Source organism: Erythranthe guttata, chromosome 3 (genome assembly GCF_056151865.1).
Source record: "Erythranthe guttata isolate IM_541 chromosome 3, IM_541, whole genome shotgun sequence".
In the NCBI taxonomy this organism is placed as follows: Eukaryota; Viridiplantae; Streptophyta; class Magnoliopsida; order Lamiales; family Phrymaceae; genus Erythranthe; species Erythranthe guttata.
The window spans coordinates 3,471,710-3,530,119 of record NC_142535.1 but is presented as its reverse complement, the minus strand read 5'-3'; the positions used below and the strand labels follow the sequence as shown (position 1 = coordinate 3,530,119).

The 58,410-nt window shown below is 33.2% G+C and overlaps 2 protein-coding genes, 1 long non-coding RNA gene and 1 other non-coding gene across 4 annotated transcripts; 2 read left to right on the top strand and 2 right to left on the bottom strand.

The window, feature by feature from the left end:
* The first annotated feature begins 17,227 nt into the window (after nt 1-17,227).
* Nucleotides 17,228-17,301, top strand: TRNAN-GUU (transfer RNA asparagine (anticodon GUU)). Its single transcript has one exon. It is a non-coding gene; the product is annotated as a tRNA-Asn (tRNA).
* A 10,187-nt stretch (nt 17,302-27,488) lies between these two features.
* Nucleotides 27,489-34,835, top strand: LOC105973948 (uncharacterized). The gene is made up of 14 exons (XM_088815420.1): nt 27,489-27,592; nt 27,787-27,934; nt 29,520-29,593; nt 30,218-30,301; nt 31,074-31,154; nt 31,391-31,471; nt 31,709-31,801; nt 33,012-33,191; nt 33,310-33,377; nt 33,494-33,545; nt 33,840-33,893; nt 34,002-34,094; nt 34,207-34,273; nt 34,430-34,835. The coding sequence occupies exons 2-14, from the start codon at nt 27,787-27,789 to the stop codon at nt 34,519-34,521; spliced, it is 1,167 nt and encodes a 388-aa protein (XP_088671546.1). The 5' UTR covers nt 27,489-27,592; the 3' UTR covers nt 34,522-34,835.
* Nucleotides 34,836-41,672: 6,837 nt separating this feature from the next.
* LOC105973929 (ethylene-responsive transcription factor RAP2-13) lies at nt 41,673-42,969 on the bottom strand. The gene has a single exon (XM_012998971.2). The coding sequence runs from the start codon at nt 42,926-42,928 to the stop codon at nt 41,969-41,971; it is 960 nt and encodes a 319-aa protein (XP_012854425.2). The 5' UTR covers nt 42,929-42,969; the 3' UTR covers nt 41,673-41,968.
* Nucleotides 42,970-53,393: 10,424 nt separating this feature from the next.
* Nucleotides 53,394-54,502, bottom strand: LOC105973930 (uncharacterized). The gene is made up of 2 exons (XR_001174296.2): nt 53,988-54,502; nt 53,394-53,666 (listed from the first exon to the last, which is right to left on the bottom strand). It is a non-coding gene; the product is annotated as an uncharacterized LOC105973930 (long non-coding RNA).
* Between the last annotated feature and the right edge of the window lie 3,908 nt (nt 54,503-58,410).

The window sequence follows — 58,410 nt, the reverse complement described above, 5'->3', positions numbered from 1 at the left end:
TATATATTATTTAAAGGTGTATTTTTCGGAAGAAAAATTGGAAATTTTCGGAATTAAATCGGATTGGAAATCGGAAATTCCAATTTTGTTTTATATAACTCCAATTTCAATCCAAAAAAATCGGAATTTCGGAAGTCGGAATGAAAAAAGTTGTTCCAAAATCGGAACTTTTCAGATCGGAACCGGCGGAAGGTGGAAATTCCGTTCCAACTTGCACCCCTAAGCATGGTACTAGAATCATGCCAAATAAAAGGTCTTGAGTTCGAATCCCGCCGCCACCCATTTCAAGTATATCAAATGTAACGGCTTCAACTGTCATTCAGCTGATGAAGGTAAATGTTGGTTTTAAAAGTACAATGTATTGAATAGGTTGATGGTTCCTAATATCATCAAACATCGTTTGACTAATAACCATCGGTAAACCAATTATATTAATAATTTTTTTTTTAAATAGATTTTTAATTGGGCGAAAGGCAAAAAGGCCCATCACATGGGACTTAAATGCATTTTGGTCCACAAAAAAAACAGTCTCTCAATTAAACTCATCCCCATGTCTTTAGTCTAAAATACCCTCAATAATATAATTCTTATCAATTCCACCCATTATGCTCTAACTTCCTTAATATTACACATTAACCCCGGATTTAAACAAATATATCACATTAACCCCCAAATTTTTTTTTTTTCAGAAAATAATTTTTTTTCTGAAATATTTTTTTTCCGGCCAGATTCCGACCAGTTTCTGGCGTTGACCGCCGGAGACCGCCGGTCTCCGGCGTTGACGGTTTTTTTTTTTTTTTAAACTTTCTTTTTTCCTGAAATTTTTTTCCGGCCGGTCAACCACCGTTGACCGCCAGCCGGCGTTGACTTTTTTTTTTTTTTTTTTGAATTGTTTTTTCTTAAAAAAAATATTTTAATTAATATTACTGTTTTGGCTACTAAATTACTGTCTTAGACAGTAATATTACTGTTTGGGACAATAATATTATGAATATTATTTTCCCGAACAATAATATTGTTAATATTATTGTCTAAGACAGTTAAATTACCGTTGAAGACAGTAATTTAGCATCCAAGGCAGTAATATTAATTAAAATAGTTTTTTTTTAGAAAAAAAAAAAAAGTCAATTAACAGTTAAATTACTGTCTTCGACAGTTGAATAACTGCTGGAGACAGTAATTTAGCAACGAATACAATAATATTAATTAATTATTTTTTTAAGAATAAAAAAAGCAATTAACAGTTAAATTACTGTCAAAATTGAAAATATGGTTAAAATTGAAAATATGGTTAAAATTGGTTAATTGATGAAATTGGGCTAAATTGGGGTGTAAATCATGAAATTGGAGTTCAATTGGATTTCAATGAATTGGGGGTAATTTTGGTATATCTAAAAGAATTTTCCTTATTTGCAAATAAGTTTGAATGGGCTGGATTTATTTGAAAGACAAAAAAATTGGATATCCCTCTTTTAATTAAGTGCCCTTGTCATGGGCTTATTTCCCATTACCCCTTTTATATTTCAGTATAATGGATGTGGACTGGGTGTGGTTGTTTGTAAGTGGATAAGCTCCACCCTAAAAAAATGGAATTATTTCAACGAAGTCAAATATGAAATTTGCATGCATCAACAACAAATTATCAAAATATTTAGTATTTTAAATTAAAACACAAAAACTCAATAACGAATAAAAAGTTGACACACAGTTTCCACTAGTTTCTTTTTTCCCAAGCCGTGGACAAACAAAAAGTCCACAGAGCCAATGGCGGAACTTAAGAGGGGCAGGGGGGGGCTGTTGCCCCCCCCAAGAAAAAAAAAAAAAAAAAATTTTTTTTTTGCTATTTTGGCATAATATTTTTTGAATATTAAATTTGCCCTCCCAAAGATTTTGTAAATATGTGTCTTTACACTAAATTTTTTTGTTTATTCTCCATAATTTTATATAAATTATAGCTATATATCATATTTAATATAGAAATATAAAATAAAATGGTTAAAACTTGTACTATTTTAAATAAAATTTATGAATATATTTATTTATCGATCTTTGATTTTTTATATTAATGTCTCTAAAAAATAATACGAGACGGTGCCATGAATCCCATTAAGTGCAATATATTATTAGAATAATTTAGATGTTTTTTCATGCTTGAAATATGATGTATATATATATATATATATATATATATATATATATATATATATATATATATATATTATTTTAATTAAAAATTCGCAGTATAAACCTATTTTTTAGTTAGTCCCCCTACTTTCTAATCCTGGCTCCGCCCCTGCACAGAGCCCCACTAATTTCATTTCGCTCCGATTCTTTATTCCAAAATTTGGATTGTTTTGTTAAGTGAATTAGGTGACGAATATCTCCATCAATCGACCCATTTCGAAACCAAATATTCGATTACCAGCTGCTAACCAATCAATAAAGTTTTGGTCGCCAATAGTTTTCAAAGTTTAGCAAAATTGGTTTGTCTAATGGAGATTGTTGTTAGGCTGGTAATCAACAGATCTAACTCAGTCGTAGCAGCCCCTGATTTTACTATATTATAATAAAATAAATTTTATTTGTATATTCTTTCTATATTCGGCATGATCAAACTTAAAACTTGATATTTTAAGTAAATTCCAACCTAAAGTAGAAAAGTGTAATCAAAACAAAAATGCTAAATAGTAAACACTAGTAACTTTGTTAATATGGGCCCACTCAGATAGTGGGCCCAGTCGAAATAAGATATCAGTCATTTGGGCCCACTAAGTATGGCCGGACCAAAATATCGACCCACTTATATAAAAAAAAAAATCATTTTTCCCCTTTGCCCATAAAATCTATATATTTTAATAATCTATCATTTTCGGGGCTCTTTGAGAAAACCCCCTCATTATTTTTTTTAATTGAGGGAGGTCCAAAATATTTTAGTCCATTTGAGAAAAGTCCACACCCATTTTCAGCCATTATGCTTTCCAGCTTTGTCCCCACCCGCCACATCATCACTGGGTCACGCTCAGCAATTTTTTTTTTTTTTTTTTTTTTTTTTTTTTCCGTTTTTTTTCTTAATCGACTATGAAGCATAGTCGATTAAGCCTTAATCGACTATGCTTCATAGTCGATTAAGGAAATTATTTAATTATTTAATTTTTTTTTTTGTTTTTTTAATTTTTTTTTTCTATATCAGGTGTATTAATCGACTATGATGAAGCATAGTCGATTAAGAATCTGCTACTAAACATAACAAATTACAACTGCGAAAAAATGCAAAATCAACTATATTTTAGAAAGAAAAAAAAATATACAAACGTTATAAATGATTTATACAATTGAAACAATAAACAAGAAATCCAAAAAAAATAAAAAAAACTGGAGTCGATCAACCTTAATCGAATACCAGAACATAGTCGATTAGCTTAATCGACTATGAACATGTACATAGTCGATTAAGGTTTCAGCCACAAATAAACCCAAAATCGGCCTCCACATCGTCCCCACACCACCCAGAGCTTCTGCCATGGCCGAACCCGTCATATTTTGAGCATGTTCAGCTCCACCAATTAAGAAAACTAATTTAATTTAATTTAATCCCAATCCTAAATTAACTTAATCCCAAAAGCAACACCAGAATAGAGAATATAACTGATTATATTCATTCTTTATTACTACTTTAATTTTCTGTGTTCGTTTTCATTTCTATTTGCTAGAGAGAGAAAGTTAGAGAGAGAGAGAGAGAGAGAGAGAGAGATTGATGTATAGAAATGGCGGGTTACGAACATCAGCAAGGCTCCGGCGGCGGTGGTAATTCTTCTCGCTACGTTCATCAGCTTCTCACACCACCGACGGACCTCCACTTGCAGCAGAGGCCGCCGCCGTTGCCTTCTTCTCGTCTTGAAATTCATCACGAGCCGTCTGCTAATTCCAAGGACGACGACGCCGCCGCTACCACCAGCTCCGGGGGTACTCCCTCCGCCAACCGCCGCCCGCGCGGTCGTCCTCCGGGATCCAAGAACAAGCCCAAGCCCCCAATTATCGTCACGCGCGACAGCCCCAACACGCTCCGATCCCACGTCCTCGAAATCTCACTCCAGCTGACGCGTGCGCGGAGACGACGGCGGCGGCGGCGGCGGCGGCATAATCCTCCTTACTCTCCTGTTGAGCTTTCTCCTGTTGAGATTTCTCACTAATTTGTGTGTGTGTGTGTGTGTGTGTTTTTATGTGTGCGAGAGAAAGAGGGGAGAGAGAGAGAGAGAAAGAGAGAGAAGAGATAAGAGTGAGAAAGGGTGGTTTGGGAATTATTAAATAATATTTGGGTAGAATATTAGGTAAGGGGGTTTTCTCTAATTATTTTTGGGAGGGGGGTTTTTCTTAACTCATTTACCTAGATGAGGGGGGTATTGCTAATTATCCCATCATTTTCACTATCTACGTGGATTTTATTACAACTTACAAGGCTCGTTTGAGTGGTGAAGTGGAGGTATATTCTATGCTACATTCCATCAAATAGTTTTTAGAAAATAATTAGTTATTATAAAAAATACAAATTTATGATTTTATGTGTTCTTCATTAGCCTACTTTTCTTTAATAAACACACAACCGACTATATAGCTGCATTGAGTATACCACCACTCTCGTGCAATAGTTCATAAACCAAACGAAACACGTATGAACCACATTATACTAATCATGTGTGACGAGTTTGACTTTAGAGACTGCTAGTAACAAGATGCAAATTTAGGTAATTTACTTGCTATAACCACTGAATCATCATCTGCGGGCAATCCTTAGCTTACAGTTAAATAACAGCTAAGTTCCAAAACGAGAAAATAAATAAACATTACACGGTAGTTTGTGAAAAGAATAAGTTGAATTCAAAAAACAAATACGAAGCAATACTACATCGAAACATCATGAAAAGAAAATATAAATTATAACATTATACAATAAATGTGATTTATGTTTATTTAGTCGAGCGGAAAGAATATGAAATTTATATTTGTTAAAATAGATCGAGTTTGCTCATGATTGTTAGATATGGAAATGCAATAAAAATTTCAAATTATACTCTGCATTACCCCAATTCAAAATTTCCGCGATTTTTTAACAAGATTTTCATTCTAATTTTCGAAATATCAATTCTTGTTTTCATTTTTTCTAAGAACGGGACTGGAATTAGTTTTTAACCTCCAAATGAAATTGGTTTTTTTTGGCGAAACTATTAATTTCAATTTGATTTGTTCGATTTCCACCCGTGATTATTGAAGTTCCTTTTATGGATTTTTTAAAGCTTTTGCACCCCCTTCCTAAATGCTACTTTTGGCTAAGAGACATAAGACAATTTGCAACTAATTTTCTTTTTAATATCATTTGATGTTTGCATTATTGAGATGCTTTACAAATGGTAGGAATATTTGGGCTATAGCTAAATTGTCCACATAATTATTTCCAAAAATGTAAAGTAGGCATATCATATATGCTATGTTATAAAGTCACAATTACTTGAAGACAAGTTGTTAAGGTACAAGGATAATATCTAGGAACAAAATAATTGGAATTGATTTCATATCAATCATCTACCATTAAGCAATCTTAATGATTTGATTCCAATTTGTATCTAGTATTAATTTGAACTAATTTTTTTTTTTTAATAGGAACATGTAGTGCACTGAATAAACACACACTCTCGTATAACCATGCAAGAGATGTAAACCACATTAAACTGCTAACCACGTGTGACAGCTCAATTTAGCGACCGTTGACAGGGAATTCAAGTTTGGGTCAATTGACACAAACTCACTTGCTCCAACCGTTAGAACTAGTATGTGAATTATTATCTCACATTTTATAGTACTTATATTTGCACGAAATGACTTAAGTTTAATGGAATAATCAAAATTGCTTTAAAATCTAGCTAGTACAATGACTCAAAAATTAGTTCAGAACATTATTCGATAATTAAAAGAACATTTTTTTGTTTTCGATAAAAGAATCCGCTGCAGTTACATATGTGCATTGGTAAACCTCGCTTTCGATAATTAAAAAAAAATGCAATACGGAATTATCGACACGCCTTAAGTAAATTTATTATTTCTTTTCTTTTTTTAAGTTATTGTTTAATGTTTTCTTTTTTTCCTGCAAGATAATGTTGTGAAATAAGGTTCCAAAGAAAATATTTGGGTGCAATATGGGAAGCTATTACTTTGCAAGATTTTTAAGTACATATATATAATTAATATATTAGTCAAATGGATATGTTAGCCTTTTGACACCTCGAAATTCCACAGCTCTTCAGTTCTTTATGAGCCTTCTCAAACTAATGAATAAAAGGTTGGGGCCAGACAACAACATAAAAGGTCTTACATTTGAGTTATAAATAATAGTATATATATATATATATTTTTTTTTTTTCAAGTCTTTAATATCGTATACTTATGAGTGTTCATTCCCTATAACAGAAACAAACAATTAAAGATAAATAAACTACTCCCTCTGTCCCATATTATATATCATTTTGGAGAGTTTTTTTGGTCCCAAATTATTTGTCATTTTAGATTTTCCATGAAGCATTAATTGCATTATTTTCAATTTTACCCTTAATCACTTATAATTAATTAGTTGACAATCAATTAATATTGAGGATATTTTAATAATTTTATCTGTTTTTTACTATAATCTATGTACATTTATTGATTTTCTTAATATGTGCAAAATAACCCAAAACGACATTTAAATTGGGACGGAGGGAGTAACAAACAAGCAAAAATACCCTTAATTAAATCAAATCAAATCCCAAAAAATCTCTCTATCAAAACAAATTCCCAAACATCTATTTTCCAAATATTAACTAAAAGAAATAAATTAATTCATAACAAAAATATACAAATACAAACTCATACTCTAAAAACGTCACCGCAGCCCCACCACCGCCTATGATCCGGGAACTGCGACTATAGGAAGAATAGGATAGGAGAAAGAGAGAAATAATAATACGTAATAGAAACCCCCATTGTGTTATGGGTTGATTTACATGGCATATATATAGAGAAATAATACGAGGTAATAGAGTTGAATTGCAAACAACAAAATACCTATGATTTCGCCAAATGCAAACAGCAAACTGAAAAACCAAAATTCATAATTTGTATTACTAAATTACAAACAAAAAATTAACTATGACTTCGCCAAATGCAAACAGCAAACTGAAAAAAAACATTCAGCAAAACTTGCATTATTGAATTGCAAGCAATAAACTACATATGACTTGGCCAAATGCAAACAACAAACATAATAATAAAAAAAAAAAAAAAAAAAAAAAAAAAAAAAAAAAACCAACATCATTAAAAACATCAACCAAAAAATTATTTATAGAACAATTTGCAAACAACAAAAATATTAAACAAAATGTTTGTAAAATGTAACTTAAGACATACCTTGCCAATTTTAAACCAGAGGAATCGAATCTCAACATCAATCGCAATTGTTCAAACAACAAACGAAATTAAACCAACTGCAAACGGAAATTGCTAACAACAAACGATGGGAGGTTCTACATACGGAAAACACAATGCGAATTTGGCTAGGATTTTGGATTTTTGATTTTTTTTTTTTGAGGGGATGTTTGTCGTCCTCTTTAATTCTTTCACAAAGAAATCCTCTCATAATCTAAAAAGATCCTTGTTTTTTTCATCTCTATAATATTTCTTCATTAAAAAAAAAAAGAGAAAAAAAAAAGAAAAAAAAAAAAGAGAAGCACGAGAGAGAGAGGCGTGAGAATTGAGATGCAGAAGGAGAGAGAGATGAGGAATTATATAGGGGGAAGTAACGTGAGATTGGAGAAAGAGGATATGTAAGGTTTGTTTTCTTATTAATTGAGGGTGTTATGGTCTATATACTAATTATTTTAATTTATTTATATTAATTTATTGGGTCAAATGACCTATGCCTATATTCATCTAACAACTAAGATCTCTAGCCATAGAAGTCCAAAATAAGGGGTGTCTAGCAAATTTCCCCAAATAATAAAATTGAGTGAGTTTAATACAAACATATGATAATACAATGTAAAAGAAAAAGTTTGACGGCGTGCTTTAGTCCACCCCTGCCAAAGGGTGTACTCGTTCTTATTTATAGGAGCTTTGACAACCACAATTGACTAAAGTTTGCAGCTATATGAAAGACTAATTTTACTTGTGCAAGGCTATAATTAACTTTTTTAATGTATAAATACTATAATACTCTTACTTGTTAAAGAAAAATAAAAAGTTTCAAATGTGCAATACCAAAAACTCAAAAACACAAAAAACCCTATCACAAAATCACAAGACCAACTCTCATCTTCTCTATCTTTCAAAACCCACAAAACCTTTCTCATTCATGCTCCATAAATCCACAAAACCTAAACATTCAAAATCATCAAATCTAAACTAATCTTACAAAGAAGGCAAGTATACAGTCAAAAGACAAAAAAGTAGAAGATTCTACGGTAAAAGTACCCAAGAAGGTCTGCATTTATGTGTTTTTTAGCTAGAATATCGTTTTTCCAAAAAAAAATCCCGTGCAGACACGGTCGAATTTATAGGTAGAAATCGACACTGAGATGTCGATTTTGGAGTATAAAATTCGACATTTCACAATATCGAATTTGTGCTATGGATTCGACATCTCAATGTCGATTTTTACCTATGAAATTCGACATACTTTTGAGGTCGAATTTGAGTTTTTTTTTTTCGACGCTGAAGTGTCGATTTGTAGCATAGTTTTTCGATACATTGGTGTCGATTTTTACCAATTTTAATTTTTTTTTTCTCTCTTTTTTTGAAGGTTAAAGAAAATGAGGAATTAGCAATTGACTACTTTGGCGGCGGCAACGGTTGGCGAGGAGCTTGTGGCGACGGAGCTTGGGCACCGCTGCTGTCTCGACGGGAAGGGTTTCACGGGGTGTTGGGTTGTTTCTTTCTTTAATAATTATATGTTTTTTTTTTTTTGCATTATTTGTTATTTGGTCTTGCATGAGCAAACAATAGCTAATTTAATTTAGGGTAAATTACACACACCCCCCCTGAGGTAAGCTTAAATAACTGTAAGGTCCCTGTGGTATCGATAATTACACTCAGCCCCCTGAAACGTAGTCAGAAACTCTAATGGGATAATGAATTGGATACGTTATTCCGATAGGGTTTTAACGGACTATTGGTTTCAGAAAGTGGTGGAGACAACAAAGAGCTATGGGTGATTTAAGAAATTTTCGGGAATGTTCGGGGAGCCATGTCACCCCATAGCTCTTTGTTGTCTTCACCACTTTCTGAAACCAATAGTCCGTTAGAACCCTATCGGAATAACGTATCCAATTCATTATCCCGTTAGAGTTTCTGACTACGTTTCAGGGGGCTAAGTGTAATTATCGATACCACAGGGACCTTACAGTTATTTAAGCTTACCTCAGGGGGGTGTGTGTAATTTACCCTTTAATTTATGTGTATATTTGTCATTTCATCTTAATATAATAGAATCTGTTGAAATCTTTCTTTAATTTGGTCTTGCACAAGTGAAATAAGTATTGCATATAGCCGCAACCTTGATTAAATTGGGTACATTCTACTTTTTAGTTTCACGGGAAAATTCGTTGGTTAATAAATCTATTGATATAAGTACGGCTCGGATTGGATAGGTTGGGTCGATCGATTACCAACCTAAAAACCGACCCATCCAACAAACCAATTTTGCTCAAATTTGAAAACTGTTGCCGATCCAACCTTTGTGGGTCGGTTGATGGTTGTAAACCAAACATTTGTTCCAGGATGGGTTATAGGCGCCACCTAGTTCACTTAAAAAAATTCAAATTTTGAAGTAACATGTGCACATTCTGCGTAATGCCACTGAACGATCATCATTTATTAGTTCAAAATAATTAATAGCAATTTGATAAAAAATAATATTAAAAAATTCAAAGTAATTAAGAAAACACACCCTTAATTTTATAATTTTTAATAAAATTTTATTAATTTAGTTGGTTGACCGGTAATTATCGATCAACCAACTTTTTGATAATATTAGAAACTACCAACCGATCCATTATAGATGGGTTGGTTGGAATTTTTTACCCAATCTAAAAATTTATTATCCGCCTAAAAATATGGTCAGTAATGGATCGATTGGTGGATAAAATCAAATCAGTTCCAACCCGTGTTCTAAAAATCGGCCGAGGGGGCCGATTAATCGGTCTCCGAGGCGGAGGCGGTCCAAAACCTTTACGATTTTAGTGTAAAAGTTTGAAAAATCGGTTTTTTGCCGGTGAGGCGGTTTTAGGCGGTCTGAGGTGGTTCGAGGCGGTCAAACCTTTAAGGGGGGTCAAACTCGGTGACAAAAATCGGCCAAAAATCGATTTTATTTTTTTAATTCAAAATAAAAGTTGGGATTTTAATAAAAGAAAATATGAGTTTATGCCTTATTTTGTTTATGTTAATTATTATTGTTAAAGAACTAATGATGTATGGCACAAATGTTAAAGAATAAATGTAAATTAAAAAAAAATGCTTTTTTATTTATATTTTATAAGGATATTTATGTATTATGATCTTATAATTATTAAACTTTTATTATGTTATTAAGAGTATATACATGATGGAGATACAACTATGTTTAAATATATTTTTATATATGTTTCGAGTATTTATAAATAATATCTAGAGATATATTATATTAAATTTTAAAAACCGATTTATTTTCGTTTTATCACCGATTAATCACCGCCGCACCGATTAATCATGAATCGGTCCCAGACCGACTCGGACCCGATTACCGTTTTTTACAACCTTGGTTCCAACCCTAGATATAAATATCAATAATTAGTTTATAACAAAATTACCCATAACCTCCTCAAGAAACATAATTCAAAATTTAAAACCTTGTTAAAATTCTACTTTACTTAAAAAAGTTTATAACTATTTATAAATATATATATATATCGATTTAAATTATTAATATACAATCAAAAGTATTTCAGATTTATTTATTTAATCATTTTCTCTTACTTTTAGAATACACTGGATGCATCGCACACAAGGGGAGTCCACTCAAGAGCTACGGTGGACTCAAGCTCTCTTAAGTCCACGTATATATCCAATTATATTATTTAAGTTCAATTACTTTTACTTCACTTATGCCCACTTATTCAAAGGGGCCCTCACGTCTCAAAGCCCCCATGTTTGACTTGTCCTCATCTTTTATTTCCCAACTTCGTTCTCGTTCTTTGTAAAAAAAAAAAAACTTTGTTCTCTCGCATAGTCACACTAATGATGGTTAAACGGCCACCCACCGACAATCAAACGCACACCGGCGATAGATTAACGTTTGACGTCTTCTCTCTCATCTTAATTTTCATAATGAATATTAATTAGAAGCAGTGGCGAATCTAGGATTTTTGCCAAGGGGTTCGAAATTGTAGAATAAAAAATTTAAATATCTCTTTATAAAAATAGTGGATCAAAAATTTATAAAATAGTGGACCAAAATTTTACAATTTAAGGTGAATTATGGAAATATTTAAAGAGAAAAAAGGTGAAAATGTTAATATTTGAAAAAGAAGTCAATTTTGGAGAGGGTGCGGAATCGAACCCGATGCAGAGTATCTTTACCACCTCAACCAACAGCTTTTTTTGACAACTTATGTATAGCAGTACTATTTGTCTAAAATTAAGGGTGTGCAACTGCACACCTTAGACCATAGGTGGATTCGCTACTGGTTAGAAGTCGAATGTGAAAATTTCATGATCAACTTGATATTCATGTTTCTTAGATTTTTTGTATAGTAGTTTTACGTCCCCCTCACAAAAAATTATGGCCTCGCCACTGACCACACGTGCTAAAAAATAGCGTACCCTAAGTTGTTTTTGTAAAGTACTTTAATACATATATCGTCGTTATGTGGACACATTTATGTTATTGTTGGTTAACTACTGTGTAGTAGCACGATTGCATGCAAACACAATAATAAATGTGCAGGTTATGTATAATGTAATAAGGGGCGGAACCAGGGGGTTTCTTGGGGAGCGGAAATATAGGGATAATTTTAGAGACAATTTTTTTTTTGTTTTTTGGGAACTAAAGTGTACAAAATTAAAAGTTTGGGGGGAAGAGGGGGCAAAAGTGTATTAACTAATACATAAATACCAAAAAAAAAAAAACAGCTTAAAAAAAATCTTGGGGGGGCGTGGGCCACCCCAGCCATAGACATGTACGCCCCTGAATGTAATGGTTGATTTGGCCCGCCAATCATAAGACCTGTCTTTTTTTTCTTTCCGAGTACCGTCTTTTTAAATAGGGATAAAAAAGATTTTGCGAGAGTAATTAATTTAATATTAAATGATTCATTTCATTAATAATTTCTGTTTTTAAACTTTCTGAATTATCCTCTTTTAAAATAAGGATAAAAAAAATTTAGTGAGAGCAATTAATTTAATATTAAATGATTCATTTCATTAACAATTTAAGTTGTTGATTGAGATGATAATTGAACATGATAATAGAGTCAGATTGAAATGAAAGATCCAGAGTTAAGATCTCAAACCCTTTCAGGTTGTTATTTAAAAAATAATGCGTGCGATGCATATGTTTGCCATGTTTCTCATATTCAATTCAAATATAGAATACTTTGAAGTTTGTCTTGAAAAAGAAAACATCAAACAAAGTTGGACTTCGTACGAAAAGTTCCCCATAGTATAACAACAACAACAACAACAACAACAACAATGTCGCATAGTAGACTGGTGAAGACGCTTATTGTGCATGTACTGTCAATCTGTCATCAACAACGATAGTACAATTACGTAAATGTACTGTCAACGACACAATAACTATTGTCAGTGACAATATAATTACTTTTAGTGACAGTACAATTGCGGTCAACGTTCAGCGATGGGCGTAAAAAAACGGATAAAAATTTAGGAAAAAAAATCATAAAAAGTTAACACATGAGACCGGAGGCGAAAAAAAAAAATCAACGCCGAAAACCGATCGCTGAAAAAAAAATTAGAAAAAAAAAAGAAGTCAAAATTGATGAAATTGAAGTTATATTGGTTACAATTAGGAGTTATGTTTAAAGAGTTGGAGGGAATTTTGTCATGTCCATTAATTTTCCGTTAATTTATAATACATAGTGAATGGATAAACTTATTGACAAAAGAGAATAGACCCTTAACCTGAAATAATGAAGATGGTTGATCATATACTTATGTATAAAAATCCATTTATTTTATGTTATCGAGTCAAGTATATTCAGATATATTACAATTGTTTATTTACATTTAAAATATATACTTTGTATTGGTGTGTAGATGAATGATTAATAATAACTATATACACTTCAACCAACATAACATAGATTTGACCGTATCATATTAACTATCATTTTATATTACAATAAATTATCATCAAGGAGAAAACTAGATTTTGAGACACACCGTCAATGTAAACTTATTAAATTTGTTTCTTAAAAGTTTGTACTTTAATTTATTCAAAGCATATCTCATTTCTTATCTTTACAAATTAATTGCCTTTAATATCTATGCTTAAATATTGATCACAATGTTTATTTTTTCTTTAATGGAAGCGGCAAATATGCGATGTATAAACACATGGCTTCTATACTTTATCTATTCCTTATTGTGTAGCCATTCAACTATTTTTTAACTTTATCTTCTATGTTTCAACTTCTCCACCCAACCCCACCACCTTCTTACCCTAACCCTACCCGCTAAACCTCCTCAAAAGTAAGCAATTAATTAAGTATGATTAAAAAAGTACATAAGAAAATAAGATATGAGTTTTGTTATAATTGTTCGTGTATATTACGTTATAGAACTCTTGTAATATTAGGACTATATTGTGATTATGTTACCTAGATTAGTATTGATATGCCTAATTGAGCCAAGCCTATGGGCCCACAATTTCTTTATCTACTGGGTTACGAGCCCAATATTGAAGACTACTACCATCGAAACACAATCACCTTTAAATAAGGTTTAGGCCCGACAATCTCAAGTAATTAAATTTCAGCCCAATGAATGAGGTGTAAATAAATAGTTTAACAAATTCCTGAAGCTACGCTCAATATTGGAACCATATAACTGCTAGTATTCTTTCTACAACTTTTGCTATCCACACACCCGACTTGAGCGTCGTGATCGCAGGTACCTCAAGGTCATCAAGCTCGTGAGCCAGTGATCCACTTTGCTCTTTCAGCTCATCCTACCTCAACTATTTAAGGTGATCTAACTCTAGCATCATCAAATATAATTTGTTACTTACATTAATTATGTGTTATGATTCTATTACCCTGTAATACTTGTTTATATATTATAATCGATGCAAATCAACACGTAGGTAATGACCACCACCCCAATTTTCTACCTCCCTATTGGTGGTACTCTTCTCTTTTAACTTATATTATTCGCTTTAATGTCTTTCTCTCTCTATCTTCTCCGACATCATCTTGTTCAAGCATGCTCTCGTACCCCTATAGTCATAGTCAGTCAATCTATTTTCTCTATCTTTGATCTTTATTCTTCTTTTAATTATTTTCCTTCGATACAAAATTTTGTCATTTCCCCTCTCATATCTCTCTTTTTCTTGTGCATATCAAAAAAACAAAAAAAAAACAAAACAAAAACAAATCCTCTTTTTATCTTCAAATATTTTCATAGGTGGACCCATCTCCTCCTTCCCCTAGCCCGTCTCCTCTCGGTGTAGGCCCGCTGCCTTGCCTATACCTATTTTTTCTATTTCTTTTTTATTGTAGGTATGTATTTTTTCTGCCTATCTTGTTGGGCCTTATCATCTAACGAGCCATCTCACCACTATCTCTCTCAAAAGGAAACCAAAAAAAAAAAAGAAAAACTAAAATTGAAAGGAATAGATAATGGGTTTTTTTTCTCTCTCCCGCTTTATTTTCTTCTTTATGTTGTTTTGGCTTCATCAGTTTGACATTTGCGGGCTCTTGTCCAGTCTTCACATTTGGTATTTATCCATTTCAACTGCAGGAGTGTGTTAGCAAGTGATTGTCCAGTTTTTACATTGGTCATGTTCTAACTGCGGATGCATGTTAGAGTATATTACATCACAAAACTCTTGTAATATTAGAATTTTATTGTGATTGTCTTTAGACACGGCCTCGGGCCGGTTTTGGGCCCGGAACCGGCCCGTTGACCGAGTGAACCGGCCCGTCCTACCCGGGACGGGCCCGGTTCTGAGAAATGGTGAACCGTGAACCGCCTGGCCGCCCGGCGGTTCACCCGGATTTTTTTTAAAAAAAAATAAAATAAAAAAATTCAAAAAAATTCAAAAAAAAAAGCAAATAACGGCTAGTGAACCGGCTGTTATTTACTTTTTTTTTTAATTCCCCCCCCCCCCCCCCCCCCCCCCAATTTTTCCTATAATTTACTTATTCATCAAATATTTCAAACTTGTGCTTCTAAATTGACTTTTCATTTATTTTCTTTTCCTTTTTCTATTTAAAAGTACTTCTTTTAATTTACTTATTCATCAAATATTTCAAAAAAAAAAAACTAACACAAAAAAAAAATCAAAATTTCCGGGCCGACCCGGAACCGGCCCGCTGAACCGTCCATACTACGGGCCGGTTCCGGTTCCGGAAAATGTGAACCGTGAACCGGTTTGAACCGGCCCGGAACAGGCCCGAACCGGCCCATGGCCGTGTCTAATTGTCTTAATACCTATATTAGTTATATTAGGATTATATTACCTTATGATATTTCTCTATGTATAATCAATGCAAACCAACCCATAGGTTATAGGGGTTTTTATTACTTCTCAATTTTGACATGGTATGAGTTATGATCACCACCATAATTTTCTCCCTCCCAAGGTGGTGATATTGTTCTCTTCGTGTTTCGGTCATTGAGGAAACTTCCACAAGTAAATCTCTTATATTTTCCACAAACGACGCCACTTGATCGCGTGATTTCGCACGCAATCAAGTTTTCTTTTATAACTATATCTTTTGTTCGCCGGAGAAGATCTTCAAAGAAGAACCTCCCACCGGATTTGGGGTTTAAGAGATAATTATCGAAAGTAAATGTGTGTCTTGTATATATTTTTCGAACGCCCCTACTTCTCCTTCGACGAGCATATATATAGGGGTAGGATTTCTCAAGTTCCATCGTTGGAGGCATTTCATCCTGCATTTATCATTTCCCTTAGTTTACAAGGTAGACAATTGACTCCCAAAGTTGCATTGGACTCTTAAGAAATGAACATAAGCCTAAAAAGGCATAAGAAAGACTAAATCTAAATCTCCAAAAATCGGCCCAAAAGAAGTCCATAAAGTCTCAAGTTGGCAAGCAAAATCCTAACTTGAGATCTACAAAGTATGTGAAATTTTCATTTCCAATTCCATGGTATGTGAAATTTTCATCTCTATATTCTTTATAATTCTTTTTTTTTTTTTGAGTTGATTATGCATTTGGAAAGAACTATCCTGCATGGCGCTACTTTTCTTGAAATGGGAATTGCGAATATTGATTGGAGTATGTTAAACTGCCTAGGGATGGCAATGGGCAAGGGTTTGTCGGGTCTTAGACTCGGAACCGACCCGTTTGAGGCGGATCTGAGTAAGTTAAATGGTTCTGAATCGGGTAATGAGTTTAAGTTTTTAAAACTAAATGGTTTTAGATCGGGTTACGGGTCTTATTGGAACCGACCCAGAACTGACATGTATAATATATTATATTTAATAGTTAATCATCATTTTTTTGAATCTTGTTTCTTGTAAGTAATATCTATCAAATTTGTCGACCACCTCTAACCATCTTACCTTTTGCACTTTTTTTTATTGTAGAAGTTAAATAAAATTAATTAGATAATTTTATTATTCACTTTATATCACTTGTACAATTTTTTTTTTAAATAATGTATTTTAATTTTGAGATTTTTTGTTAAAATATAGAAGCAAAGTATTATGAAAGTTAAAAAATATTATTTTTTGTTTTTTATGTTAACGGGTCTAGTGGGTCTGGCGGGTCAGAACCGTTTAATTCGGGAATGGATTGGGGCAGGTCTATATTTTATATATTTTTCACGGGTCGGGTCTCAGATTTTGATAAACCCATCCCATAACCGACCTGTTGCCATCCCTAAAAGTGCCATTTACTGTTAAAGTGTGCATTCGTTAATTACTTTATTCGTAATAATCAAATCATGAACAAAAAAGCTGGAATAGCTCAGTTGGTTAGAGCGTGTGGCTGTTAACCACAAGGTCGGAGGTTCGACCCCTCCTTCTAGCGAAAATAAAATATTATTAACTTTTGTTTTATTTTTATTTATAGGATTTGAATTAGAAAAAAAAAAAAAAAAAAAAACCGACACACCCTCCTTCTAGCGAAAATAAAAAATTACTAATTTTCGTTTTATTTTTATTTACAGGATTTGAATTAGAAAAAATAAAATAAAAAATCGACACATTTTTATTGTGGTCGTCTAATTTATTCCCTCTCACAAATTTAAAACGGATTATTTGATGGATCCCTCATTATTAATATTTTTTGTAATAAATACCAAAGATATTACATCCTTTTTTTGAAAGATATTACATCCTTGTGTATATTCCCTTATTCTTTTTCTTTAAATTTGTCACACCTCCTAAGCCACGTGAAATCCTTAGTATACCCCTCAATATACACCCTACCTTAATTCGCTTTAAAGCCACGTCGCCGCTCCTCCTCCCCGTGCTCGGACGCCAATTCTGCCCCCTTGAATCAGCCTTCCAAATTGAATTGTCTCGATGATACCAAAAGCAGGAAGGATGTAGGTTTATTTGTTTTAATTCCGTTTTAAATCTCTTTCAATTTTTGTTTGATACATTGGTTTCTTCATTTTCGTTTTAGTTTCTTTTCGTTTTTTTGGTTGAGAGATGACTCAAACTAGATCTACTGTGCTTAGATGTGTTGAACAATTAGTATTAGACCATTTTTTTTTGGATTAATCTGATTTTTTTTATTTTGTTTGATTCTTATTTTGTTTAACTAAGTGGGATTTGAAACTATAGACAAATTTGTATATAGATTTCTAGCTATAACCGACTGCACATTACTACAGATGACTATAGGAATATATAGTAACATATAGTATTGTACAGTAACATATGTATGTAACTGTCTAATTCGATACACATTACTACAGATGACTATATAATATATAGTAACACGTAGTATTGTAAAATAACATGTGGATGTAACTCTGTATATAATTCGATATATATTTGTTGGTTACAAGTTGATATATAATATAAATATTTAAATTGTTATTTTTTTAGCATGTGCATTTGATGTTTTTTGTATATAATCGGTAATATTTGTGCGTGTGCATAATTTGGTCGACCATAACTGTGGGGTAGAAAGAAAGAATATAAGTGCAAATGACTATAGTCGACTTTAGTTACTTGTAGTTATTTTCAATACAGTAAATATAATAAAAAGAAAATTAAAACAATATTAAAAATTTCAAAACATTAAAAAAGATATGTATACAAAATAAAGAAACAGTTTTATTAAAAAAAAAATGATAAACGCATATACAAATATTATAAATGCATATGGCAAAACTGTTGAATGCAGTTGGGCTAAAATTGCATGTGGGGATATAATAGCACTTTCGCCAGTTTCTTCACTTTAGGGAAGTATGTCAAATGATGATCTGGGTTTGAGTTTATGCCTATTTTAATAGGCGCCCAGGGGTATATCAAATTGCCTCAATTTAAAAATACATTTTTCGTAAATCACAAGATTTTTTTTTCTTTTTGTGAAAAAGAAAAATTGAAGTGGAAAATAACGGATACTAGTAGTTACCTCTAATTTATCTCTTAACAAGATTTAAATTTAATAAGAAAAAAAAGAAAGAAAACGGCACAGTTTTATTGTGGTCATCTAACTTCTTCTCCCTCCATGAATTTAAAAATACTTTTTCGACCTTTTTTTTTGTCAAAAAGTAAAATTAAATTGAGGAATAGCGGATACTAGTAGTTACCTCTATTTGCGATAATGAGTATGATCATAATTGATATATTTTATCTTAAAAGTGATTCGCATTTAATTGCTCATTCTATAATTGCAAATTTGTGATCATGTTAATGTTAAAGATTAAATGGTTATGCCTATATTCTCATGTATTGATGTTGACCTAATTTTGAAAGGCCTAATAATACATATTAAATTCTATTAAAATATATTAGTCGAATTCTGGCTTTGTGATGTAATTTTGACAACTCCAATTAAAGTTATACTTTTGAAAGTGTATAATTTGTTTTTTGCAAAGTTGCATTTGAAAACCTAAATATTGCATCTAAATTGTAAATTTAGATTTTGTACGCACTTTTAATTATTTGGTACCTAGATTAAAAATATTTTCTAGTGTTTTGGTTTTGTTGTTAAAATTCTAACCTGCTAAATTTTCTGATTTTTTGGAATTCCCAGTTTTGCCCTTCAACTTTTCAAACATTTCATTTCAGTCCTCAAAATATTGAGATATTTCAGTTCAGTCCACAACTTTTTAGACTATGCAATAAAAGCGCGTGCCTTTCAGAATCTGCAGTATTGTAAATATTTCAGAATTTTCAGTTGTCACTGAAGTTATCAAAATTTATAATTTGGTCTCTATGGTTTGAAAAATTCACAAATTGGTCCCTAAAATTTTTGAATTTGCAATGTGATATTTGAATTTGAAAAATCTGTTAAAAAAAATAATTAGATTTTATAATATCTCGATTCGATATACAAATTATGACATGCTATATCCATGATATAATAATTCGATTTGCAGGCTTAAAAAAATGATTTGCAGAATAAAGCCTGGTGCTTCAATGTGTGAATTATATTCTCCAATATGGAATCAAGACGTGGGCGATATATAGACTATGAACTAATGTAGGCACTAAGTCAATGTCGTTTTTAGCTTTTACCAATGTTTTTAAAATCGGACCGGACATAGAATTGGACAATCAATTGTGTCACAGTTTCAATTCAACTGAGGTCGAATTGGGTTTTTATATATTTTTTTAATAAGTAACTTAAAATTTAAAACGATTATCTTTATAAAAGACGAAAACGCTAGGATAACCTAAGAAACCCTAATGACAAATTTGTAAACAAATAAACGTGTATATATATATATATATATATATATATATATATATATATATAGAGAGAGAGAGAGAGAGAGAGAGAGAGAGAGAGAGAGAGATAGATAGTTATATATAGGGTAAATAGCACTTAACCCCCTTGTGGTATGAAATTAGGCACATAACCCTAGGGGTGAGTTCGGGACGGGATTTCGGGAATTCGGGATTTTCGGGATTCGGGATCGAAATTTTAAATCCCAATCCCGTCCCAAACTATTAAATCCCGATTACATCGGTATCCCTAAATATTTCGAGAATCGGGATTGGGATCGGGAAATCCCATATTTTGCCTAAAAACTAAGATATATTGCATCTTTTTTCCATTAGTATTATTTCATACTAAACCAACTTGAATATATTATATACATACTATTGTTCTTCCCTTATTTAATTTTACCACAAAACTTGGAACAAATAAAATTTTAAAAATTTAAAAATAAGTTGAAACAATATATTTTGTATTGTATTTCTCATCTCCTTGACACTATATATATATATATATATATATATATATATATATATATATATATATATTAGGGGTGTAAACGAGCCGAGCTCGCCTCTTTTGGCTGGCTCGAGCTCGAGCTCGAGTTTATTTTGTCGAGCTCGAGCTCGAGCTCGAGCTCGCGAGCTCCTCTGTTTTTGGCTCGAGCTCGAGCTCGTGTCAATTTTGTCGAGCTCGAGCTCGAGCCCATTGTCTTTTTCTTTTTTTTTTTTTTTTTTTAAATATTTTTTTAATTATTATTTTATTATTAAAAATTATTTAAAAAAATAATAAATAAAAACAAAATTGTAATTATATATATTTTTAATATTTGTATTTATTTCTATAATATTTTACAGTATTATACATTATATAAATAAAAATACCATATAAAAAAAATAAAAAAAAAAAATAATAATAAATCCGGCTCGCGAGCCGGCTCGCGAGCTCATGAACAACTGAAAACCAGCTCGAGCTCGGCTCGTCAGAAAGCTCGAGCTCGCGAGCTCGAGCTCGAGCTCAAAAATCTCGAGTTCGAGTTCGAGGTTTTTACGAGCCGGCTCTTCGAGCTCACGAGTCGGCTCGGCTCGTTTACACCCCTATATATATATATATATATATATATATATATGTGTGTGTGTGTGTGTGTGTGTGTGTATTTTTTTATTAGTTTTTTTTTTCCTAATTCGGGATTAAAATATCCCGATCGGGATTGAACCAATTCCCTAATACCGATCCCGTATTTGTTCCTAATCCCAATCCTGAATCCCGTAATCCCGAATTCCCGAAGTTTTAGTCCCAAATAGTAAAATTCCGATCGGGACGGGACGGGATCCCTAATCCCGATCCCAAATGCCCAGCCCTACATAACCCTCTTGTGGTTTTGATATTTTGCACATGACCCCCTTATGCTATGAAATTAGGCATAATCCCATTGTGGTTTTGACATTTTGCACATGACCCCTTTAGGTATGAAATTAGCACATAAACCCCTTAATAAAAAACTGGAAAAGACTAAATTACCCCTAAAGGTTATTCAATTTTAGAATCAATTTAAAAATATTTAATATTATCATTAATTATGATTATTATATTACTATTTTATGTATCATATATTATATTATATTAGATGTTATCGAACGTTAATTTTTTTAAGAAACAAAGTCTTTATTTTTTTTAATTCTTTTGGAAAAATCTAAAAAAAACATTTCTCCAAAGTTGAAATGAAAATTAAATTAAAAAAAAATATGTGATGTAAAATTAAAAAAACACAATAATATATTATATTTCTCATTTTACAAAAAAATACATTAAGCTTTTTTATTTTATAGAATAATTGTTTTTAAATTAAAACAATTGATATGGGTAATTTAGTCTTTTTCAGTTTTCTATTCAAGGGGGTTATGTGCTAATTTCATACCATAAGGGGGTCATGTGCAAAATTTTAAAACCACAAGGGGGTTATGTGCCTAATTTCATACCATAAGGGGGTCATGTGCAAAATGTCAAAACCACAAGGGGGTTATGTGCCTAATTTCATACCACAAGGGGGTCATGTGCAAAATGTTCAAACCACAAGGGGGTTAAGTGCAATTTACCCTTATATATATATATATATATATATATATATATATATATATATATATATATATATATATATATATATATATATATATATATATATATTTATCTCCTATTTCCTCTTTCCTTGTGCTAGGCCCACAAGATTTTAACGAGGCCCCAAAACGCCTATTTATAATGGAATAACAAAGCCTTTTTGGCCAAAAAAAAATATCTCCTATTTCCAGCTTATTTTCTATAATTATTCTTTGCTTTATTTATTTATTGATCAATTTTATATTATGATAATTAAGTTTATATACTAGTTTTTCGAAATGAGTTTGTATTATTAACTTTGTATAAATATTGATGATATCAGTAATAACTTTTATTATAATTATTATTGTCATAATACAAATTTAATTAAAAATATATATAAAAATTCATCATGAAATATCAACCTCAAAACTCTAATTTAATTCATTAAAATTGAAATATCAGAAGAATAAAGTTAAATTCTACAAGTTAGTTATAAACATTAATCATTATATGAAACAAAAATTTCAGAATACTGTAAATATATATACCCTAAATCCCAATAAGTAAATTAAAATTATATTTCATTTCCACATATGTACCTCTAGATAGCATATTTATAGGGGAAATTAGCTGAAGGTCCCTAAAAAATATTCTCTATAGCTATATAAGGACATGCGCATTTTGTCATTTTGCTAAAAGTCCTCGTGCACATCCCCTCTAACGGAATTGCTTAGAAAAACTAACAGTAACGGCGACGCGCTGATTTACACAGCCTAGTTATATCAATCACCAACAACTTAGTTATATGAATACATCTCATAACGCATAAATAAATTTATGCATTTGTTATATATATATATATATATATATATATATATATATATATATATATAAGAGTTTATTGTACTTAATAATGAGATTTGGGGCTGATATATTATTAATAGATAAAGTTGGGGATAGGGCCGCTCCATATTGGGGGGCCCGGAGCGAGAATATAATTGTTCGTTAGTTCGGGGGCAACGTTCGGATTTTTTTTTCTGCATCTTAAGCTTAATGAAATAATATAAATAAATTATTTATTAACAAAAACCTCATAAATAAAAGTTTGAAAATATTCATGTCTAGATAAAAAAACTTTTGTATAAAGCAAATGTTAGAATAAAAAAAATATTAATTTTTAAATATGTTTTTAAAATATATTTATAAAAAAGAAAAATGAATAAAAGATTAAAAGAAAATTTTGAAAAAATTAGAAGAATAATTTTTTTAAAACAATAAAACATTTTTTGTACATAAACATATATAATATATATTAAAAAATTAAAATTTTGGACCTCTATGACATTGGGCCCTGGGCGTAGGCCCTGCTCGCCCCACCCCAGGCGCCGATCATGGTTGGAGGATGAATATAATAATAGTTTTATAAACTTGGCAATCAAGTTTTGTCATGGTTAATAAGATAATTGAGAAAGAAGTGTGATTAATTGGAAAATAAGAGAGAGACACGTAGAATAATTGATGAGTCAGACTTTCTCTTGGCCATCTTCATCCGATTAATAATGTCTTGCTACACTTCACTCCTTCTCATCGATAAATCATCACCAGGAAACCACCAAAACAATTCTACGAAATTGAGTGTCCAAAACCGTAGAAAGAATCATGAAAAAAGAAAATGTACAGTGTATTTCGATGGTGGGCGTCACACACAGCTTACACAAAAAACTTATAAAATTTATTTACAGAGCTTAGTTACATTAATGTGCAAAAAATTAGAAAAGAACACGTATTTTATATAATTTTACTATGAAGTTAGACAACTTAGAAAACTTACTTGCACAACTTAGTTACACAACTTAACTACACAACTTAGTTAAAATAAAGTGAAGGAATTTTTTTTTTAAATCTCTGGTTCGTACTATTGGTGGAAATACCTACACGCAAGTGCACATATCTAACAAGTAATATAATGGACAATTAAGTCCGAATATCGATCCCACAGAGAATATTTAATTATGTAATCCTAGACGCTAAATTCTACCAATTATGCTCAAGCGCACCCTGCACAGTCGAAAGTTGATTAATTAAACTAAATTAAACTAAAACAATTTAGAAAAGCAAGAGCAAGAAAGCGATTAAACACGAAGATTTATCAGAGTAAACAAGTCTAGGATTTTATTCCTCCCCTATGTGATAATTAATCTCGATTCCTTCAATTATGCAAGATATTAAATCAAATTACTAACCTGAGATGCTAAATTAATAATAACCCGCTTCCGCGTGTATTACCATTCTATTATTCAATACTAAATTACTGTATTCCTACGCAATTCAATCGAGAACAAAACATTAAGCACAAATCTCAATAATGGCTACCTAAGAGGTTAACTATATTCCTAGACTAACACCACAAAGGCTCTTCTACCACAGTTCTAATTGTTAAACCGATCTTCGGTTCATGCGATTAACAAGAACAGAAAAGCACATAAAGTGGTCAGTTTTGCATAAAACCATGGAAGGGTTCATAAATCCCACATATGGTTTAAAATAAAATCCTAGAAATAAATGCAATGTTTGGTAGTGTTTGGATTTTGTTTTTATTGATTCCCCAAAACAAAATTATATTTATTACACCTCTCAAATAATTTTCTCAAAACAATCTCAAAAGTTTATCTCTCCTTCAGACATGATGTGACTGCACAGTAAAATGATTTGACTGCTTCAGTAAAAAAATGTCTTCACTAAAAAACAAATAAATATCACTTCATCTTTCAATTTTTTTCTTCTAAAACACCTTTTGCTAACACTTTTAAACATGATGTGACTACTACAGTGTATTTTGTCTCCTTCTAAAATATAAACAAACATTACTTTCATTCTCAAATTCTTCCCCCAAAACATATTTCCTCAAAATGAAATCAAAATAAGTTTCAAAACGCTTCCAAACATTGCCTTTGAGTTTAGTTACTCATGATCAAATTAAAAGCTAAACAATAATTCATAAAAAGATAAACTATGCGTGTAGTCTTCAAATTCTTCGTTGTTGCTTCTTTGCTCTTGAAATTGCGTAAAAAGAGGACTCATAATTGTGTGCTTGAGATGACTTTTTATAAGGTGGGAAAAAATGGGGGGGGGGGGCAAACAGTTTTCTTGTAACTTTTGGAAGTTTATTTACTGCGCAGTCTTTCCTTCTCGGATGTTTGGCTTCTCCAATTTTGTCCACCTTTTCTTCTAAATTATAATTTTGACCCTCAACTTATTCAATTCTTCAATTTGTGCCCGAAACACAATAAATCAAAACTTTTAAGCGTCAAATATCAATAAAATATACTAAAAGCTTCAATTAAAAAATATGATTAAATGTAAAAATATACACTTAACACGTACATCACCACCAATATTACCATCTCCCATCACCAAACAATTCTTCATATTTTTCCTTTTTGGTTTCCATAATTATTAGGTTACAACAAAGGGAAAGGAGAGTAACCAAAATTGTATGTATGTGCGTGTGTGTGGTTGTGTATGTGTTTATATATGTAGGTGTGAGACTATATGTGTGTGCTTGTGTGTAGAGGTTCGACGATGGCAACAACGGAGAGTAGAGATGGAGCAGATTCGAGGGAGTGAAACTAGGGATGGCAACGGATCGGTACTGGGCCGGGTTTGCCTAAACTCGAGAACCGACCCATGAAAGGTTTTTAGAACCCATACCGCCCCAACCCATATAAATCTAAACCCAGACCAACCCCGCTTGAAACCCGAAGTTAACGGGTCGAACCCGCTAGACCTGTTAACACCAAACAAACCAATTTTATATATCGGTTTAAAATTTATAAATACAGAAAAAAGCACAAAGTCTACTTTGATATAAAAGGTATATAGAAAATGATATGAATTCGGATACACATTGTTTAACGCCTTCATGAGTCCAATTCTCTATCATTCACACCTATACCTGATAGATTGTCTGAGACAAATAGCCTTCTCATCTTGCTCAATACCCATATATAATGCTCTTCATTTTCATAACGCATAAACGCCACTGCAACAGTAAAATTCATACCCTTGGGACAAACACCAATAATTTCCACAAAGGCATTTTGCATTGATTTGTTTTATACGTACAGTTGAATAATATATTATACGGAAACAACCTGATCAACATTTTGGCAACCGAGGGTAAGCCCACATCAGATCAATAAATTTATGCGTAGTTGAATTAGTGCGAATCCACTTATAATGATTATGTTCCTCAAGCAACCCAACCAAATATTGCAGAACTGTATGCCCACCCTATTCTGTTTTTTTCATTTTCGCCTTTTCACTGTATATCTTTCTCAAATGCACGTCCTCGACCAAGTTCTACTCATTCAAATGTATTAAAATCTTCTTCGGCGGCACATGACTTTTTGCCAACATTTGAGTCATGACCACCTCCTCCTTAATCATTTTACTAGATCGATGCCACCACAAATATACGGGATCTTGATTATGCTTCCCATGTAATATCCTAAGTTGACATTTATCCCGTAATGTTCGGCATCCATCATCTGAAAAGCACAATAACATTTTTTGGTGCCATGCCATCTCTTGTTTTCCATATCTATGTTTGTGTCAGTTACTTGCTTCATCCCAGATAGATCACCATAATATATATATTTTATTCTTATTACTACTACGCTTCACTAATGTTACACCAAGACTCTTGGTGGTCGCTCTCAACCAATCTATCAACTCATCTCTCAAGTAAAATAATTATGTTACTATAAAATAGTCACAATGATCAACTTCATATGTAGATCAATGTTGTTGTTATTCCTGAAAAAAATTTATGAAACAAAATAAAGTTACGGTTGCAGTTAATAATTAAAAAAAATAAAAAAAGACTGGAGTTGTCGGCGCCCAAAAACAGTGCACACGCCCAAGTTGGGCATGGATTGTACTTGTGCGCGTCCATTTTGGTCATGAGCTTCCTTTTCGAAACTTATATAACAAAAACTCATTAATCGTAATATGTATCCCGATCCTCATTCAATGTATTTATTTTCGTTTGTAAATTGGTTTAACAAGATGGGTGCGGAAACATTTTCTAATCTAAAATAATAAAAGCTTAAAAAAAAGAATTCTTCTAGAGAGAGATGAAGGGAGAATATTAGAGTGTATCGTTACAAATTCGTAAAAATATGAAACGGTAATTAATTTAAGTCCCAAAAGAAACTTTGACACAGGAAATAATAATACATAGAGAGAGAGAGAGAGAGAGAGAAGAGAGAAAGAGAGCGTAGATGCAGCCTAAGAAACAGCGCTGACCTCTTCTCCGGCGAGTCCTTCTTCTACCTTTTCTCTTTTAATTATTTAATAACAATAATTAGAAATTCTGTACTTTTATTAATTTCAGCATATAATCTGTAACCGCCTGATCGGAAACCCTCTCCGGCGGGTTTTCGATCATCATTCCGGCGTCTGATTCCATCCAATTTTGTATTCTCTTCTAACAATTGGGCGTGTATTTAGATGATGATGGAAAGTATAATTGGGAAACTACGGAGCCTGGATGCGTACCCTAAAATCAATGAGGATTTCTATAGCAGAACCCTCTCCGGCGGTGTTATAACCCTTGCTTCCTCCATTGTTATGCTCCTCCTCTTCATCTCTGAGCTCAGTTTGTATTTCTATATCTCTGGCTTTTCTTCGTTTCTCTGCAGATGCATTTTTTTTTCTTCGATTTTTTGACGATTTTCGGATATATGCGTTCAACTATGCTGTGATCTTGTGTTGCTTGATTGATATTTTTGCGTGTTGTTTAATCAATTGACTATCTGTGAAATATTGGAGATATTTGAATTGTTAATTTTCTGTAAGGAAGTTGATGAATTGCTGGCAAAATGGAGTGTTTAAAAGAGAGGAACGGGTTTGGATCTTCGATTTAGGATTTACCGAGTTATATTTTAGGACCGACAGTTACATAAAGCAATCCCTAGGTTTTTCCATATAAATTTATGGTAGTGCCTTCGTTCTTCAATTTCCCAGTAGAACTCTCTACCAATATTTATTAAGTCGGTGATTGATTTAATTAACCTCTGAAGATAAATATGTATGTATGTTTGAAGAACACCAACTGAAAAGTTAGCCTCAGAGGGTTGTTTAATTTTTTTTAATATTCACTTCATGGAACAACTTTTATCTCGACTATTTCAATTTAGAAGTGCTGCGGTTTCCATTCTTCTCGATGAGTATTTGAACAAATTAATCCGCTTTTAACTTGCAGGGAGTGTTGAGAACGAAAATTATACCAGAATAGATTGAATAATGTGTGATTTCTTGGATACTGAATATTTGATTTGATTTAGATTTTAAATTGATCTGTGTGACTGATATTTTCGACCAATGTATTTTTCATGTCTATTACAGCTATATATATATATATATATATATATATATATATATATATATATACATTTAACTGGTGATACTTTTGAATATTAATCTCTAAATGTTGGCCAAATGACCTAGCCCATTATATATTTGTCTTATTTTTCTGTCTCTTTTCTATTATTTCTTAGTACTCAAAAAGTTGCCATTCGAAAAATTGTTCCCACGATGAACTTGTATCAAAATCATATGCTAATAGATTGAATATTGCATAATCCTTCCTTGGAATAACATAAATGTTGGTTTATTTAAATTCTTATGTTCACTTTAACTAAACTATTTTCAAACGTGTAATTATAGAGCATATTGTAGTTGTGTTGATAAGGGATTACGATTGAAGTCCTATAGCCTTTTGGGCATTATATCCACGTGTGTAGGCCAAATGGACGAACACTGTTATGTCTTTGTCTTCTCCAGCTCCTTTGTCCCTTAAATTTTTCTTACTATTCAAAATTACGTCATATTCATTTTAAATGTTGAACTTTCAGAAGCTTATCAAGCTTTAAGGATTTTATTTCCAGCAACTTATTTTTCTGGACAGTAAATTTCATCCTTCACGATTTTCGTTCAATTTTTCCCCTATTGAAGTAAAGTTAATTGGTGTTATAGTATTTCTTTAGTGAGGCTTCATAGTTTCTCTAGTTTGTAATGTCAAGTGTAGCTACTAGTTTTTCGTAGTTCCTTGACTCTTTAGATCATCTGGTCACTTCACAATCATAAAACTGTTCGGAATATCTGCGTCTTTCACTTTTATGATCACTATCGTCCTTAATTGATTTTGCATCTTTTCCTTATTATTCTAATTTCATTTGCAGGATTATATCTTCATTCGGTAACTGAGACAAAATTAGTGGTTGATACATCGAGGGGAGAAAGGCTTCGCATTAATGTACAATATATTCATCATTTCTGCATTTCTTTTTGATTTACTCAAAACTATATACCTTTCGAAAATCTATTAGCCTCTTTTGTTGGTTTTTGTTTTTCCTCTGTTATGGGAGGGTGAGAGCATGGTAGTAGATTGTTGGGCATATATATATATATATATATTCAATACTTGGTGTGACTTTTGAAATATAAAATCTGAACAATTTCAATGGACTTTACATCGGTTGTTTTGTTTTATAGTATAACGTTTTACCTCTAAATCATCTCCCCCCAAATAAATGTTAATATACGCCTGATTCTAGTTTGGCTGATTCGAACAAAAAGAAGGGGAAAAATGAACAATGGCTTGACGATATTAAGCTCATGAATATGTAAACCTTTAGCAAGGTGGCTTAAAATTTACCTCATTTAAATTATAGTATCAAATTGAGCTTGAGCAACTTGATATGTCAGCTAGACTATTCATTTCTTTAATTCTGCGCTGTTTATATTTTCATTCATATCATAACCATCTTACATCACTATCTTTATGATTATACTCCTGCTCCTCGGTATTTGTTAGTGTAAAACTGTACTTAACTTGAAAACTTATTAACTGTTTCCTCGATTACATCTAAAATTGCAGTTTGATGTGACTTTTCCAGCACTTGCATGTTCTATGGTTAGTCTTGATGCCATGGATATCAGCGGAGAGCAACACTTGGATGTCGTAAGTTCTCTGAAGTGATTACATCTGTCAATTGTTGCATATACTAACATGCAGAAAATTTCTAATCAGTTAAATTTCATAAGCTGTAATGTACTTCATATTATCAGAAATAATGTCTCCAGTACAAAATAAAATGTCGGCCTACCTTTTAGGCCTCGTTTGGTTGTCAAGGTGTGATTAGCTAAGATAAGATTATACAATCTTATGATAACCAGTTGTACAATTAGACTAGGGGAGGTCCACAATTTCGCCAAAACCAAGAGAAAAACTCATTTATCTCGTAATTGTAGGCCGGCTCGAAAAGTTATTCATCTAACCAAACATCAAATTATTTAATTAATTGATGGCTTATCTTACCAACCAAACGAGGCCTTATTATATTGTTTATGAATCTCGCAGAAAAACTTGTAAAGGATCACTAACCAGAAATATATATCTATATTGGGATTCATTTGTGAAGCAAACAACTGGAAATGAACAGTGCCAAACAAGTTTTCTGGAGAGCTTCACCTTTTCTTCTCTCTTCTTTTCCTAATTCCTATAGTTTTCGACCCTAACCGAAATTTTCTCCATTTCTCTTAGTTGCTCCAGTTGTTGCTGGCCAGTAATACTTGTGGTTGCGAGGGTCACAATGGTGTCAAATCTTTTCCTTCTCTCCTTATCGTTCTAAATAGAGAAATATTTTTTATTTTTTTTAAATAATCTACTACAAAACTGTGAAGTAGTATTATCTTAATGGCTCCTGAAATGACATTGCCTTTTGTTCCTGCAGAGACATGACATTATCAAGAAGAGGATTGATGCTCATGGTAATGTCATAGAAACAAGGCCTGATACTATCGGAGGTCCCAAGGTTAGTCATTCGTTTAATCTATGAAAAAATATGAATGGACGAGCACTTGAAAAGTATCCAGTTATTTCTTTAGATTTAGACAATATTTTCACCCTTTGGAATTTGATATCTAGTAATTGACTGCTCACAAACATATGTAAATGCTAATCTTCGTACTATTGTTGGAAGATGTAAAGTTTGTTTTTTACTGTAGTTTTCTGACAGATGTCTCCGCTCTTTATTTGTAATTGGCATAGATTGAACGACCTTTACAACGACATGGTGGAAGACTCGAACACAACGAAACCTATTGCGGTTCATGTTTTGGTGCAGAAACGGTACCATCCTCTTCGTTATTTAATGCTGAATTCACCATTGTATTCTTCTCAATATTTCAGTCTGTTGCGTGGTTTGTCGATCAAAGTGTTGATTGCTGTATCCTATTTTTACAAGTTTTCACTCTAATTTGTTATTTCAAAGCTGTAGTCATTTATGGTTATGCATTATGCTCTGTTTATTATCCATATAATATTGTGGTTGCCTGTATTTCATCAGATTTTATGTTTTATGTGCAGTCAGAAGATGAATGTTGTAACAATTGTGAAGAAGTTCGTGAAGCGTATAGAAAGAAAGGTTGGGCATTATCGAATCCGGATTTGGTCGATCAGGTTCGTTTCTCATGCTTTTTCTTGTACCGGAGTTTGAAAATTATGACAAGTAGTTCCATGTACACATAAGCTTTACCTCTCACTAAGTTAGTATTCCCCTTCTTGTAGCAGTGAACTTTAGAGTTTTGACTAGATTCTTGTCTTGAAAATGAAGGTTTCTGAAGAATGTTGCTAGATTAACCGTCAATTCTTAAAGGACCATCTCATGGTAAATTTTTAAATATAATAGACATTACTGATGGTTTAAAAACCATGTACGCTAGAGATCCAATTATCCCTTTTTCAGTTATTCGAGAGAGTTTTGATATCACTGTAGGGTGTGGAAATAACAACTCCCGTTGATTAGTGCCAAAAATGTACATTATGATGACTGCAGCATCGAACAAATTTCTATTGTAAATTGAAAGATTCTATGCTCGGTTGTTTTCCCACCTGTCAGTCAGTAGCCCGCTACAGTAACTGATATATTTTAAAACGTGAACATCAGAGGTGAATAATATTAATAGTAAATATGAACGAAGGAAATGTTTTGTGATAAAGGTAGAGGGAAAAACAGTTTTTGGATAAGTCATGGAAAAATCGTACTTCGAGGGTAGGTATAGCTATCTAAAGTAACATGACCACGAGTTTTCTGAATCGAAAATAAGCCAGAAAGCAAGTATTTGAACTTCATTTTATGTATTTAATAGTGTACAGGCTCCTGTTTGATTTGAAGGCATCTTTTACTATTTACATGAATTATAACCATGGTTTTTGCGGAACCTTCTGTGCGAAAGACTTATGCTCATCTCGTGATTTCATGGAATGCTGTTCATTTTATTGTGACACGATTAACAAGTTTTTATGTGATCGTGTATATCTGGGAAGTTTATATGACCCATATTTTTAGAATTACAATGAGTTATTAAGAGAATTGTAACAGAGAAGTATTCTATAACAACCCCCACACCAAGTTATCGACCGTTTTTCCTGTAATATTTGTCAGTTCCCCAACATAAGTGAGGTTTATTCTTTTTGTCAGCATTCCTTTTCTTATTTATTTTTTTAATTAAATGATGATTTTATAAGGAAGAGAAAAAGAATGCCGAAAATTACACGTCTATAACAATACAAAAGCATCATTTATTATGATTTTAAATTTATATATTGTTTACCACGACCTTTAACTGTATACTTATTACGATTTTCATATTTAATCAAAACAAAACAGTGCAAAAGAGAAGGTTTTCTCCAAATGATCAAAGATGAAGATGGGGAAGGATGTAACATATATGGATTCTTGGATGTCAATAAGGTAGCTGGTAATTTCCATTTTGCCCCTGGCAAGAGTTTCCAACAGTCCAATGTGCACGTTCATGACCTGCTAGCCTTTCAAAAGGACAGTTTTAATGTAAGATATCCTTTTTTTAAACTTTTCATTTGCTGCACTTCAAACGAGATACTACCTTCATCGTTTCATAATAAAGTTATAAGACCGAGGTTAATAAAATATAGGATTTGTACGACAGATAAGTCACACGATCAACAGATTAGCATTCGGAGACTACTTCCCGGGTGTAGTCAATCCTCTCGATGGGTATTTTTGTCCTTTCATTTCCTACAGCCATTTTTAGTGGCGTGCTCTTACAATCTGTCTGGATAATTTGCCACGTGGCGTAAAACGTATATGCATTTGTTTCTTTCTACCTGCAGTGTGGAATGGATACAACAGACACCAAATGCAATGTATCAGTATTTCCTCAAGGTCAGTGGTTTACGTGAACACATCTACGTTTGTGATTAAGTTTTTTGCTTTATTTTTTGTAACTGTTCGTTTTACTCCGTATTTGTTTATGTAATGAAGTGTGTTGCTTGCTAAGTTCATCTAGATTATTTACTAATATATTCCACCTTATAATGCCCCGGTTCCTTTATGAGATTGCAGAGTTAAGATTTGTCCTCAGGTTAATTCAATTTATTGATTTTCTTAATATGTGCGCAACAACCCAAAATGTCGTTTAAATCGGGACGGTGGGAGTACTAAATTTCTATGTTGCAGGTTGTGCCAACTGTATTCACAGATGTCAATGGACATGCTATCCAGTCGAATCAGGTTCTATCACTACTAAAATTACAGAGTTTCTTGTATTTGAATTTTTTCGTACATAAATATTTTCTTTAATTGGACATCAAATTGATGAACTTTTTTACGTTATTGTAGTTCTCTGTAACCGAACATGTTAAAGGATCAGAATTGGGTCGACTTCAAACTCTTCCCGGAGCATTCTTTTTTTACGACCTTTCACCAATTAAGGTGTGTATCATATTCCCGAATAAGAGTTCCATTAAACCCTTTTAACGAAGTTTGTCTTGTTTCTTAATCGGCATAAAATATTTCTGCTTATCAATTCATTTCCTGGTACCAGGTAACTTTCACAGAGACGCACGTTTCGTTCTTGCACTTCTTGACGAATGTCTGTGCCATTGTTGGAGGTAATTAATCAACCCACTCGTCTAGAAAATCTCGGTCATTTCCAATAATATTCGCTTCAATGATTTGTTTTTTGTGCTATATTAATTTTAAAACAAAGAGTTATACCAGCGCCATCTCATAATTACATACATTCATTACTTGTGCTTCGTGTCCAGGTGTATTCACAGTATCGGGGATCATCGACTCGTTCGTATATCATGGTCAAAAAGCAATTAAAAAGAAAATGGAAATAGGTAAGTTCAGCTGATTATTGATGCTTGTACAATGTCGCATGGTGCTATTGGGATCGAAATTCGCTTGCCAGAGAAAACCATTCCCTTAAAAAACAGAACGGTACTCGTACAACGGTACAGGTTTTTCCCTGCTAAGTGTTATCGAACAACTTCACGGTCGCAGCTACATTAGTTTTGTGATATTTGTTAATTGAATAGATTAATAATTGTAGCAATTGTTTCATAGCTTCTGGTTCTGTCTTATTTTGGCAATAGATTTTTGTGACTGTATTTATACTAGTTTTGATATTTAATCTCATTGAATCTGCTTCAGAAGCAACTTTGGTAATGCTATTTGTTTGCTCCTTTGGTGTATAGATGGAAGGGATTTTTATGCAAAAGTCCCCAACCAAGCATGTTTATTATTCTAGGTATAGGGGACATATCTCTTTCACCAATAAGCTCATCCCTTTAATATTTATTATAACTAAAGGAAACATTCATGTATATCCCAATATTACCCTCAATCATTTATACCCAATTCTTAATTGTAATCCAAATTAATCAATTTCGTCCATAAAAGTTCAATTTTGACCACAAAAATTCAATTTTGACTTTTTTTTGGAGTATAATTTAATATGCTCCAATTTCATCCTTAACTTAATTTAATCTCAATTTGACCCCAAATTTCACAAATTATTAAATTTTGACCCAAATTTTTTTTTTTTTCAAAAAAATTTTTTTTTTCAAAAACTTTTTTTTGCCGCCGGATTCCGGCGTTGACCGGCGGTCAACGCCGGTCTCCGGCGTTGACTTTTTAAACTTTTTTTTTTTTTTTTTTTTTTTTTCCTTCCGGATTTTTTTTCCGGATTCCGGCGTTGACTTTTTTTTTTTTTTTTTTTTTGCTTTTTTCTTTTTTTTTTTTCTTTTCTTTTCTTCCGGATTTTTTCGCCGGTTTCCGGCGGTCTCTTTCTTTAGTGTTTTTTTAAGTTTTTTTTTTTTGTTTGGTTTGTTTTGTTTTTCCATGCCCGCCGCTACACGTTGACCGTAATTGTGCTGTCACTGACAGTAATTTAGCGTAATTATACTGTCAATGATAGTTAATTAACGTAATTGTACTGCCGTTGACATTACATTTATGTAATTGTGCTGCCGTTGACAGTAAATTAATGCAATATTATATTTTTTTATTTATTATTATTTTTTTTTATTTTTTTTGATTTGTTGACAAGTCAACGTAATTATATTACTGTCGTTGACAGTAAAATAACTGTAAACACAATAATATTACTGTCAACAACATCAATATTATTATTTTTTTGGGGTGTTTGTTTTGTTTGAGTTATTCACGGAGTAACGTATTAATATTACTGTCTATTATTGTAATATTACTGTAAACACAATAATATTACTGTGGTTGACGGTAATATTACTGTTGTTATAGTAATATTCCTGTCAACCACATCAATATTATTATTTTGTTTGGATTTTTTGTTTGTTCGAGTTATTCACGGAGTAACGTAATAATATTACTGTCTACTATTGTAATATTACTGTTGCTATAGTAATATTACTGTCACTCACAGTAATATTAATTCTTTTGGTTTTTTTTATTTTGTTTACATTTGTTGAACGGACAACATAGTAATATTACTTTATTATACAATAATAATGAATTTTGTTGTGTTAATATTAATGTGCTAGAGATTAATATAGCAATATCAATGTGTTAAACTATAGTTTAGTTAATTTTACTGTGTTTAACAGTAATATAGTTAATATTACTGTCATTCACAGCAATATTGCTGTTTAAACGGAAAAAAAAAAAAAAAGAAAAAAAAAAAAAAAAAAATTAAAAAGTCAACGCCGGAGACCGGCGTTGACCGCCGGTCACCGCCGGAATCCGGAAAAAAAATCCGGAAGGAAAAAAAAAAAAAAAAAAAAAAAAAAATTAAAAAGTCAACGCCGGAATCCGGAAAAAAAATCCGGAAGGAAAAAAAAAATAAAAAAAAAAAAATAAAAAGTCAACGCCGGAGACCGGCGTTGACCGCCGGTCAACGCCGGAATCCGGCGGGAAAAAAAAGTTTTTGAAAAAAAAAAAATTTGTGAAAAAAAAAAAGTTTTGGGTCAAAATTGAATAATTTGTGAAAGTTGGGGTCAAATTGAAGTTAAAGTAAGTTAAGGATGAAATTGGAGCATATTAAAGTAAGAGGGGTTATTTTAGTCATTTACATAAATCTGGACCATGTGTGGACTTATTGGTAAAGGAGAATATTGTCTGGATCTCTTTATGAATAAGTTCCCACTGATGGGCTTATTTGTAATATGCCCTAGATGGAAAGTTCATCTAGGCCTCGTTTGGTTAGGGAGATTTGTCATCCTTAACTACATAGTTGGATTTTGTTTGATGTTTGGTATCCTCAATAACTTGCTGGGTCGACCCGCAAATATTATATTATCGCAATTTATCTTGTCTTATCTTGCCTTTTAGGAAGTATTTTTGTAGGATGTCTTGGGGTCCGATAAAATAATTGGATTGTCATTAAATTATATAATTTTATCTTGACTAATCTTATCTTGCCATCTTGGCAATCAAACGAGGCCCTAGTTTATAATTCCGTACGATGATTTCATCTCATTTAATCCTTTTGTTTTCTCTTTTGAGAGTGTTCATTTTTATCTCAAACGTATCAGAAAACTGTTCGTATCCAGATTGTTCAAAATTATGTTTTTTTTTTTCGTCTTTTTTCTTCTTATTATTATTACGACTCCTTGACTGTAGAGTAATTTAATTATATCCTATCATATTTTAATGGGTAAAGTTCATTTTACCTATCTGAACTATACCCAACGTATAAAAATCCCCCCTGTACTTCAAAATGTACCAAAACGGCCCTTCTGTTTAAAATTCGTCTTCCCTTGCTGACGTGGCATGTTGACTCTTTTCAATTATTACATTTATTCCAGCTGTTATTTTTTTCGACAAATTTACCCCTCTGTTTAATTATTTCTTCACGTCAACAATTACTTTTACGAAAGGAAAAAAAAAAAAAAGAGATTTAAATATAAGAATTTTCAGAGCCGAGACATATAAATGACGTCATTCCCCGGCGAATGAACCAACAGACAACATGCAACTGAATTGAAACTCCACAAATAGAACCAAAAATAAAATAAAATTTGATACTATCGAAATTAACAGATAAGTGATAACCCTTTTTGCATCGTTCACCTCTTGAAATCCCCCTGCAAAAAGAAAAGAAAGAAGAAAAACTAAATGACAATCAAAATCTGTTCGCTCACCGCCTCTTTCAACTGAATCTCTATGTGTGTGTCTTTATGAATCGAGAAGTATGCAATTGAAACTTAAATATTTCATCTGTGGTATAGCAAAAAAAAAATGGCATGGAAGATTGGTTGAGAAACTTTGAATTCTATGTAACGGTTGACTCTACTCTGTCTGTGTGTGAAGAAATGGTGAATTGCCAATGTTGAAATTAAATTTTGGCAATTTAAAAAGGCAATTGGCCCATGGAAAATCGGAAGTAAGAAGAGTAAGAAATGGATGCAATATACATTTCCAGCCCACCAAACTTCACATCAATTTCTACAGGTTCGGCAATGGGGAAAAGAAAAAAGAAAAAAGAAAAAAATTTAAAAAATTATGGAGAAGGAAGATGGAGAAGAAGGGAGGAAGAAGAAGATTTGGGGGGCAAAAGTGTAAAATCACATTAAAACTAACGGTTTTTCTATATAAACTAACGGTGTTAATGTTTTTGACATATTTAACGTTGACCAATAAAAGGGAGGGGTTATTTTGGTTCATTTTGAAGTTCAGGGGGGTATTTTACACGTTGGGTATAGTTCAGGTAGGTAAAATGAAGTTTACCCTATTTTAATCGATGCCTTGCAGCCTAGCTCGCGCTATGTGGATCCTTGGTCCTCACTTGGCTCGCTACCGAGTCAACAAAAAGTTTGTTCTACATTAGAAGTGTAGAACTTTGATAAATTAATAATCTCGTTTAAATAATATTACTCCATAAAAAAACACTAAACTATTAGTTTTGATATTTTAATATTTCACTAAATTAATAGAATTTTGTTAGTCCCGATTGTATAAAATAGAAATCAAACGGTAATGGTTCTCATTCCAAAAATGTCAACCTCGACATGATCATGTGGGCCCGACAACATCCAGTCCGTCAACAGTTTCTTTAAGTCGGACCTTTTATCATGTTCTAGGCCCATCATTGACCGTACGAGGCCATTCAAATAGTATGACCGTTCTTGTTCTTAACTTCATAGGCTTAGATTAAGAATTGTTTATATGATTTTCTTTTAACCTAATAAAATTCCGGTTTTATGAGATGCTACACCTGGTGTAACATATCGGGTGATTTTTAACCGTAGATCTATATAAATAACTATTCACTAAACACACACACATAGCTATGTGTTATTATGTGTAGATGAATTGTATAAAATCGCCGGATGTATTTTACTGAGTGTAGCATCTACGGAACCTAAAACTTCTTATGGTCGTTCTACTGTTTCGTGATTTCGTTTTGATATTAAGTTATAGTAAGAAATAAAAGCAAGAGAATAAGAAAATATGGTAAGGCAAAAATTGTTGAGAGAGATAAGAATTGATTATTAGAATCCATGCGCGTGCTATAGTGAAGTGGTCCGTCGGCCAAAAAGAGCATTTTGAAGAAAAGTATTCAAGTCCATTGGATTGAAATTTGTCACCAAACAAGAGTATACAAATTAAATAAGATAATTACAATCCATAACTAATGTTAAATTATGGAAAATAAATTGCTTTTTAAAATAAATTTAATCCCCAATTAGTGGCACCATATATAATCTATCCTACATTCAATAAATTTCAATAAAGTTTATCTCTTATGGTTTGTGAACTATTTTTCCTAGATGGGTTGAAATAAAATAAACGCATTTTACTCCATTAATGGCAAATGGATTCAACATACGAGTCACTTGTGGTGTTGAATGAGCCTCAGAGCTCACTGGATATGAACCCCGAAAGCTGTAATTAGAGTTTCTACTCGTCTTTTAATGCTACAATGAACAACTTGAAATTAAATTAAATCTACAACCTGTCAAATTCCAAAATTGAAGTTTAAAGTTAGCAGATTTGAAGAAACTTACCAAAATCGACGATGTTGGTTGCGCGATTGAGATGTTCAACTTGACAAACAATCCAAAACTTGCTAAGGTAGAGTTTTGCAATTCTTGTGTTACCGAATTTCAGCTCAATTGGAGGATTCCAAAAGGAAATTGGGAGAGAGAATGAGGTGTCACTCCACCTTTATGTTTAATCTCATAAAAAGCCTAAGGGTGTATTCTAACTCAATTTTGACTGCCAAATAAATGTCATTGCGGCGTATGTGACATTCCATTCATCTTAACTTAGAAATTCAACGGGCGAACCAAAAGTGTTAAAAAATCGTAAGTTTAACGACTAATTTAGTGGCAGCAAAAGTTTGATGACTAAAATCGTTTTGGATGGTAAATATATGGAATAAAACTATAATTATCCCTAGAGATTCTTATGGGATATATTTTGTTTTTGTTATTAATACTATGCAATGTATCATAAATATGTCTATATGATTTAATGGAAAAATACACTTTTGATCATTCTTGTTTACGGCTAAATTATTTTCGTTCCCCCATGTTACGGAAAACAAATATTGTTGGTCCCTCGATTTACCACATTATGAAGCATTTGATCTTCTCCATTAATGTGTTGTTAGTAATTAACAAAATTTAGTCAGAAAGAACGGGAAAAAATAGTTTTGGTCCCTCATATATACGACTAAAATATTTTTCATCCTTCTTATTCTAAAATGAAACATTTTTAGTCTCTTGATGCTTGATGTTGATTGAAACCCGCAACGTAAAAGGAAATAGAGAATATATTATGAGAGGGAATCACTCAACTGGCGGAAACGGAATTACTCAACGCCATTAATCGCGGAATCACTCGACTAAACCAATCACTCACTTTTAAAGATGAATCACTCACTCTCGATGCAAGATACTTTCAACATATTTTTAAACTTAAATGCTTATACTGATTTTATTCATTGATAAGCCTTATATGGGATTTTTGAAACATCTCTCCAAAACATAGGAAAATACCAACTTGAATGACTTATCAACTTCTTGGTAAACTTGACCTTGACTCATGAATTACATAGAATATGAACTAATTAACGGATAACGAGAATAATAATTCAAAAATAAACTAATAAAATAAGTAAAATTATTAGAAATACCAAAAGACACAAAGTTGTCAAATTTCTCGAGTGTAGTGGGCAGACTCTAGAAAAATGAGTATAAATTCTTCCTCAGACCTTTGTATTTTAAACCATTATTTTTGTTGTTGGAAAACTAGACTTCAACATCTTTCTAACCATATATGGCATGGAATTTAATTCTTCATAAATCGCTACAGTTTATTTTGTAAAGTAGACTGATCCGTTAAAAGACAAATTTTGCATCAAAGGTTTTACCTTAATTTGATGGAATGGGGGCCAACCGCGTAATAATGTTGTAACTTAAGTGACCAAATGTGATTTTTGTATATGTTAGGGGACCAAATGTGAATTAGGAGCAAATATAAGGGACTTCAATTGTATTTTTCTCATCATTTAATATATTAATATTTATAACATTGTTTAAGAAAAAATAAAAACTCTTCTAAGTTACGACTCAACATTTTAACAAAACGATTTTCAATTTGATTCACGATTTAACAACCGAGTTTTGACTTGCATTTTTTCATTCTTTCATGTTTAAGAAATTCTTGATTTTCCAAAACTATTTCCAAAACAAATCCAAAAATTTCGATAGTGAAATGAAAAGCAAATTTTAGTTCAGAAAAAAATCAGATTTTTTTCCCCAATAATGCCAAAATTTGTTACAATCTGTTCGATTTTCAGGCAAAATTTTATCACAAGTAACCAAATTAGGTAATGACAAAATTGATTGAGTGTAGCATCATTCGGACAACATCATTCGAACAAAATCTGTTTGAATCACATGGTTTGTTCCTTCGAAATTATTGTTCATAGTAAGTTAATTTCATCCATATAATAAAACATCACAAAAATGAAACCAATCTTAGAGTCATGTCAAAAGATAACTAAATGCTAAATAATATTACAAAGATAAACAGTATGAAATTACAAAAGAATAAAATGCGTCCCTAATCTGGTTTAGCCATGTTAAAACCAGCTAAACAAGTATTAGAGACTAATCTAATTACAAATTACCAATAATTAACCTCCTAAATTAATCTACAAATACATTAAATAAATTTCAAAGACTTATGTGCCATGCTGCAAATGCCAAAAACTTCATTGCAGCAGCAGCACCAACGGACATATTTAAAAAAAAAAAAGAAAAACCTATTTTAATATTTTTTTGCAAGAAAGGGCTGCTAGTTTCAATAAATTACAAAGCAGCCCAATCAATTTCATATGATGGATATTTGGGCAACGATCCCATCTCCCATCCGGGCAGTTCTTCCTCCGCGAAACCCGAAACCCGAAACTCGAAATCCGGGAACCTGAGTTCGGATTCGGGTGAAAGCCCACCCGAACCGTCGCTCTCGGGTTCAACCGTTTGACGGTACTTGCTGTCCTCCTTCACAGTCGCCGCCGCCGCCGTGGTGGTGGCGGCGGCAGCGGCGGTGGAGGCTGCCTTTTTGGATTTCTTGCATTTCTTGGCGGCGCCGCCGTCGGCGCTCTTGCCCTCGGCCAGATTCCGGCAGATGGACTGCAGCTTGGCGTCGACGCTGGCATGGAGGGGCGTGTACTCGCCGCCGGCGCGGCGGAGGTGCGGGAAGTTGAGCCGCGCCGAGTCACCCCTCAGCTTGTACGCCGCCCTGTCGTAGGCCAGCGCCGCCTCCTCCGCCGTGTCGAAGGTGCCGAGCCAGAGGCGGGTGCGGTTCTTGGGGAGGCGGATCTCCGCCACCCATTTCCCCCAGTGGCGCTGCCGCACTCCCCGGTACAGTTTCGCCGGCTTCGGAGGCACGTAAACGGGCCTAGGGATAGGGAAATTACTATTATGGGCTTGAAGTGGGCCCCACATCTGAACGTCCTGGACCGGCCCGAACGAATAATTAGGAGTGGGAGAGGGATTGTACGAATTGTAGGGATATGAACTGGAGGGAAAGGAGGAGGAATTAGGATAATTAATGACACTAAAATATTGGTCATTATTGTTAGAGGGAAAAGAAGAAAAGGAAGGAGGATAATTAGAAGAGAGAGAAGGGGGGAGAGTGGAAGAAGTAGAAATGGGTGTGGAAGAAGCACTTTTCATAAAAGGTTCAAGTGCTTCCATTAATTCACCACCACCCCTAAATGAATTTTCATCAACATTACTACCCCAAAAATCCATCGTAGCTGCCATTTTTCTACAAATTAATTAATTAATTGTTTATTCGATAATAAAATATCGAATTAAAATAAAATAGAATGAAATAAAAATAAAATTAAATGAAATAAAAACAGCAGAAGGGCCTGGTTCTTAGTAAAATTAAAGAACAGGAGAGCTGTTTATTAACAACAAAATTAAGAAAGATTTAAGCACACATAAATAAAAATAAAAAAAAAAATATTTATTTAATTAATATAATTTTGTTATTTGGATTTATGCAAGGGTATACAAATAGACAACCCTTGAAATCCACTTGAGGGAACAACTAATAAAGCCCTCAAATTGCAAAAACAAATAGGAAGAAAAAAAAGAAGAAGAGGGATCAATATTATTATTAATTAAAAAAATAGCAATTAAGGGGGAAAAAAAAAAAAGATAATAAAAAAAAAGGTGAAGTGTGTGCAAGTGAGAAGAAGAAAGAATTGAAAATAATCTCTCTCTAGGCTCACTCTTTTTTTCTCTCTCTATAATGTGGTGTTAGAGCTCTTCACCTGCCCATCATTATATAGCATAGGATTTCTTCTCTCTCACAAGTCATCTTCCAATCACTGATTTTCATTATTTTATTATTTTTCTTTTTCTTTTTGTTTGACATTTTGTTTTGGGTCCCACACATATATGTCATATAGAAATAGAATTGTCCCATACGATCAATAAATGGTTTTGAAACAAAATTTTTTTTCCCGGCTACTGGACTGTCAATCAGGCAATGTGAACAGAGCTTGAGTTGACTCAAGTTCATATGTTATCGCACTTCATTACATTAGACTCAAACTTATATACTGTTGGGTTTCATTTACTAAAGGTTTAAACTCGACTTATGTATTTTTTTTTTCAGATTTTGGGATTTATATTCGCTTATATCGAACAATATACAAATTACATATTTTATAACTTTGCAGACGAAAGCGTTCAAAAAGAAAAATAACATTCGCATCAAAAGACCAAAACTTAAAATATTCATGAAGAGCAAAATAATATAGAAACCATAGATACAAAATAAGATGAAAACAATGTATATTCCTTGAAACAAATGAATTTTAAAGTCACAAATATTTAATAGTTAATTAACTAATTATATGACCAAAAATTTATCATGATTTCTAAGTGAAAAAACATTAAACAATTACAAGTTACTCTAAATATACTTTCAAATCTTTTCTAGATGTATATCATTAAAATAGTAAATATATTATATTTTTATTATTAATTTAATCGGGTCGGTCTGATTTGGGTTGAACTAGTAGGCTCAAAGTCGGTTCATAATTAAATCGAATTTAATGGCTCAAACTCGATTCACCTCACTAAAAATTAGATTCAGCTCAAATATAATTGGGTCGAGCCATCGAGCTGCGATTAGGCCCGGCTCAATTGCTTGTCCTATCCACTATTATGCAAAAAAATTCTCAATATTTGTGTCATTTGAAGAGGTAAGTGAATCGAGCTCGAATTTGAATCGATGCATCCGATTGAAGTGTTCTCGAACTTCAAAACAATTTTATTGGTTTCAACAAATTACACAAGAACTTTTATAAATATATTATTGGTTACTCCCTCTGTTCCACAATAACTATCTATTTTTTCAATATTATTGTCACTTTAAATTTCCAATAATTCCTTAAATACATTTTTTCCGGTTTCTACCTTATTAACGCAGCTCAAAACATTAATTCTCTCTGTTGGCACCAAATTTCCGTTTGTGAAGATTGAAGAAATCCGCCATACGTGGAAATTAAAGATTGGCAAAGATTTATTTTCCATGTTTATTTTGGAATTAATTAGAGTCCTATTCTTGTTATATTTTTATTAGGACTTAGATTTATTTCCATGTATTATATTCTAGTTAGGTATCTTTTGTACTTATCTAGAATAGAAGTAGAAATCAACTAGAATTCTATTACCTAGTTAATCGATTTCTTAGGGCTCAAGTTAGGTTTAGGGTGGTGGATTTCGTGCCTATATAAGGCCCTCAACCTCATATGAGTCCCATGGAGCTTTAATAAGAAAAATCCCAGCATAAAGGCTTTGAAGGGTGCAGCCCGTGCTGCAGCCCTGTCTGCACGGCAGGTGTGGCAACAGAACATGTTTCTTCTACCAGGCCATAAAGAAGATCGGCGTTTCGGGAGAAGTGCTTAAAAGATCTCGGGAGAGGTCGATCCGCCGTTTGAAGGAAGTTCAACATTGGAGGAAGTCCAAGAGTGCGGAGGAGGAATTGCTTTGATTATCAACAAGTTCGAGTCGTGTGCAAGAACGGCGTATCACATAAAGAGGGAGTCTTTAGTGTTTTATTAAGTCCTATTAATGTACACTTAAATCTGAACTAGTTTTGCAAGTCCTCGTGGATGTAGGGTACATTTGTATCCGAACCACATTAAATTGTTGTGTTCTTTATTCTGCTTTTCGTAGATTTATTACTGTGACAACACAACAATTCTGTTACGTCACCTAATGTCGTAACATGTAGTCTGTCTCAACAGATGAGTGGACTTTGATAGGCATTCAAATTCAACAATCTCTTATAAATCATTAAATGATAAATGTTGTTTTAGTCATTTTTACGTGATTTTTCTAAAATCGAGCTACATTTATTGAGTTTATTAATCTTTGTAAAAACTGAAAAGAGACACTTATTTATGAATAGAGAAAATATTAATTGACTTGAATTTAAATTTGTGTTTATTATGTTCAATGAATCGAGCTCAAAAATGAAAAATGCATACAAACACCAACTCATGTTAATTAAATACCAAATAATTAAATTTATATTTAAACGTAGCACTTAAATTAATTGTTTTAAGCTTTGACAATTAGTTAGCGGCATGATTAAGAGTATTATACAATATCCTTTTGTATGATTGAAATACAACCAAAAAAAATTATAATATTTTAAGTCAAAATGTATAATATGATATCCTTAGTAGTGACACTAACACAATTAAAAATTAACAATAATTCAATAGTAATTAAGTGGATTAGGCTCAATTTAATCATAATTAGGTTGTGATAATGACATTGGAGGAGAGGAAACGTATGGATGACTAGTGATTACGCTTCAAGGCTGCCATTTTTAATAATTACGTGGATTCAACGATTAAACTACTACCTGTTTTATACCACGATTAGAGTAATCCTAGTTAGCTGGCTCATCGTGCATTAATTTAGGTATGTATTTTCGATTGATATTTTGGGGCAAATTGTATATAACTGGATTTAAATGCACATATGTTTAGATAAAAACAGATTCGTAATTCATTTAATTTCAACGCATTTTTTTCTTCTAAAGTACTCCTTATGATATAGTTTAAATTACTTTCATCTATTAAAATCTAACATTACTAATGTTACATGTTGACCCCAGATTCGTGTTTCTTCACGCAGCTCATCTATCTGCACTTTATTGAACTTAATTCCTCCAATCCTGAACTCCCTTCAGATGACGAATGACTCTACTGAGATTTTTACAACAAAGATGTATGTGTCGCCACAATAGCAACGAGGACACAATACTGCTCCACAGAATACCCTAGCAAAGTCTGAATACTTTGATCTGTTAGTGTCTTTAGAAAACCAAATTCTCAAGTCAGCTGTTCCATTGACATATCGAATGATACGTTTTATATAAGTCAAATGACTCTCCTTAGAATTTACTTGGTACCTAGGACACACAACTACACTATAATAAGTGTCAGGTCTACTCACAGTAAGATTAAAAAAAAACTTCATATCATACTCCTATACGGTTTTGGATCAACGATTGTGCCTGCATCACAGTCTTGTCCCAACTTATCATTTGTACTCATGGGAGCTTTCAGAAACTTTGCCTTTTCTAACCCAAATTTGTTCACCAGATTCTTAACGTATGTGCTATGTGATCTCACTTTCTAGTTGTTTCCCTGTATCCAAGAAAGTATGTTAGTTCACCTACCATACTCATTTCTAGTTCTTTTGACATCTCAACAACAAACTCATCCTTTTTGTTACTATAAATAGATCCAAAAACAATATCATCCACATAAATTTGAGCTATGGGAAACTTATTTTTTATTTTCTTTACAAATAAGGTTTTATCCACTCCCGCTCTTCTATAATCTTTTTCAAACAAAAAAAAGTTGTGAATCTTTCATATAGGAAGAATATAATTGGAGAAGGAGATAAATAATACTTAATAGAAAACCCCCATTGTATTATGGGTTGATTTACATGGAATATATATTGAGAAATAATACGAGCTAATAGAGTTTCACTAGGTAACTAGATCCTAACTAATCTAGGTAACTGAATCATACTAGAATCGTAATATTACAAGATATCTATAACTCAAATAATATAATATATTATAACACGCCCCCGCAGTCGAAACGTGACGAACGTGAAGACTGGACAATCACTTGCTAACACGCTCCCGCAGTCGGAACGAATAAACACCAAACGTGAAGACTGGACAATCACTTGCTAACACGCTCCCGCAGTCGGAACGAATAAACACCAAACGTGAATACTGGACAAGAATCCGCGAAATCCAGCAATGGTGAAATCCTTTGTGAAAATATCTGCCAAATTGATAAAACCAAAATAGAAAGAAGAAAACAACGGGGAGGAAATAAATTGCTTTTGCAAAACTATTTTTTTTTGTTTGAATCGAGATAGAAAAGAGAGAGACTTTGTGTAGAGATATATGAGAGGGGGGAGAAGAATAATTAAAAGTAGGATAGAGATTAAAGAGAGAGAAAAAAGATTAACCGACTAAGAAGAAGAAGAAGATGATATCAGAAAAGAATATAGTTGGAAGAAAAGAGTACTACCACCGGGGGAGGGAGGAAATTTGGGTGGTGTTCATGGATATGATAGAAAAAGATCTCGAAAAAGATAGAGAAGATGCACCACCGGGGGAGGGAGAAAATTCGGATGGTGTTCATGGAAAATATAGAAAAAAGAAAGTTATTAGATTACCACCGCCGGGGGAGAGAGAAAATTTGGTGGTCACCGCCATGGAGGAGAAAGGCGGCTAGGTTAAAAAAACCTGGTGCTCTGATATCATATAGGAAGAATAGAATTGGAGAAGGAGAGAAATAATACTTAATAGAAAACCCCCATTGTATTATGGGTTGATTTACATGGAATATATATAAATAAATAATACGAGCTAATAGAGTTTAACTAAATAACTAGATCCTAACTAATCTAGGTAACTGATTCATACTAGAATCCTAATATTACAAGATATCTATAACTCAAATAATATAATATATTCTAAGATTTCATACCAAGCACAAGGGGCTTGTTTCAAACCATACAAGGTATTTTTGAGTCTATACACATGATTGGTTTTACGAGAATCTTGAAAACCCTTTGATTGTTCAACAAAGACTTCATCATTTAGAAAAAAAAAACATTTAAATAATCACTCTTAACGTCCATTTGAAATAACTTGAGTTTTAGAACACATGACACAACAAGTAAGAATCTTATGGACTCGTTGAGCAACAGTGCCAAACGTTTCATCAAAATATACTCCTTCAATCTGAGTATATCCTTGAGCAAATAGCCTAGCATTATTACTTGTTATGTTTCCAAACTCATCAGTTTTATTCTTAAGACCCCATTTGGTACCTATGACATTGACAATGTCTGGTTGTCGAACAAGTTCCCACACATCATTCGGAGAAAACTGCTCGAGTTCTTCTTGCATGGCCAAAATGCAATAATTCATCAAGAATTGCTTCTTTGATGTTCTTAGGTTCAATACTATAGGTGAAACAAGCACACCTGGCCATTATTGAGGGACTCATATCGCCTAATTCCATTGGCATTGGGAAGTTATTTCAACGGGCTACAACTCTTATCTCACACAAACTATTTCAATGGGCTAAAACTTTTATCTCACGCAATTTTTTCAAATTCGGACTCTAACATGGTAAAAATCGAATAACAGATCCTGGTGGGGAAAAGTTGCGGAAATTGAATCCTATTAGGATTTTCAGTACTTCTTTATCAAGAAACGCCTATAAGAACAACAAATCTCTACACCATAAACACAAAATTTTAGAGCAACTAGTGAGACACGAAGAACGATTATTTTTCGTACAAATTATGAGTAACTAAGTTTTTATTGTAGGATTTTATTCAAACCTTATATGGGATCTGCGAACCTGTTTTCCATGATTTTATGCAAGTTTTAAACCCGAACTATTTCTTCTACTTGTTTTATTAAGTGCATGAATGTGCCCAGTTTCTATTTCATACTTGTTATTATTGAATTGGAATCGGAAGATCGGTTTAATAATATAATTTGGTATATCATAGCAATATAATTAACACGTTAGGTAGCCATGATTGAAATTTATGCTTAATGTTTTGTTCTTAATTGAATTGCATAGGAATATAGTAATTTGTTCTTAATTGAATTGCATAGGAATATAATAATTTGTTCTTGAATAATAGATTCGTAATACACGCTGAAGCGGATTACGATTAAATTAACATCTTATGTTAGTAATCCGAGTTAAATAACTTGCATAATTGAAGGAAAATGATAAATCAATAATCACATAGGGGGAATATAAAATCTTAGGCTTGTTTATTTTCGATAAATCTTCGTGCTTATTTGTTTATTTGTTTTTACTTTCTATTTGTGCTAGAATAATTTAGTTCAATTTAGTTTAATCAACTTCAAATTCGACTGTGTACGGTGGACCTAAATATAATTGTGATAGCGTTTAGGAGTAGATCGATAGTTGAATCTTTCTCGTAAAATCGATACTTAAACTTCATAGTCCACTATATTACTTGTTCGATACGTGTACTTGCATCTTACTGTATTCGTGAAAGAAAATATATCGTAATAATCACACAAGGCAAATGAAAAAGAGAAAAATGTCAAGTACATTACAGCTAATATACACAAACCATACTCAAAACTAAATGCTTGTCAACGCACCAACTGTTAAGTTACTTAAACGAAGTGTTGACAACTCAATTGATTATTAATTAATATATATATCAATAATTTGTTTAGTGGGAGTACTATTTTTAATGAGTTGACTAAAATATGGTGCCAGATGAGATGGATTTGAATCTCCAATCTCGACTTATTTCAACTTTTGTGTGTATATGTGTGTGCTGGCATCGTGCCTTGTATTCTGACGCAATTTTTAATTTACCTTAGAAATGTATTATTTCGGTACTTGGAACCCTAAAAAAATCATTTATGTCACTTTGCATCATTACAATATGTTTAATCGTTCAAATTGCACCCTAGTTTATATTCCGTCCTGCATTTTCATTGTTGGCCTATTTTCTGATTGTCAACAGAGTTATTTTCGCTCGAAAGTACATTAGCCCTTTGCACCTTGAATGAAAAATCAATTGAATAGGCAAAAATGACCATGTTGACGATTAAAAAATAAGTTACCAATGAAAAATTATGGCCACGGAAAATATACTAGGGTGCACTTGGACGATTAAACATGTTTTGATGGTACCAAAGGCTATTAATTATTTTTGAACGTGCAAAGTAGCAAAATGGTACATTTCAACGGTTCAAACTAGAATTAAGCCCGGATATTATTATTGTACTATTTGAATTCATAATCAAGTTATCTTTATTTTACTTATTTTAGCAGAAACATTTATAATTGCAAATATAATTCAAATTTCAAACTATAAAATTACGGAAGATTATTATTATTTGGGCTTATTTTATATACACCTCTAGATGTCAAATAAATTATGCCCATGCGGAAATCATCCTTAGACATACTCCCTGAAAAGGTGAAAGTACTATACTGCCCTCATATGTAATTTTCGCCCAAATTGCATTCAACATTTCTCGTCCTGCATTTAGCATTTTTACTAATTTATTTAATTTTTTTTAAACATGTTTGTTTATTTTATTTTATTTTTTATATATATAATATTTTTATTATTTTTTTAAATTTTTTTTTTATAAAATTGATTTGTTTACTGTACTGAAAATAATTACATGTGTAACTGTAGTAAACTATAGTCATTCGTAGTTATGTTTTTTTTATCCGAAATTTTTAGCCGACCAGTTATGCACACGCACGAATATTGGCTTATACAAAAGAAATTCATATACCCCAACAACAAAAAATTATAATTTCAATATTTATATTATAAATCGCCTCATAACCAACAAATACAAATCGAAAAAACAAAAGTATATGCATATGTTACAACATGTTACTATATGTAACTAGTAGTGTATAGTAATGTACAATAACGTATACAGTTTGTGGAACACTGTAACTTGAAGCAAATGTAACCTCAACCAATTTTTTGACACCTTCAAGGAGACGATCAATTGCTTCCATTAAGCTGCAATTGAAAAATTAAAACAATTTTTTGTTTTATTTTAGTGCAAATCAACAAAAAATGTAGAAATATTAAAGCACTCAAAAATCAACAAATACTAAGAGATCGAGAGATAGAGAAAAAGAGGCCATACCTGCAAATTTTAGACCAAACCGCCAATGACTCCTCACCCCAAGCGCCTCCTACCAAAACCCTAGCCGCCGCTAACTACCCAAGGTACTGCGCTCGCAAATGAAAAGAAAATATAGAAATAAATCTGAAAAAAAAAATGAACGACACTGCCATCAGAATATAGATCTCGACGAGAGGAATCCAACAGTGAGTAGCCCGTTATATTCCGACTGCCGAAACACAAATTACACCTCCAACAAGACCCACCGTCGTCGAAATATGCGCCGACTGTAAAACAATTGCAGAAACAGATCGAGATCTTGAAACTGTATGAAATCAGCATCAGAAGAAAGAGTCCGACGGGAGAATTCTAACGGTAGTCAAACCATCGAATTTCGACCACCGGAGAGAGAGTTATGACTCCGGGAAGCAAGATCGCCGGTTGGAGATCTATGGGGTGGGATTTGAATCTGGAAACTTTGAGAGGAAAAGGGAAACGACTGTAAGTTGACTCTGGTTTAAAACTTACTTTAAAAGGGCATTTTAGGTACTTCAAAATTGACCAGGGGAGTATGTCAAATTATTATCATAAGGGAGGGTGTAATTCGTTTGGTGGTTAGTTATATTAATTTCCATATGAGGGGTTCCTAAAATAATCCTTATATTATTTTATTTCATTACTTTTTTTTTTTTAAATTTTAAACATAGGGAAAATTAGCAAGACCACCTCCCTATCTAGAAAATATGTGGAAGGAAAATCCCCCTCAAAAAAATAATTAAAGAAAACCCCTTTAGCTCATATTCCGTCAAAATGTTATTTTTGTATTTCCAATAATACCCTTATTTGATTATAATAACTAAATTCTTAACCATTGTGCCGTCTTTTTTTTTCTCCCCATCCGAATCTCACCATCCTCCCTCCACTCCGCCACCACTACCATCACCGCAGCCCAAATCCAAGCGCCTTTGAAGTCTGCGTCCGAGACTATGGTGACGACGCGGTGGAGAGGATTATGCGATGGCGGTATTTCTTCGTAGGCGGAGCCGTATGAGAATCCGGTGAGGCAAGCGGAAGCGATGTTGGGGAACGGCGGAGTAGCATACGGTGGAAGAGAAATCAGGGCGTTGTTGTTGTACTGGCTAACATGCCAACAGAATGCAGGTTATGATTTTTTAATTTAATTTTGCTGCCTCTATTTGGATTTAGCGGTGGTCGTGAAGAAAATTGGATTTGGGTGGCTTTGTTTAGGTGTTTTTGGTGGTGGTGATTCTGTTTGGGTTGGTGGTGCGGGTTGTGATTTACTTTATTTGTAATAAAAAAAACCGTTAGAATATGGAAGTGGGGTGGTGATGGTATGGTGTGGCGGCGGCGTGGTGACTATGAGGAGCAAATCTTGATTTTTTTAGGTAGATTGGGCGGAAGACGTCGCGGGAGGAAGTCTGCAGAGGTCAATCGACTACGTTTTGGTAGTCGATTAAGTTAATTTACTACGTTTTGGTGGTCGATTAAGTTAATCGACTATGCTTTGGTAGTCGATTCAGTGTTAATCGAATACGTTTTGGTAGTCGATTAAGGTAGTAGACTTCAGTTTTTAATTCTTTTGTGGATTTTTGTGTATATTCCGATTTGTATAAATCAATTATATTATTTGTTTTGTATAAAAATGTTGATTTTCGCTTTTATGTAGTTGTGCTTTGTTATTTTTAGTAGTCAGTTTCTTAATCGACTATGCTCCATAATCGATTAATATACTTGATATGGAAAAAAAGTTAATAAATGAAACAAAAGTTTAAAAAATTAAAAAATAAAAAAAAAAGTAAAAAATACAATGTGCTTAACAAAAAAACCAAAACGCCTACCAAAATTTAACAAAAACTGCTACAAAAAATCAAAATCAGCGAAAACCAACTAAAAATTCTAAGAAACTACTAGAACAAAAAAAACTACAAAATTATCGAAAACTACTAAAAGCATACGTAATCCACGACAAACTTATCGAAAACCACTGAAAACATACGTAATCCACTTTAATAGTGATGTAATCCACTACAAACAAATCGAAATACACTAAAAGCATACGTAATCCACGACAAAATTATCGAAAACCACTAAAAACATACGTAATCCACTTCTGACACAACTCAATATAACAAACCAAAAAACATAATCTACTATTTGAATCGCCTTGGTGGCGGCGCCTACATTGCCTTGGCGTCGTTATGTGGATCGCCACCAATGATCTCCCCTTGAAAAATAGCCAATAATCTGAGAACAAGACATCAAAACTCTAGGCAAAAATTCAGAGCACATAAGCTCTAAAAATTATCGAAACTAATGAAGTAATTGAGAATCTTCAAAATTGAAATTGGAAATTAAGAGAGACCATGTGGAACTCCATCATCCACTGTACATGAACAAAGAAAAGTCATCTATTTTTCTCTGTCTCTAACAAAAAAATCAAAACCTTATCCAAAATCAAGAAAATTGATGTAGACAACAAAAGGAAGAATTAAGAAAAAATAAATAAATAAATACGAAACAAAATACAGAAAAAAAAAAAAAATCATATTTTCAGGATTGGTGTACCGTAGATGCAAAACCAGATTTTGCGTAGTCAATTGCAACCCTTTTTGTGCTGACCATATCCATCGTCAATGGCATCGACAACTGAAAGTGAAGGCACCGAACAAACCAAAAAAAAATATCCTAATGCAGATTATTGAGATTACCTCAGCAGCGAGGTACTCAATGGATCCATATTTGGCAGCCGAAAACAATTTTCGTCGTCCTTGGAGAGCGAGAACAGATCGGAGGTCGTCTTCGAGGCGGTGAAACGAATTCGTCAAAGGGGATGATGGGGGATCGTCTAATCGGATTTCCATGAACCTCGGTGGCGACGAGATATGCGAGTGTTAAACTGTGCAGGTATTAGTTTGATTAAGGGTATAACCGTATTATAAAATTTAATATTAGATTATGGATTTATCTTATATTGGAGGAAAAAAAAGGATCCCCTCTAATAGTAAATGTCATATGAGGGGGGTTTTGTCAAATAATTCCTTGATTATAATCTCAATAATTAAATTAAGGGCAAAATTCACTTTGCACCCGTGAAGTATGGTATGTGTCATACTCACCCCTCAATTACAAGACGTATTAAATATCCTTCAATTTTTTTGGGTCAAACTTACAAAATTGTAAAGACATTAGTTTTGTAATATTTTCTTGAGTAATTACAATCTTACCCCCACCTTTAGTCTAGGGTAAATATATGTGAATTTTAGTACTTATAAATATTTCAGCCAAAATACAAAATACAAATTAAAATCCCTATGTACATCATTTTTTCTCCAATATAATTCATCTTGCAAAAGGTACTTGGATGACTATTTAAGCAATTGTTTAACTTATTTTAATATTTTATTAAGTTGGGCATATTTTTTTGTAGGTTATAATGGCAGATCATTTTTTTCGTAATTAAAATCCATTATGGAGAACTATTTAGTGAGTTTGAATATATTGGAGGTTTGACTTACATTGAAGTGGGATGTTTATCCTTATTTAATCTCCTATTTTAAGATACTTGGTTTAATTAAACCAAGCAGGTATGCAGTTGCTAATGTGGTTTAATTAGGATTGTTATATAAAATTGAGCTCATGATAACAACTAGAGCTGAACATTATAGTGAAGTTAAGAAAGAAAAAAATGAGTAAAAATGAACTAATTTCAAATGCAAAAAATAAGAAAATAAAGGTAAAAAAATTAGGCACATATAAACTTTGAACCTTACATAACAGGGGTAAAAATGTAATAAACAAAAAAGACAACAAAAAAGTCAATAGATGATATCAGCATATTCAAATGGAATACCAACATAAGGTGGTATTTGGTACGTTTCGTAATTAAAGAGTGTGTTTGAGACACACCCGAAAATTTAGGAGTGCAAAGTGAACTTTGCCCTTAAATAAATGAGTTACTCGATAGATGTGGCCTGTGGGAGATGAGAGAGTTTTATTTGGAGAAAAAAGAATGAAGTAGTTGCACGACATTTTTTAAGAGAAACATAAAAACCCCAAGCCTTTGAGCTATTTTTTTTTCTCGCCCATTTTCAGCATGTTGATGGTGGTTTGTCCTTTTTTTTTGGGATCTTATGCATAAGTCCCTTACTAACCATTTTTATTATTTTAGGTTCTGGGGCTAACTCTCTTTCGCCAATACAAACATCCCTTTAATATGTAGGGTAAATAGCACTTAACTCCATTGTGGTTTGGACATTATGCACATGACCCCGTTATGTTATGAAATTAGGCATATAACCTGTTGGGTTTCGGGCACGTGTACGCAGCGGAAAACAAAAATTTTATGCGATTTAAACGACTTTAAAGCACATAAGCACATGCCCGACAAATTAAATCAATTAATTGCGTACCTTTGCGCTTCCAGCGAAATTAAAACAACAACATGCTCGATTACTTAATCGAAATTAAATCAATTAGCATGCTCGCGTTTAAATCAAATAATCATGCTCGCAATAATAAAACCAATTTCATGTAGACACATAAAGTCATACAAGTTTCTTATTAAAACGAACATGCATATATTAATTTAAACGTAACCGAATCGAATGACAATAGATTCGAAACATTACCTCTTGAAGCGTGAGGTAGGCGCACTTAGCAAGTCGAGATTGCTACGGAAACCAATCCGTACAATCGGGGCAGCAGCGGTGCAGCGGCAAGAGCGGCGAGACGGCCACGGCGGCGCGTGAATCTCACGCGCAGAGAAGATGGCTAGCTGCTCTTCCCACTCCTATTGATCCAATCTGTTTGCTGATCTGAAATTACAGCCTTGCTCCGACTTCCGTATCTCCATGCGTATTTACTGGATGAATAATTCCTTCTGGACGATGGTAGATTTATGAGTCGTGAAGCTGCTGTCAAAATTTCACGTCCATCCGATCACCGGTTGATTTATGGCGAATTTTCTCGCTGGACAGCGCAGAAAATCCGAGAGCAGTTTTTCAGAATTGCCTTCTCGCATCTTCGATTCTTCAATCTTCCTCCTCTTGGATTTCACCTCGTATACTTCGATCTACTAAACACGTGGCACTAGACACGTAATAGTCAGAATAACGGAAGAAAAGAAAGAAGGAAAGGAATACCGAAAGAGATCGGCCAACGGATGGCCGATTCCGGCGATTTTCCGGCGACGATGGCGCGGTGGCCGAGGGGAGATGGCCGAGCGTGAGAGAGGGAGCGGCTAGGGTTTTGGACGTGTTGTGTGTTTGTGCAAGACCTATAAATCATGTATTTATAGTCCCTTGCATAAAACCCTAACGGGCTTAAGTTGGACCGGGCCCAACAGCTTAAGCTCGTTAGTTCCTTCACTTGCTCGTCTCTCTCAATTCAATGATCGGAAAATCGTAACAATTACATATTCGGATTCATTATAATGTCCTCGTCATTACGAGTGCCATCTTTCATTTTCCAACTTTCCAAAAGTGGAAACCCTAGTTCAGTGCACTTTCTAAATTTGGAAACTTCCTGATTTAGAAAGTTCACTACAACTTTCGCCTATTCTTTTCCTTTTCTTATTCTCATTCATAATTCCAAATTACGAATGTTGGACCCAATCATATTGACTTCCAATCATGCAAAGATAAACCATTTTATCTCTGACCGTTTATTCAAAGATCTCATGTGCACGAGCAGTGTGACCCTCGATGGTTCAGGTGTAAGCTAGCCGTGGGCCCACAACCCTTTGTGGTCAAAACTCGTCCCCTTAGAGTTACGATTAAGATGAAACTCGTTTCACCTTAACCACCCAACGAATCAAGATTGGCGTCTAGCAACTACGCGTCATGATTCCCTAGATACAAATGAAGTGCCTGCAAGAACCTTCAGATATAGTTAACGTACAGTACGGTCCCTTCGATTCATATGTCCCGATCGAACTAGAGGCATTGGTTCATCGAGACCTCTTTATATGTTCGATGACGGTGCGATCGTTCTAAGTGTTGTAATCCTTACGTGCATGACTTAGAGAATCGAATTCTCTAATCATCACTTAGTCAGCTCTGGCCAGAGACTTAGAATGATTACAAACTTTCAGAACACACAGGACATCCAAGACTATTCTAGCGATCGAATCCCCGACTACAATGCACAGACCTCCCACTAGATTTCGGATTGCACGAACACTGGCCCTTGGGATGGTCCTCGGTGGAACTCAGGGACAGGTCACGATACAGCTGGTCCTCTAATGAAGTCACGGTGATGTCTAGGTCATAAGGACTAATGGTGTACAACTATACCATAGATATCTCTACTCGATTATTGGGAACCACTTAGAGATTTCTAGGGTGAGGGAGTTCAGTGAACTCGTCAACTTACGAGCACCCACTTATGCATGCCGATATCACAATACCGTTTACTGATGAGATGCAGTACACATACACTAAGTGCTAGTCTTAATGGGAAAGGCCGATATCCTCATTAGTGGCGTAACCCTTCGACTAGGAACACGTTTAACAGTTATAATACTTAAGTAAATATCTCACGATCCTAACGATCAATTACTAGTACTTGTAATAACTGTAAGGACTATATCTATGCTTGTGACAAAGGGACAAAGATATAGAATGCCAATGTGTTTTATCATTAATACGAATAAAGGTTCGTTTATTACAATAATAAATACGAAAGACCACAGCCACAGGTTGGCTTGTTGGTCACCTACTCTAACAATCTCCCACTTGACCTAAAGCCAACTACCCATAAACCGCAATCCCATCGACTCTCGATGTTTCTCATGAACCGATCTTGGTAAAGGCTTCGTGAAGGGGTCTGCAACGTTCTCTTCCGAGGTGACTCGTTCTACCTTAACTTCACCTTTATCAATGATCTCTCGGATCATATGATACTTTCTCAGAATATGCTTCAACTTCTGATGAGATCTCGGCTCCTTAGCTTGCGCCAAGGCTCCGGTGTTATCACAGTACAACGGTAC

Coding starts and splice junctions, on each gene's coding strand:
- LOC105973948 (XM_088815420.1), top strand. CDS start 27,787: ATGATGATGGAAAGTATAATTGGGAAACTACGGAGCCTGGATGCGTAC. Junction 29,594..30,217: donor GAGAAAGGCTTCGCATTAAT/GTACAATATATT, acceptor CTAAAATTGCAG/TTTGATGTGACTTTTCCAGC. Junction 33,378..33,493: donor GTAGTCAATCCTCTCGATGG/GTATTTTTGTCC, acceptor TTCTACCTGCAG/TGTGGAATGGATACAACAGA.
- LOC105973929 (XM_012998971.2), bottom strand. CDS start 42,928: ATGGCAGCTACGATGGATTTTTGGGGTAGTAATGTTGATGAAAATTCA.